This window comes from Lacerta agilis, chromosome 4 (assembly GCF_009819535.1).
Source record: "Lacerta agilis isolate rLacAgi1 chromosome 4, rLacAgi1.pri, whole genome shotgun sequence".
In the NCBI taxonomy this organism is placed as follows: domain Eukaryota; kingdom Metazoa; phylum Chordata; class Lepidosauria; order Squamata; family Lacertidae; genus Lacerta; species Lacerta agilis.
This window is the reverse complement of record NC_046315.1, coordinates 75,780,352-75,844,015: the sequence shown is the minus strand read 5'-3', so window position 1 is coordinate 75,844,015 and position 63,664 is coordinate 75,780,352. Positions and strand designations below refer to the sequence as shown.

Below are 63,664 nucleotides of genomic sequence, written 5' to 3'. Positions count from 1 at the left end.
CACCACTGGCATCCTTCCTATAGAAATGTGAGTGGAAGTGCTCAATACACTCCTTTCTTCTGTACAGTAGTTTGCTTTGTTTTACAAAAGGCACATGTAATTATAGCTTACAAATTAAAACTGATACTGCCTTTGCATTTGTTCTAGCTTGTGTACATACAGAAGAGGCTTGTAGAATAAGTTGTTCTTCCAGTAAGGATTTTAGACAGTGGCCTCATTCATGCATAATACAAACCAAATTATGGTTTAGTGTGAACAAGCAAGTTTGTTGGTATACAGTGAGAAAATCATTTGCCACTTTGTTCCTCCCATATAATTTGGAGCAGAGTCATGACTTGGCTTTATGTTTCAGTTGAACCCGGTCAACTGTTGCTTCGTTTCAAGCAAACCATGACCAAGGTTTGTTATTGGCTTACTGCTAGGGGTTTGTTTATAGGCCAAACCACTATCCCAGGTTGGGATATAATGCTAAGCCAAACCATGGCTTACCCCCAGTAGCATGACAGCAGCAGGAACAAAGTGGCTGTGTTTTTCTCACCATGTACCAGCATGCCTGCTTATTCATTCTAACCCATAATTTGGCTTAGCACTACATGCTAACAAATGAGGCCAGTATCAATGGCATGTTTGTAAGCAGTTTGACTTCATAACTTTTGTCAGACTCCTATCAGAGGCGGAGCTAGCTGCTCTGACACCCAGAGCAGTGCACATGCTGTGCACCCTGGGGTGGGGCGAGCTGCCCACGGGGCGTCTCACGTCACCTGCAGCAAGCGGCCCACAGGGCGACGCCCATAGCGAGCGTCCCAGGGGGCGCCACCCACGGCAATGTCAACCCCCCAGGGATGACACCCAGGGTGGGTTGCACACACCCCGCACCCCCTTCTTCTGTCAGTGACTCCTATCACTGACTTTTGGGAAGAATATAATAAAAAAAAGTTCACCAACACAAAAGTTTTTCATATTCCTATTTATATGTACCCTATGCATTGCTTGGATTTATACAGTCTATCAAGAAGTTAAAGCTGCAGTTGCTGAAGAGGTTACTCAGAAGTTTCAGATATTAATTCAAGTGGATATGCAAGCTGCAAAGAATTTGCAAATGGCCTCTTGTTATGCTTCTGCCAAAGAGTACCGGTAAGTTGTGAAGAGAAAGTGTTAGCTTAAATACACATTCTCCTTAGCAAAACATCTAAAATGGCACAGTAAGAGGCCTTGCACAACTACTCCTGTGGTTTATGGAACCTCACATGGTAACATCCAAAGCTGCTTTCATAAACAGTACTGTTCATATTCCATGCTTTAAAAACTGCTTCTAATTCCCTTAGATCAGTATTTAAAATTAACAGTTCCAAAGTATCTGAAAATCTGAGAAACATGCTTTAGCATTTGCTTGGCAGCATTTTGACTTTTATATTCATTTCAGCAGCATCAGAGGTCCAGCCCCAATATCCTTATTGTTGAGAGAAAGTGCTAATACCACAGATCTCTTATTCATGTTTCGCTAGAACTGTTGACTTTGGAACAGTTGCCATTAGGAACTTCCCCTCAAATATTATTCTTAGTTTTTTTTTTTACAGCATTTTTTTTCAAGTTTCAAGCTATAAAGTTTTGTTGGTGCTTTTCTACAACACATTTATTCCCTGTTCAAAAGAGGGAACTGTTAAGTAACTTTCTTGCCAAGGAAGACATAAGAAAGCTTCCAAGACATTTTGTAACAGGCTCCAGCAAGCACAATCCATGTGCTCTTAGATTTCCATGTGTTATCCATTGTACTTGATGTGCATAAGCCTGCATACATGACAACATTTCACATTCAGTAACGGCAACACATGTGGAATGGTCATATCAAACCCATAATTAACCTCATATACACACTTAAGACAACAGGCACTGCTTCCACTGGTGTACCACTAAGCATGCAACCCTGTGCTGCTCCTGATCTCTGGATCACACAGCAAGTGTGTTTCAGAGTGTAGGGGAATCTATTTAATGAGAACACTATATGAGAATTTTTTTGTTATAGTGCTATGAATGTCTCCTGCTCATACCTTCTGAATAAAACATGTCTTTCATTATTAATGGTTAAATGCACTAGCACTTTTCTTCAAGATAAACCCAAATGACATGTTCAGAGGTCATACAAGTGGAAGGCAGCTCACACAACCAGTCTCTTTCCTCCTTCAGTACCTGAAAAACTGCTCCAGAGGGTTGGAGGGTCTTAAACACTGTGGAAAGTATACTACTGGGCTAGAGTAAGAGGGAGTAATAATCTGAAATCAGATGGAAGTCAAGATTCTTTTGGGAGGAAGAGGGATTGCTGGGGCTGCAGAGGGGAAGGAAGAGAAATATGGGTTGCAGGACCTGTCTTCTGTACAGGCAACCATTGTGTGCACTTAGGAGCTAACATGCAATATTGCTTCTTAAAGATTCTGTAGTAAATCTGCAGCAGTCTCCCATTGACAAGAATGAAACAAGCCCTTTCTAGAGCTGACAGAGGAAAAGTCTCACTGAGCACACACCAGCATGGCTCTCGGTCTCTTTACTTTGCAGCTGATCATTTAACAAATTAAATTATATTCAATTGCACCTCAGATAGCTACTTGTCTCACAACAAAATCAAGTTACCTTCAGGTACTGTTAGCACTTCCAATTTACTCAACAGGTGAAGTACTGTATGTTTAAAACTCAAAAGTATAAAAATAAAAAGGTGCACCTTTAGGTATAATCACTTTCCTTCTACATGAATGGCCACCAACTTTAGTGCTTCTCAGTCACAAACTCAGCCTGTACTGTAGTTGTCATGCAATGTTTTTAGAACACATACTCTTACCTATGCATTCTTAAACACTTGTCCCTTGGCATTAGGGCTAAACTATATGTTATTAGGAAGGCACCGCAGCATTTCCAATGCTGTGTTTCCCTTGCCCCTTATGCATTGTAACACTCCCACTCCCTTCTATCTGGACTCAGAAATTGTTTCTGGCCAGGAGAAATCTTGTAACATTGAGGTTTTCAAGGAAGAATTGTTAGCCATGGGAAAAGCTTAACTACACTCCTGTTCACTTAGCTTCTATGAATGCCACCCACACTTGCATTCTCTTCACTCTGTATAACACCAATAAATGACCCTACAGTAGCTAAGTATCTCAAGTTAGACCCTTACAAATATAGTTCTCATTATGGAATGAACTTGTGTGTAATACCACTTCAGCAAAAGCTTGTGTAAATAATAATCTTCCATAGTAATTTTTAAAAATGAAATCCTTCCATAGAGAAAACAAGATGTCAGAGGAAAAGTTAAAGCTTTGCCTTCTTCACATGGTAGTTTTCCATGTGCAGAGATTTTGCTTGTAGGCGAGCAAGCCCTCATCACATGCAACCCTTAAAGGTTCATCCCACCTCAGTAAGAAAACCCTCCAGAAATAGCAGCTCCAGGGACTGTAACCAGACATAACATTAAATCCAGTAAAAATATTGAAAACTCAAATGTTAAAGCAAAATAGTGTTTCCGTTAGTTTGGTGAGTTATTAGAATGCCAACAACCACAGTACTAGCTACTGTCTGTTTTCCCCCTCAAGTCCTACTCTGTATTTATCCTACTTAGCCCAGTGCCTGCCTAGCAATTAAAGGCATTGTCCCAGGTAGATTTATCCTCAAAAAACTCCATCCCGGCAAAGGAATTAGACCCAGCCACCCACACACCCTGCCCCATTCAGGTGCAAGAAATAACACTCCTTGTTCTACCCGAACACATTGGACTTAGGTCTGAGCTTGAAAGAGGCTTTCAGGGACCTTTCTTCTTGACCTTCCTCCTCTGCATCCCCGCGGAAAGAAGGAGTGGTGTGGATGATCTGGGTCCGGAAGCGGATTTTGTTGAGCCGGGGTTTTATCCTCCCGCTGCCCGAGGTTTTCCTGCTCAGTTCTTTGCCCTTGCCGGGCGCTCCAGCCCCGTCTCCCGTCTCCCCATCGTCCCCGTGGTGGGGCAGGAGGTGGTGGGAGAGCTTATAGGAGATGAGGTTGGCCGGCAGCACCTTGGAGAGCCTCCAGCGCCCGCTGCCGTTGGTCGCCCCGCCGTCGGCCTCGTCCTGCAAGGCCCCCACCAGGCTGCGCACCTCGTCGGCGGTGCTGCGGCTCAGGTAGTGCGCGGCCTTGCGCCCGCTGTAGTCGCGCACGTCCACGTCGGCGTCGTAGGCGCCCACCAGCAGCTTGACCACCTCCAGGTGCCCGTGCATGGCGGCCAGGTGCAGCGCCGTGTAGCCTCCGCTGGTGCGCGCGTTCACGTCCACGGGCAGCCGGTGCCTCTGCGCGAAGTTCACCAGCAGCGCCAGCAGCTCGTGGCGGCCGTGCTTGGCGGCCCAGTGCACGCACGTGAAGCCCGTGATGAAGTCCCGCTTGCACAGCAGCGACGGCTCGCAGCTCAGCAGGCCCTCCAGGCTCTCCCAGCGGCCGTCCGAAGCGCAAAGCATCCACGCGTGCTCCAGGGGGTCCAGGGCCACCGAGCCGCCCGAGCTGCTGCTGCCGCCTTCGTCCTCCGCAGAAGACGACGCCAGCGAGGCGCTGTCCGAGTCCCCCCCGCCGGCGGAGCGGCTCCCGCGAGGGGCGAGCACACCTCCGCGCTTCAGCTGAGGGGAGCTGCCCAGCATCCGCTCGCGGAAGTTCTTGCGCGCGCAACGCGGGGTGGTGGCGGGGGCCGCCGCGGGGGCGACCCCTGAGGCGGCGGTGGCGGCGGCGGAGTCGTCCTCAGGCGGGTTCTCGCCGCTGCCCGGCTCTGGCTCCCCGTGCTGAGAGCGGCTGTCCTCCTGCTCCTCTCTCCCCTCCCGGCCTCCTCCTCCTCCTCCAGGGGTCGCCTGAGGCACCTCAGCCGCATCGGGCTCCTCAAGCTGCCGGAGTCCGCTTTCCTCCACAGAGACAGGGAGGCTCCTTTTCACCGCCGCCGCCGCCACCTCCTCTTCCTTTTGGGGCTCCCCAGCTTCTCGCCGGGCAGCTTCGCCATCTCCGCCAGGCTCAGGGGGCAGCCGAGGACCCCCGGTTTCCTCAGCCGGCTCGGCGGCCACGACGGCAACGGCGACCCGGTACTTCTTCCTCAGCTGCACGTACTTGGCCCCGGAGCCGGGCTCTTGCCTCACGGTAGCCACGGCGTTGACCATCTCCTTGAAGCGCTCCCTGGCGCGCGAGCGGCGCTGCTGGTCCGGGGAGTTGAGGTAGCCTCGGAAGTGGTCCAACAGGTCGGCGTTGCGAGCCCGACCTCCCCGCTCCGATAGGAACTGAAGCACCGCGTCCTGGCTCGGCTCCGCGGCTGCCATCGGAGCGCGGAGGGACGCAACTGTTGCCGCCGCCGCCGCGTAGCGAAATGAAGAAGGCTCAGAGCGCGGTCGCCTCCTCCCTCCTCGCGCTGCCCCATGGCATCGTCGCTAACATTTCCCTCAGGGCTCCTGAGGCGGCATCGCCAGGCTCAAATCACGGCGCCGACGTCCACGACGTCGTTATCGTCGTCGTCCTCGCCGCTCCCTGGCATTATACCCCTTCGAGGCGCTCGCCGCCTCCCTCACGTGACGCCAGCCTGAGGGGGAGGGAGGGCGGCGCCTACCGGCACAGTTTAAATTCGGAGAAGGAGGAGGAGGAGTCCGAGCAAGCGGCGCTGCCCTCTTGAGGGCGGGGCTGTTACTGTAAGTTAATGAATCTCGGCTCGCGAAAGCTTCTGGCTCCGCCCCCTATTTCTGAGCAAGAGGGGCGGGAGAAAGAGAGCGTCCGCCCGCGCGCGCAGGCGGGGCACGCCCCGTCCTGGTGCCGCGCCCAGCCCTTTTTTAATCTCTCCCGTTGACAGCAGACTCATCGCTCCTCCTCCGCCCTCTCCCGACTTGCTATTGGTGGGCTTTTCAGCATCTCCTCTCGTCGCGGGACGTGATTGGCGGAGCGTTCTCCCCTCCCCTCCGCTCTCGAGGCGGCTCCTTACCGCCGGCTGCATTCCAGCTGTTGGAATTGGGAGTTGCAGCTCCTGCGTTCCCTCCTCCTTCTCTCTCTCTCTCTCTCTCTGGCGCGCGGTGACCCCTCCCCTCATGCCATGGCTTCCTCCGACCTGGCCCGGCAGATGGTAAGAGCTGCTTTTACTTAGCGCGAGATGGGTGGGTGGGTGGCAAGGATGCACACCACCAATGGCGCTTCTGGGACTTGGACCCCATGCATGCTTCGTCGTTGGGTGGAACTGTGGTGAGAGAAGAGGGGGCTTGGGGTGGGGTTTTTTTTGGGTGGGGGGTGGGGGGAGCAGAAAAAAGTCCAATTCCGGACGGATTTTTGGCGCGACTCAATCCGTTGCTTTCAGTTGGATAGCTCTGCATGTACGGTTCTTCGTGCAAGCTGCTATCGAACTTCTCCCGTCGCCTGCCTTCTTTGTGGTGGGATTCTGCAGGCTCCCTTCCTCCTTTTCCCCCCTGTCACAGAACACCCCCCCCCTCACCGCCGATCCCTTCCATTATGGTTGTACTCCGTTCCTCGTGCTTGCCAGTAAAAGGCATAAGGTTTCGGGCCACCCCCACCCCAACTACCATGCAAAGGACAACTGGCTTCTTCACTTAGAATCGAAAGCCCCTTACCGTCTCCCAGTGACCTCATGAAAACGAAAATAGAATAACGTCATAGCGAACTGTCCACAAGCAGGCTGAGCCTATGCATTTTTACTGAGAGGCCCTACCCGCTTCCATAGACCTTGTAGGCAAGTCAGTGAGTGTTGAATTGCATTAAGGTGTAGTCATATAATGGTGCAAGGTAGTTATAATAATTTTTATCTTTGCTTATTATTATAAATTGTGCCATTTTTTGCTTTCCCAAGCAAGTTTCTCCGAAACGAGTTCTGTGGTACATTAAAGACTACCAGATTTGTTGTGGCATCAGCTTTCCTGGACTAAAGCTGAGCTTGCTCCATCACATGCAAGTTCTTGTTGCACTTTAGTTTCCATGAAATACCTTAGCACAAGGGTGGGGAATCTCTCTGGCCCTGTGTCTAAGCCCTTCTATCTGCCTTTGGGACATTCCCGAGCCACCCCTCCCTCCCAGCCCATATTGCTCACTGGCTCTGCATTACATCCTTCTTGGCTGTTTTCTTTTTCTTGACAGGAACATCTGCTTAATTCTGATAATACCTTTTGCTTAGGTGAACGACAGGGGTGTGTGTGTGTGTGTGTGTGTGTCAAAAGCAGCCTGCTGTACAAGCTTAAAATTTGCATTTCCTGCTCTGCCCACTTTTGTTTCTGGCCCTGCCTATCACTGACAGTGTGGCCCCCAGAAAGATGCCCAGAAGGGAATGCAGCTCTTTATCTGAGAAAGGCTCTCCACCCCTGGCCTGAGCACTTTCCCTGTACTGTACTGTTTTCACAAATATGCACTTCTCATTCATTCATGAAATCCTCTGGTTATAACTTCTGCCAGTTGCTCCCTGCGAGATTGCCCGAGCTCTCCTTTTCTATTACTTCTTGCCTGGAGAGTTTATTAGGGCAAATTCATCCAAACTGCTGTATTGGATGTCGTTTAGGAGAACCCTAACTTCCATGTCAACTTAATTGGTAGCAAGATTCATTGAACATAGTGAAGTTTACTTTGAGTAAAGTTTGGAGCTGAAAACTACAGGAAGGAACATGTGAGGAACGGAATGACTGGGGGTATCAGGAGGCCTGATAACCTGCAACTCAGAGGGTCAGTGTGGGAGCATCAGCTCACCATGATATCCAGGCAACACCAGAGTACCTGTCAACAAAAAGGACTGAAGTGTCCGCTTATTTTATAAGAATGAATATGGCGTTGTGAAAGTATGATACAGTAAGCCAGCAATTTATGCCGGGGCTACGTTCCAGGTATTGCACCTAAAGTAAAAATCACATATAGTCAGAACACATTGAGTTCAATGGCAGGTGGGATTGCACATTACAATTTTTAGTTAGTGGGTAGTCCTAAAAATATCTGCGTTAATCAAATACAGTATAGGAATGATGCTTGGAAGGATTTATGTGTATTGAAGTCATACCATAGGCAGTGGTAATCACACTGTTTCTTTTACCTGACTTGTTTCAAAGTTGTTTAGATGATCACCATTCTCAGTCATGGACTTTGTCTGATTTGGCAGTATTCTGCATGTAATTATTCATTTGAATACCCGTTAGCACACAGCAAATTAATGCAGTGCAAAGTAAGGAACATGTCAGCACTGCATTATGCTTAGGTCAGTATGCTTAAGGCTTCAGCTCTGACACGCTTTAGTTCCATTGAACTGAGAATAACAATAAATTGTTTGTTATGAAGTACTATTATACATAAAGCAAAGTGAAGTGTTAAATCTGCTTCCAGCATAACTGAGTATCCAGTGGGATTGTGCCCCAGTTTCAAGCGTGTAATATAACAAAATATTTTGTGTGTGAAAAATTCTATGAAAATCCATTTTGAAGACATGGGTGCTGTCCCAATTGGACACTGTTCTGGTGTGAGAAACCAAGATGGTATAATTTAGTCCATTATGAGAGGACACAAACAAAGAAGGCATTTTTATATCTGGAGTCCTGGCAGCATTTAGAATACATATATTGAGTTCATCTTTGACTCAGATCCAGCTCGATGCAATTATACTGGCCCTGTGTAGCCACTCCGCCCCTGAGATGACTAACTGGTGCCAATTTGAAAAGGACAGCGTGGAGTAACAAAGCAGTGTCAGAACTGCTTATCGTTCTCCAAGTCTAGACTCAAATTCTTCCTTAGAAATGTAGTTGTAAGTAGTTTTTTGTTATGTCAACAAGTTTCTGTTTGTGTATCGGGGTAGGCACACCAGTGTGAATCCACTTTTCACCCATTAGAAGAAGTAGATGATCGTAATAAAGACCATTCATTCACAATAATAATTCTTTGTCTTTGTTGTGCAGGACAAATTATTGCTAGTTTTTTGTTTACCTTCTGCAATTGCTTATGCTAGATGCCATGTGCTCTGTAAATACAATAACTTTATTTCCTTTCATAATACCAAAATTATAATATTTATTTGCTGCCTGGCTATTTAGATGCTGCTAAAGTATTTGGTAATTTTATTACTGGGTATCTCTAGCAGACACTGAGTCACTTAGTTTCCTGATTAAAACTTGCAACTGCAAGTATCCTCTTTGGCACAAGTTCAGGAACACCGGGAAATAAACCACTTGGTACTTTTGATATGAGTGTTTCAGCATTGTTGTGAAGTGAAGAATACTTGCATCAAGACATTTGGCTGTGTAATGACATCCTGTTGTTTAAATATGCATTTCCTTCTGTTCCATGCTCACTCCTGTCAAAGTTAGTTCTGCAGAAGTTTGTTTTTTAACTGTTATTTTTTAGACTTGGTGTGAGTAGCAGGGGTGGGGGGTGTTTGCTTTTAGTGTATTAGCATTGTTTAGCATGCCCTAATGTCTAGAAATCAGGTTTGGCTGTATTATGAAATAGACTCCGGAGAGCAAGGTGGGTTTGCTGACATAGTTCCTCCTTGATGGTTGGCTAGGCAGGCAACCTTGCTGCCTTTTGGTTTTCTAATACATGGGGGGAGGGGGGACCCAGTCACTCTGCATACAAGAAATGACCTGTAGGTTGGAATCCTAGGAGTGAACTGCATTGTGCTGGCAATCCTATACACACCGTTAAAGAGCAAGCACCATTGATCACAATGGTGTTCTGTCCAGACACATATAGGATAGCACTGCGACTGTAGTGGGACACACCTCTGTATAAACATATATAGGGCTCCACTGTTACAGAAGGATCTTTGAAAAGAAGGGAAATACTTAGTTCTAGAGGTTTTCAAGTACCAGAAGATTTAGGTGAAAGAGCATGTAGTGTATCATGTAATGCTGTAATGGTCTCTTGCTTCATATAAAAATTTAGCTTATTTTATTTGAACCTTGGTCTTTGGCTTTTCAGATATTATCAGTGGTGCTAATTCCAGAATGAAGTTGGTGTCATATTACAAAGATGTTCTGAGCAATATGTTAGTAGTTTTCTGTTGCTGCTATTATTGCGTCGGTTCTGCGAATTTAGAAAGATAAGCCTGTCGGGTTGAAAACTGGATATTCTGTAGAAACGACAATACAATTTGACTTCCTGTGCAATTGGAAAGCTGCATCTTCAGTTCTGTCTTGGCTCTTGCCTCCTTCATGCTGGAAACCTCCAAAATAATTATGAGTGCAATTATAGGCAGGTCTACTTGTAAGTGTCTTCCCAAATGTTCTGTGGGGCAGACTCCCATATACTGCTATTATTATTTTTCTGATGAGAACATGACATAGTGGGCCTTCAACGTGGCTGGAATGCAAACTTATAAACTATGGTTAGCTATGGTTGGTTTGGAACATGCTATTTTCAAATGGGAGATGGCAAAAACCATCTTAAAAGAGATACTCTTGCTTATTTCTCACTCACACATAGGAGTGTGGCTTCTAAGATGATGTCTACTACAATGTGTGAGCATCATCTGAAAACAAAAAATTCAGAAATAATTGTTTTTACGCATATGTACATTTAGTCAGTCAATCAAGCAAATCAAACTTTACTTTCATCAAACTTGTTTTCCTTACCTCATTGTTTTAATTTGACATATTCTCTTTAATTTCTTTTTTTTAAAAAATACGTTTGTCTTATTCCTCCCCCAGCGCTATCAATCTGATATTGGAATGAGAGCACCCTCTAATCAACCAGTAAATAATCAAGATGCAAGGAGGGTGAGTAAAGAATTAAACGGTTCTATGGGGCTTTTAGTTTACATTACCATTTTAGAACAAAAAGAACAAACAGTCTTCTGGAACTTTAAAGGCTTATGCATTTATTATGGCATGAGATAATAAATGTGATTATCTTTTAGTGATTAAAACTTGCAGCATAATAAATGTGTGAGTCTTTAAGGTGCCATAAGACTCCATTGGGTTTATTGCACCATAGCTAATGTGACTATCTCTCTGTAAATTGTTACCATTATAGATAACATGATGAATGTATTTAAGGCTTGTTAATATCAGAAGGAATGATAGAAGCCTGCTAAGGTATGCTCTGTGTGAATTATAGTGGTTCTGTGCAGCAAAGTAGAGATTTGAACAAAAATGCCCATAATTGAAGTCATCTTAAGATATAATTTAGTTTTGATGATAGAATTTTGACTAGATTGTGCAGCCAGAAGAACCAATACAGTATTGGGTTGTATCTAATTGTGGCTTTTGACTTGTAGTATTACGTAACAATTGTATTTGAAACACATTAATGAACAGCTGGAGGCACATTTAAGAGTACGTGTCTGTGAACTGACGAGAGTGTCTTCACTTTCCACAAAAAAATTAACTTAGATAAGGTTCCACGAAGTAGTCTGCTAACAGATAAACTAGCCTCCCACTAAAAAGAAAGGAAAACAGTGGGCCTCTGTTGCAACACAGGAAAACCTAACACACACATCCTTGTGTTAGATAGGAATTTTCCTAGTACTTCAGTAAAGGTTTTACTGATGAATCTGATATATTTTGTTGCTGTCCACTCCAATTTGGCTATGTTATAATAAGTTTTTTTTTTTACTTACCATAGTTTAATGTGAATATTTCACTCAGCCCCCAGTGAATGCAGGACAAACAAACTAGGAATTCTTTGCTTCATGTCATGTCTGAGCCAGATATAGTGGCTTGTTGCTCCCTGGAAAGCTACAGTTGCTAGGCAGTCTTAAGCCATGGTTTGTTGGCTTGCTAATCATGGTTTATTAGGGATTCCCAGTTCAGACATACAGTAATAGGAAGCCTTCCTGGGTTGTTTATGCAGCTTGTGCCATAGACGAATCAAGCAGGAAGAAGCAGGCAGTAGCCCACGATTATTCATAGCCAAGTAAGATTGTCTGCCATGAACACAATCTTAACAGTTGAGTCCATAAGTGACAGTGGAGGCCAATTCTGGATCCACACGTCCTTTCACAGTGGGGACATAGGTTTCCAGGCAGGAGTTGATCACGGTGAGGGTTTGCCAAATGTGCCTTCCTCTTAGCACATTTCTCTCTTTTGTTCTGAGTTTCAGTGTCTTCAGAGTCCATGGCACCTTTGGTAAAGGCTGTTCTCCAACTGGAGCACTTGCACACCAGTGTTTCCCAGTTGTTGGTGTTTATACTACGTTTTTTTTAGATCTGCACACCACAAGCTTATTTTTATGAGTGAAAGTGGCTCTTTATCATGGTTTTAAACATCACTTGGGAAAGTACGCACAGTAGTGTGTGATATGCAGTATATTTTTCTGTATTGGATATGTACACTGATCAAAATGGTATAGATCTTATTTCAACTTACCCAGTGCTGTACTAGCAGGAGTCTAAAAATTGAGCCAGCTGTAGTAACCACTCCTTTCTGGCAGCCACTTGCGCCCTGGCTCCCAGCACAAAGATCACCACTCTTTAGTTTGGCACATGTTGCAAAGAACTTGGAGGGGGAGGGATTTTTGACAGTGCCAGATGTGGAAGGGGGACAACAGGCCGCTTTTCTGTCCTCTGCATGTATAGAGGCTTAAGGAAAGGGAAGGGGGTTAGCATCTTGTTTGCACGAGATGTTGGGAAGGCAGCTCACTAGGATTTTGGAAGTCAAACGGGCTTCTGGAATGGATTCCATTTGACTTCTAAGGTACGTCTGTATTTTTTCTTAAAAAACAATGTTCGGAGTGGCACAAAGTTTTTTTTTAAAAAAATGGGTATTGACTCCTGTGCCCTTCTTTTAGGTTTTCCTCTTCCTTGCAGCTAGATCAGAGATGGTGAACCTCAGGCCCTTCAGCCCTCCCTGTCTGGCCCTTGAAACTCTCACAAAGCCACATCTCCCACCAACCTTGCTTCCCTCTCTCCTTGATTGTCTTTGCCTGATTGGGGTGTGTCTTTCATATATGGTAACTGTCTTGGAGAAGGAACTGCAATGGTTAGACCTTTGTAATGTGTGAGCTGAAAAAGCTCTATTACTGATATTGGTTAAAACTAGAGAAACAACTTTTAAGCTCTTTCATAGATGGTTCCTGACACCACAGAGTTGCAGTAAAATCAGCCCCACTACTCTGTTGAAGGGAATGTGGCCAGATTGGACCCTTCTACCACATTTGGTGATTATGTGAAGCTATAAACATCTTTCAGGAGATTAGCACAGTGACTCAACAGTCAGCCCTTTGTGCCCCACATTTAGCTCTGATTGGAAGAATGGAGACTTGCTACATAAAGAGCTTATGACATCTTTATTGGTGGCAGTGAGGCAACTAGTTGCATGCAAATGGAAGAGCTTGCACAATTTATCAATAGACTGTTGGCAACAACAAATTTGGCCCACTGCTCCAAGGGAAAAACTTACCAAACAAGTACAGGCTTTAAATGGACAACAAAAAGACAATGATTTTTAGTGAGACTTGGTATGCATTTATTGGTTATGTTCTTGGCTAACAATTGCATTTTTTAATTCAAGAGCTTGGGGTGGGTCAGGCAGGTTATTTTTGTATATTTAATGATGGTTATTTATTCATTTGTATATTTTTTAATTAAAAAGCTTGGCAAAGAATCACTGGTAGTTATAATAACATTGCAATCTTTTATCCTGATTCACTGTACTTTTTTTCTACAGCAGGGTTGCCGACCCTTATCCTTGTCTGGTCATGTTGGTTTCGATAGTTTGCCAGATCAGTTGGTTAATAAATCTACCCATCAGGGGTTCTGCTTCAACATTCTCTGTATTGGTAAGTAAAATAGCTATCAACAATATGAATGATTTCATTTTGAATCTCATTCTCACAGAAAATCTGAAGCTGTGAGAAGGGACTAAGTTGTTACCATTTTCCATTGACTATTGCATGCAGGATAGTTATATTATGTAATTGGGCTTAATTATGCTATTTGTATTATGATCCTTAACTGTGTTTTCAAAATTCATGTTTTCACAAAACTGTTGGTTATCTTTTAACAGGTTACTACTCAATTATTGTTAGCAGTAATGTCACACTGATTCACATGTGCTTTACAGACCTATTTAAAAGATGCAGTATGCATATTCTTGTATTTAGCAATCTACTTGAAAGTTGTTATTATTATTATTATTATTAAAGATTTTTATTGGTTTTCAAAAATACCAATGTAAACATTTACAGAACAATATTTCCCCATAAGTCCATGTTCATGGTCAATGGGTGCCAGTCACCAGGTGTTCATTGGAATATTTTATAATATTTCAACAACATCGTCCATATCGGATGCATTGTTCAAGGCACATACCCCCTAAGTAATTTTCTCAGATAAAGTAGTTGTCCATACGTTCTGTTTCCATTTGAGATGTGCAGGTGATCAAGTCCTTTCCAATTCTTTGCTACAAGTAATCGTGTTGCCACCAGAAGAAAAGTAGCAAGTTCCTTGTATAGTAAATTAAGCTGAATATCTTTGAAAATTGTTAATAAACCTAGGCTCGGATTACATTGTATGTTCTGATTTGTGATTTTGCTTCTTTCTGTAAATGCTCTTTCCCAGAATGGTTGCACTCTATACTTGAAAATGGAAATATTGCTCCATCCCCATCCCCCGCCTCAAAAGACGATTCAGCTTCTGGTGAAATTCTTGTCTCTGATCTGAAGCAGTCTACTACTGTGTGGTGCTCTCCAGATACTTTGGATTGCATTTCCAATCAGCCCCAACAATGATTAAAGCAGGCATAGGCAAACTCAGCACTCCAGATGTTTTGGGACTGTAACTCCCATCATCTCCAGCTAACAGGACCAGTGGTCAGGGATGATGGGAGTTGTAGTCCCAAAACATCTGGAGGGCTGAGTTTGCCTATGCCTGGATTAGAGATTATGGGAATTGTAGTGCTCAACGTTTGAATGGCCCCATGTTGGCTACCCCAGTTAGCATGTGCTGCTAGCACTTGGCCCAGTTAAGAGTGTGGCAACACATTTATATCTTGTTGTCAAGCTTCTAGTACCAGTTCAGATAAACAGATGAAGTTTTGAATTGAGGCTGAAGATTGGGCTAGAGTATTGCTCCAAGCCCTAAAGGTTTGCAGGGCGGGGGAACATGTTGGAGGAAATATTCTGAAAAACAGCCTTGCCAACACTGTGGCATGAGTACTATGACTTGGCCACAGACTAATGTTAATCCAAGCCTCATCCCACCCCCAAATTTTCCGGGAACAAGAAATAGCCAACAGCCTTGTATTCTCACGATAGTCTCTTTTGAAAGATTATAAGGTGTAGAGAGAACAAAAAAGGCTATAGGCTGAGTTGAGTTACTGAGTAGGAGTTTTGTTCTCAGAGAAGCTACCAACCTGTCATAAACCACTGTGGTATGAATGTTGTTCCCATAGAGTGAAAAAACATTGAGGATGAAGCGGGACATACAAATATGGATGAGAGGGAGCAGAGGGTATAATACTGTGTGTGCCTTTATGGGAAATGACAAAGTGATCAGATACAGCTACAAAGAAATGCAGAAAGATTGTGTTTTCTCTGAATAAACCCTGCATTAAACTAGAACAAATAACTTTTTTCATTCCCCCCCCCCATATGAGAAACTTCTTTATGTTGCAGTGAAATTTCTCTAGTTTGTTTCATATAAGTACATGTTTACCTGTCTTCAATTTTAGGTGAGACAGGAATTGGGAAATCAACTTTGACTGATAGTTTGTTTAATACCAGTTTTGATGACCGTGTGTCAACACACTTTCAGCCAAATGTAAGACTTAAAGCTGAGACATACGAACTCCAAGAAAGCAATGTTCGACTGAAGCTGACCATTGTCAATACCGTTGGATTTGGTGACCAGATAAACAAGGAAGATAGGTTAGTATCTGCTCACATAAATAATGTCCTCTTAATTTGCCCTCTGACATGTCAACTTGGCTCTGACAAGTGGGTGTTAATGATAGTATTTCTGATGCAATTCTATTTTATTTTTTGACATCGTGTACCCATTTCTCCTTTGCTAGAAATCTCTGGGAAGCTTGCAAAACAAATGTTAAACAGCAATACATCGAACATAATATTTAGAGAAATTGCCCGTTTATACAGGATAATCTGGGAAACATTTATTTTAAATCACAAAATAAAGCCTACTATCATTTTACCGACAAATTATTTTAGAAAAACACTCTAATCCTAGAGGCAATGGTCAGGATCCAAACGCCTACTGTATGCTTGCCCAAAGGCTTGTTTGTGACCGTTGTAATGTCTAATTTCCCCCCCCCCACTGGGCAGCTGAAAGCAGTCTGCCATCTGTCATGCAGGAACAGCCGTTAAAAACAAACGAAGTCCCTTTTGGCTAGATGAACAGCTCTTTGGACTTTGGCCATTTTCTTAGGATTAATTAAAACGATCCGGTGATTTTATTTATTTAATTTTAATTTTGCCTGTTGTACTATGTTATGTTTATTTTTTTAATTGTATTTTTGTTATGTTAAGCTTTATTTGCACATCTGTACAGCACCCTGTAATCTTCTTTTGATGAAGGGGCATGAATAAATATTTTGAATAAAAAACGTAATAAAAGCTAGTTCCTGGGATGTATGGAACTAAAATACTGGACAAATTTAATAAATACATACATGAATAAATAGAAAATCCACCACGGAACAGTTGTGGCCAAGGCCATGCATTTAATTTGTGCAGGATTCTCAACCATTCCTAAATCTGCTCACCATAGCAAGGTGCACTTGCCCTTCTGGTGAGTGTGACAAGCCACCCCCACCGCCCTAAGCTGCAGGGTGGTCCCATCCATGTGGCAGACTGAGGTGCTGCTTCAGATGGCAGAATCCAAGGGGCATCTGCCGCCAAAGCGAGGAGAAGCAGCCGCGGTGGTTTCCAGCGGGATCTCATGGGATTCCTGTGAAATTGCATGGTGGCCCTTGGAAATCTCACCAGAGCTTGGAAGCTGCAGTTGCGCAACCCCAATATGTGAGGCTTCGGCAGGGGCAATGTGTGCAGGGTGGCACCTTCCCGTTTCGTCTCGGTCACCACAATGTGAAAGGCCACCCCTTGTCAAATTTGTGTGCTCCTGTCTCTTTCCAGCTCCCATTTAACCCATTCTCAGCCCCAACTGGTGCTGACCAGCTTCCCTCACCTCCTGGCATTTTTCAACGCTAAGCATCGGTTGCGTGTGAACAAGCACTGGGCTCTTCCAAAGCATCCCCACCCCTTCCAGCCAGAGCTGATTGCGACAGGGTTATGTGCTGTATGATCAGCAGCAGTAGGAGCTTTGCCTAATGCTCAGAGACTGAAGAGGGAAGAGGTAGAAGCAGGAGCTTGTTTCTCACTGTAAGTGGCAAGAAGGGGAGAAGTGGCTGTAATAGCAGTCTGGGAGCTGGGGTGATGGATGAGGGATGATGGCGAGGAAGCAGCAGCGGAGTCCTTGACACAGCTCTAAGTTCAGGAAGAATGTGGGGGGTCATTTATGTGGTGCTGCGCTTCAAAGGTGCTTTCTGAAATGCTGCACTGCATGGAGATCCCGTGTCCTCTTCTGCTTCCTCTTCCTCCTCCCAGCATCTGCCAGTGCTAGGCAGCGATGAGTACATGAGCAGCTCGTGCTGCCCACCACACAACATGGGATGACCACTGACTTTGAACTTGGGAGGAAAGCACCTCTCAGGCTCGGTGCTATGTGATGTCAGCGCAACACCCAGTCCTTCTGAGACAGCGTTATGGCAACACCTGAACCAGGATAGTCTGCCAAGCCTAGCCAAAATGCGTGGATTTCTGTGGCCGTGCCCTTGTTATTTTTTATTTATGATAAGATGCCCTCATGATTAGAATATTATTACTCTGAGCAACCAATATAGAGAAGAACTGACTAAAAGTGTGGCTGAGTTAATGCCACTGCTGTTTTATTATGCCTTTGACAGCTTGTGCATAGCAGGGGCCAACAACTTTTTGGGGTGCATGGGCCCATTTGCAAATTGAGAAACTGTTGTGGGCACCACAAACACCACAACCAAGTACATATCACAACCTATTCTACTGGTGACAGTAGAATGCTCTTTCAAGCCTAATTTTAGCTGTTGTGGGATAGGGGACCCTGAGGGCCCCAGTGAAGTCTTCTGTGGGCAAATGGGCACATGGGCTCATGTATTAGAGTGAAACTTTATCTCTCTCTTCTAATATTATATTTCCCCTCTTCTTTCCAGCTACCAGCCAATAGTGGATTACATAGATGCACAGTTTGAGTCTTACCTCCAGGAAGAGCTGAAAATTAAACGCTCCTTATATAATTACCATGACACTCGCATCCACGTGTGCCTCTACTTTATTTCACCCACAGGGCATTCCCTCAAAAGTCTTGATTTATTAACCATGAAAAATCTTGATAGCAAGGTAAGATGTTAAAGCCAGCTTTAGGGGGGGAAAATAGCAATAATCTTTCTTGCAGCTGAACTCTTAGAGTATTCACAGGGGGCTTTTAAAAAATATAGCTGCATTATGAAAATACATTTAACATGCCATTTTAACTGCAATCCAGTCTTTTCTTATATTGTTGTCAAAGACGAATAAAGGTTTCAATAAAAATAAGCATTGCTTAAGTGAAATTGAGTAAGCCTTTCCCCTGTCCAAAGTTTACTTAAATATTGTTCGTCATGTTCAGTTTTTAAAAGCCTTTTACTTTGAAGAAAATTCAGGATAAAGTTATTTTTGCCTTTGAACAAGCAAAGGGATTATAGAGCTTCGTAACAGAGTTGTAGAGAGGCAACAATGCCTGAGGTGAAATCGGTGACTAGATGCGATGAAATATCTATGCACTCTTACCTCTCCCTGACTAGAAACCTGGTTTTGGTCACCTGTTTGGTGATTTCATGCTCTAGGCCTATTCTTGGGGAAGTGACAGAAATATAGGGGAACTTTTTTTTAGTAGGGAAAGGTCTACTAACCTACCTATAGGGACAAAACAGTCAAAAGACAGCAACTACAAGGTATGGTTAAGAAAGGCTAGCTTAAGGAGAAGTATGTACAGTAAGCCCATAACTTACGTGCAATTAACTTGTGCTCATTTAGCATTACGCGCTTGGCAAAATGTTTTAAAAAATCAAAATGGGAGCGAACTTTGGCAATCCCACCCGCTATTGCACCCAATGTGTTTTGACTAGATGATTTTGGCCTTAGACATGATCCCCGGAATTTAACCCTTGTCTAAGTTGCGGGCTTACTATACATTGCTTTGAACTTACTTTATATTAATTTAGCACATCAGGAAATGTGGGCTTTTTACATCCTTGTTATTACTGCTTCTTAAAAATCTATGACTATAGCTCATATTGATATTTCAGTATAGACCCTGACATGTATATACCCGGTAGTCTGAAAAATGCATCTAAGAATCTGCCAGATGAGAATACAGTTTATATATATATATATATATATATATATATATATATATATATATATATATATATATATGACAGACGATAGAAACTGCTTCTAAAAGTGCTAATATACTGATCGCGGCTCCTCTAAAAATGTTGTGGAGATAAATTGTACTGAAAAACAAAGGCAGCATTTCAAGATACTTGTCCTGCTCTTTTTATAGCTTCTTGCAATTGCACTTCATAATCAGTAAGACAGCGAGGAATGTAGGAAATAAACTGTAGCAGCTGGTACCAGCAAGCTAGTTAGTTGCGACCAATTGCATGTTTATTTTCTGGTTATTAGAAATCCCAACTCTAGATTTAATTTTATCTCATTTTAGGAGTCACATGTTAAAAAGAAAACAGGAACAGTAGACTTTGCCTAAACAGTTGCTGGGTTTTGTTGTTTGTTTGTTTGCCAAAGCAGTTGCTGGGTTTTGTGTGTGGAAACGTGATCTCTAAAATCAAATGAAATTAAAACAGATTTATCAGGCAATTGGAATTCATATCAACTCTCCAGGATGGATGTTTAAACAATTTTTCACAGTTATCATTTCAGATAAAAGAATAGTTTGTGTATAGTTAAGGTCTGTGCATATCATCTTAATGAAAGGTGAACAAAATGTTTAGGTGGCTCAGTTCTATAGAGCGCATGACCTGCTGACTTGCTGCATTTTCCAATGAAGCCCTATTATGGGTCAAAACATCTAGATTTTTATGATCCACGTCCTTGGTTATGGCTGTCAACCCAAGCCGCATGTGTGTATGGAACTGTCACTGCCAGCGATGGCAGATGGAGCTGTGTAAGCACGTAGCGTGTTTTTTTTACACCATTGCCAACAGTGAGTCAGTTCTGCTCCTGCATATGTGCAGCTGGGGTTTGTAGCTCTTTATTTACAGAGAAGTTCATGACATTGTTGAACTGTAGCTAATTCAAACTAGACTATTTCAGATTTTAGATTTATGTTGATATGGGCTAGGTAAACATTTTGACTTCTGAGGGTGAGGCTTTACATTAACCCATTTGGGATTTAGTTCAGCAGCCTTTCCTCTGCCATTTCGTTGCGCAAGATGTTAAATAAAATAACAGCCTTTCATACTTTTTTTTTTTGGAGATGCAAGTACAATTAACTAAAAGAAGTACTCCTCAGAGGGAGTGTAAAATTAATTTAAAATCCAAGAACATGTTTAAATAATTAAATCACAGGTTCAGCCAGTTCTATTTAAAGCAATGACCTTTCTAAAACGGCAATGTATCATCATGAATTGTGGAACTCAAGGTAGGTAAATGCCTCAAAGAGGAATGCTTTATCATTAGCCTAAATTGTCAGGAGAATGCCCATTGGTAGCAACCAGAGGAATTGTAGGAGTGGTCTTACTTGAACAAGGAACTGGAGAGGGACACAAACAAAGTGGTTTTCAATCTGACTCTGTCCCCTTCACTAGACCATAACTCTACCCAGGTCCCACAATTTTGCCCAACCATTTTGCTCATTTTCTTAACTCTTCCACTTATATTTCTCAATGAGAGTAGCTGGAGAGGGTTTAATCGAGGCTTCACCAGTGACTCATCTAATTAGCTAGGAAGTCAGGTTTTTTTTTAAAAAAAGTGTGAAAGACGTAGATCAGATTTCTTTTTTAGCTTGTAGCTGAGTCAGAGGAAAACATCTAGAAATGTGGAGCAAGCACAAAAGAAACATTATACAAGCAGCAATATAAATAGTCATTCCTATAACACTAACCGGATGGCAGGCAGGCAGGAAAGCTAGGATTCGTCTTATATCAAGCATTTGAAATTGGTTATGATTGCCAGCATTTATTTAGAAGCTCAAGATAATTTTGACTTGTAAATCAGGAGGCAAAAGAGCAAACACTTCCAGAGATAAGGAATTTATTTAAAAGTTGCAGAGCATTTTACTGGAGTGCAAATTGCTAGCAAAGGACCCTTTGTGAAGATCATTACTGTTTTGTTAGGTAGTTCATTAAACATAAAGCATAATATAACTAAGACCTCGCCTTTCCCTCTGAAAAGTAAACAGATTCCTTAGTAAAAAAAAAAAAGTTTTAAAAAATTACTGAATTGCTGTCATTTTTTTATGTTCATCCTTTTGGATAGCTCATTATTAACAGGTAAAGTTTTAGTCTAATTTCTGGTAAAATGGGTATAATTTTTAATGTCTTCTTTAACAATGCTGAATGTATGGTTTTAGTTAATGTGGATCAAGGTCCAAATGACACTTCAGATAAATGAAAACTATAAGTTCTTTGCTTGAGCTTTCTCTGAAGCAGCTTGTAGTATTGAAGAGGCTACTTGGTTGAGTCAGTAACCGAGTATCTTCTTGTAAGAGCCTATTCAGTGATTATGATAATTTGTGTCTAAGAAATTACATTCAGGAATTTGACAAGAACGTATATCACAACCACATACTTCTTTCTTCTTTAAATAGGTGAACATTATTCCACTTATAGCCAAAGCAGATACAATCTCTAAATCTGAACTGCAGAAATTTAAGATCAAAATCATGAGTGAGCTGGTCAGTAATGGAGTCCAGATATACCAGTTTCCAACAGATGATGAGAGCATTGCCAAAATTAATGCCAGCATGAATGTAAGTACTTCACTGACCCCACAACAACATATTCAAACAAATCAGTACTGACAATTGTTTGCCATTATAGCTATAGTGGATACATCTCACTCAGACAAGGGATAGTGATAAAAAATGGACCCTGAGGAAAATTCTTTTGAGTGGGACATGGCACTATATTGGTTGCAAAGACTGACATCTTGAAACTAGGGCAGGAATGTTAAAAACAAACAAACCCTATTTCCCCCCCAATGGTATTTAACTGCTGCTTAAATTCTGAACTATTTCTGTATTTCACAGAGACACTTCCATGTTCTTAAACGGTGCAGTTATCTTTCATGTAATTAGGGTATATGTTATTGTTTATATTGTACTTTTTAATATATCTATTGAGCTGATAGCAATGCACCTTTATTTACTCTGTTTCACAGGGACATCTGCCATTTGCCGTAGTGGGGAGTACAGAAGAAGTCAAAATTGGAAACAAAATAGTAAAAGCTCGCCAGTATCCTTGGGGCATAGTGCAAGGTACTGAAATAGGAAGTACTTGCGCAAGTACTGTTTTGGAAACATTGCATAGTAAATGCGAAAGGTATGCAAGGTAATATCTTATTTTGTTTCATTAGTGGAAAATGAGAACCATTGTGATTTTGTGAAACTTCGGGAGATGCTGATTTGTACAAATATGGAAGACTTGAGAGAGCAGACTCACATGCGCCACTATGAACTGTACCGGCGGTGCAAATTGGAAGAGATGGGCTTCCGAGACACCGATCAAGAAAACAAACCTGTCAGGTAAGTGAGTGAGCCTTCCTGGTGTTTTCAACAATTAAAACATTTATTTACCCTCCTCTCTTATATGGCCCCTTACTTGTAGCAGCAGGATGGGGAAACATAGCATTCGAAAAATATTGCAAAAAAACCTAAATAAATCTCTTACTCTTTTGCTTAAAGCACTTAGCTAGTCATCATTCTGAGTGCTGTTGGGGCTGTCCCTAGTTCAGTGGTGATTAGGCAGTATGAAATATACCGTGGTGGCAGCAAGAGTTGCATTAGTGTTAAAATTGGAAAGCAAATCAGCAGGGGATATCTGGCTGTCAGGTGCAGCAGTGGATTATAGCCCAAGGAACTCTGTTGCTGTGCTGAATGGTGCCCTGTTCAGATTATGACAGTCATCTGTGATATACCTCTGGATCAGGAGTGCAGCACTGATGCTGGAGGTTGTATCAGAGAGTACATGGTTGTCTTCCATGGTCCTGCAGCAATATTGGCGCTACTGCTTCTGAACTGAGCACGATGCTGACAGAAGTGGAAATGGTGCTTTTTTTAGTTGAGAGTGGCTTGAGGAATGGCGAGTCCTTGCATTATCCTCTACTGAAGTGGGCCAAGGTAGCCTAATTGTATTCTCAGGAAGGAAGGCAAACCTAAGACATTTTCTAATTTCTTTCAGAATTCCTTTTTGCCAGTGCCAGTTCTTCCTTCATGTGCACTATCTTCTTTTCCTTTCCTTTTGTCTTTCCGACTAATGTAAGTAAAAACTTTCTCTATAAACTTTCTTCTTTGTGTTTCATTCCTACTGTCCTTCCTCTCCTGTTACTAACACCTAAACACCTAAAGTTGTGCTGTTGATGCCTGCGCAGAGAAAGTTTAAGCAATAACTGAGTGGATTGGAATTCACTGGCACCAAAAGTGGAATCTGCACACACATACACAAAAATGTGCTGAAATGCTTAAAAAAAAAAAGGTTATGAAAAATACACTGAATTTGCCATAGCTCACCATCATCATCTAGTGTCACATTTGTATATTGCACTTTACAACACACTTAAAACGTTTTATTTGCAGCTGTGTAGCTGAGTCCTTGATATTTACTCTGCAGGTACTGACTGGGTTTCTGTGATAAGCCAAGATAGGCCCTTTCCATATGTTATTGCACTGACAGGAAATGCCAATTGATGTTGTGCAATTCAGTGAGGCGCAAAAAGTCTTTTGGCAAGTTTGCATCAGCTTATCTATTTAAGGATCAGACTATGGCAGGATTGCCAAGACTCAGACCATTGCTGACAATATGGTATTCCATACTTCTCTTCAGACATAATCTCTAGGGAGGGAGGGATCCCAAGTTCCTGGGCAATTTGTACAGTCTTCAGCAATTCTTAAGAGTTTGAATTCAGGGTGGCCATGCTGAACTAGTCAGGGTGTAAAGCAGGAATGTGGAACCTGTGGCCCAACAGATGTTTAGCTGCACTATACTACCAGCAGCGCTGACCATTGGCCATGTTGGCTGGGCTTATGGGAGTTAGGTCTAACATCATCTGGAGGGCTAAGGTCCCTTGCTCCTGGTGAAAACAAAAACCAGTGGCATCTCAATAACAGGGTTCCTCTTTTAATTTTATACAAAATTCTATATTCAAATGCACCTTTGCTCCTTAATAGATGCCAGGAGTGGGATATTTGGAAGACCTCTGGCTGTTTTCATTGTATTTATTAGGGTGATATTGGAATCTGCTTTCAGCCGTAAGATCAGCAAGTTTTATTCTTTGCCTGATTCAGAGTAGTCTCTTTTACTGGAAAGTGACTTTGTAGCGAGAACAGCTGGGACAATATCAAGCTTTGGTTGTGCAAGGAAGGAAGGACACTTCCAGCATTCTAAGAGGAAGTTAAAAGAGAGAGAGAGAGAGAGAGAGAGAGAGAGAGAGAGAGAGAAGAGATTCCAGACCTGGCATATTAAGAAGAGAAGAATTGGAAAGCCAGGCAAACAATGAGAAAATGACATTCTGTGTGTATTCTATATTCACCATTAGGCTGACTTTGTTTTTGAAAAACCATTCAGAGGCTCAGTGCCCTTGTGAACTTACTACTTAGCACTTCTATCCTAACTAATTTTTCCCAGAATTAAGTTCCCTTTCTATCAGTCAGGCTTACCTCCGAGTTTACGGTCAAGGCTTAAGAATGAAATCCCACAGCCACTCAAGGAGGGGGCTTTGCCCACTTCTCCACGATTCATTTATTGTCTTGCATTCTATTCATAATATTGCTGCATGTCGCATCCTGATACATTTTTAGAGCTGACGTGCACTTTGGCCACAATAAAAAACCGTGGTGAGGCACCAGACTTCAGACATTTTCCCCACTGCTCACAGCGCGTTGTAGGCAATGTCCCACATTCTTTTGCCTCAAAATAAGGGCTGAAGGATGGCACAAATGGAGACATTGGGTGAACCTCTGAACTGCAGGCCCCCTGAATTTCTCAACACCTGCCCTACAACATTGATACTGCCCAGTTTGACTGTTATATTGTATTTATTCTTTATGTCGGTTGGCTCAACCCTTTATAGTAGTTTGACACATAGACATGGGGTTAATGTCTCAGACCAATTTTCCCCAAAACAATTTATGTTGTTATTTAATAATTTAGTAAGGCAAGAAGTTAAATAGTTTTTGAGAAAACTATTTATTGCGGGGTGCGTGTGTTAGAGTTTAAAAATAACATAAACAGAGATGAACACATCCAGCTAAGCCAATCTATTCTGGACTGCAATAGTTATCCATTTGCATCCCTCACTTTAGCTTCTGGGACCTTTTCCTGTTTTCGCTCCTTTCCACTCTTGTAACACTTTTGCAGTGTTCAAGTTTTTTCAGTGTTTCAGTCCCTTTCTCCGTTGCAGCTCTTTAAATCCACCTCTTCTAGTTTCTGATTCCACAGCCTGCTGAATAGCTACCCTGTCTTCTTGCTTGACTTATCTACAATATTTTCACGCCCCTACCAATCTTTTAGCTAGTTGGGAGAGGAGTGTTTGGCTGCAATCCAAACCCTGGCTGGGGAGTGACACAACTTAATAGAGCAGTGGGGTCACCTCTGCATTTGCAGCTCTGCTGATCACACTGATTGGAGGAGAAGGTGGGAGGCAGGCAAACTGCTCACCCAGCCTATGGAGACTTGCAGGACTAGGCAGACTGACACATCTGCAACAACTCCCACAACCTGGCTTAGTGGTCAGGTTCTTAGGATGAGCTGCTTAATAGGGCTGCTTAATCCTCATAAGCAAAACTTCCCTGTAAACTTTTGACCCTCCTGTGCCCAAGAGCCTTTAAAGCAAAAAAGGAACAATTTAAGAACTGAAATGTTCTTCCTAATGACTGAAATGTTCTTCCTTCACACATCACAATAAGAGAAAAATTCCGTAAAACCTTGACATAAATAAGCATTTATTTATGCAAAAATAAAGCATCTCTGGAAATGGAATCAATTTGCATAATTTTGCATGGATTATAGCATTAGGATTTCCTTGATGTGAGCAGCTATGTATTTATTTCCAGCTATTGGAAGGCTAGTTGGTGACACCTGTCCACAACCTGTCTACTTTGTAGAATCATTTGTTTGCTTTTACCATTCATCTTTTTAAAATTTTATTTTAATTGTTAGGTCATGTGGGCCTTTTAGCCCCTTATGCACTTGAGTTTGTATGGTGAAAGTTATAAAATGGTAACTTCTTTTAAACAGTGAGATTGAATCTAACTACTGTAAGAACAGAGGATATTAGCTGAAATCGGAAAATCTTTTCTCAATCCCTACAACCTATGCTTTTAAGTCTGTGCACATTATATTTATGGTAATGTGAGTGTCTGTTCTGTTCATTTTGCACACGGCACTCTGACCTTGCATAGTTCCTGAAATGCAGGTCATTGTCACAAGGGAGCATTACCTTGCTACAACTGTTACGGGTCAGAGAACATCTCAAATGAAGCTTTTCAAAGGCTCTGGAATCTTTTTGTTGAAACCAAATGTGAAGTGCTGTTTACCACCCTTGTTTCAACCTGAATAACCTGTGCTGCCTTTTCCTCTAATTGAGCTCAGAACTGCAACGTTGCTTGGTGAAGAACTGGTCTGTATTCTTGCTATTAAGATTAAGATCAAATTAACTAATGACTTTGCATATGTTATTTGAAATGATTACAGTATAGTAAAGAGATAAATGAAAAAATATGCATAAAATTGTTGGACTACAGTAAAAATTACATGCTGTTGCCTTTTACAAGTGACAAAGACTGCTTACATTTAATGATCCTCAGTCTACAGGAGACTTACGAAGCCAAGCGCCATGAATTCCTTGGTGAATTACAGCAGAAAGAAGAGGAGATGAGGCAGATGTTTGTGCAGAGGGTCAAGGAGAAAGAAGCACTGCTGAAGGAAGCTGAGCGAGAAGTAAGAGTATCTGCCTACTGTTCTGAATTTGATCTGGTTGCAGTTGTAGTGTGAACAGATTAAATACTGTGTTTAAGAAAGAAACAGAATAGATTGGCTAGGTTACAGCAAAATAATGCACTAAAGAGAATCGCATGCACGAGCTGGAACTTTGTTTGCTGTTTCCACTGAACTATGGTTTGTCTCTTTGGCAGCAAAAAAAGAACAGCTTTGGCTGTATGTGCTCTGTCCCATTTATGTAAGGGCCTTCTCTGGATCGTGATCATGGCTGGAACTAGATCAGGACCAGTTTTGGACTTGGAACAAAATATTGTGCTGTGCGTGTGTTTGTGAGCACATGATGCCTCCACCCTCCTTCTTTCCCAAAGCCTCACCTTGGGTCACAGAGTTCTTCCTCCTCTTCCTTGTGCATGCAGTGGGAGCCAATTGGGAACTTCAGCAAAAGGTTTCTTGGAAGAGTTATGCACTTTTGCCCCTGTAGAGGCAGAATTGGGAACCGGCTGGAGAAAATGAGGGTCTGTGGTTAGGTTCTGAGCTCTGACTGAGGCTTGGTTGACTCCCCGCCCCGCCCCCCAAAAAAGTTTCTTTTGTTTACAAATATGATAACTTTTATGTACATATAGATAAAGTCCTCTGATTATGCAGAAATCGCTAGCATTTCCGTGGATGGTCCTGTTTTGCTTCCTAGCTGATTGGAATAGGAGAAGCCAGTAATCTAAGTGTTCGTGTATATCTAAGATAGCAACTCCCTGTTGACTTTAAAGAGGGTTCAACGATACAGTATAAGCCAGCAATTTATAATTGTTCAGTGGCCTCAAAAGTTGACTTTAACAGGATTAAGAGGAGTCAGTCCCTTCAAGCTGGGAATACACTGTTGACCCAAAGCCATAGTTTCTCCAAGTACTATATGCATATTGAAAGATAGGACTGATCGAGGTAGAAATCTAGGGTTGCCATACATCCGTAATTTCCCAGACATAGCCAGGAAGCAGTGTCCGGGTGGAAATCACTGAAATGTTTGGGAAAATCTGGACGTATGGCAACCCATGTCTAAAGTTTAGATATTGGCAAATTTTCTTAAAATACAGTGGAACCTTGGGTTACGTTACCCTTGGGTAACATAAACTTCGGGTTCGAAAGTGGGAAACCCAGAAGTGTTTCGCCGCATGTGCAGAAGCGGTCTCTCCAGTTGCAAAAACTTTAGGATGTGGCTGGACCTCCAGAACGGATCCCGTTTGCAACCGGAGGTACCACTGTAGCTCATACCTTTTTTTTTTTTTTTTTTTTTTGAGATTTTGACCTGTTCTCCATTTACCAAGAAAAGGAAAGCCGAGTGTGGAATAATCCTAAAGACTGGTTCTCCCTTTTGAAAAGTTTACGTAATGTACTCTTTTCCACATTTGTCCTTAAGAAGTATTTAAATCTAAGGCATTGATCTTGTAAAAGGCTCTAGGTTGCATTCCTAACCCTACTCACCTTGGAGTAAGCCCTACCAAATTCAGAAAGGGTTAGTATTCTACTGTAAGTGCAGGTGTGCATAATGTCAATAAAATAGGGACACGAAACTCAAAAATCTGACTCTTAGGAAATAAGTCTCTGTATTCTGTTGTGTGATTACTGAGGATGGTATGCTAAGTGCCACCTTGTGGCAGAAATGACATTTTTTTGCTCTACATCAGCTACAAGTGAAGTTTGAACATTTAAAACGGCTTCATCAAGAAGAGAGGATGAAAGTGGAGGAGAAAAGAAAGCTCCTGGAAGATGAAATGAGTGCATTCAGTAAAAGAAAAGCTGCTTCAGACATACTCCAAGGGAGGGCCCTGCCCCCCACACCCACGGTTGGTTTAAAAAAAGACAAGGATCGGAAAAAGTAAGTAATCAGTTCCAGAGGATCTTAGGATTTAGGGCAAACTGTCCAATTCAGATGAATATTTTAAGTAGTATAAATTATTTAGCCATGAATTATGAAAAATAAGTAAATTTTGTTGCAAGTTGTTTGAGGTTTTCTTATTGATATCATCAGGTACTTTTATGAAAACTCTTCTTTTTATGTGTCCCCCCCCCCTCACCAAAGGGAACAAGATTTTCGGCTTGAACTGCTGTGTTTTGATATCGGAGATCAGGAAGTTGTGAATATACAGGAAGCGAGAGAGAGAGAAAGAAATTAGAAAGGGAAAGAACACCGTGACTAGAGCTTGGAAGTAGTTTGCAAATGTTGTATGGTTAGGGTATGTTAGTTTTGCAAGTCATTGAAAACAGATTCGTATGTTTACAATGTGCTTAATACTTGAATTTTTCATTCCAGAGAATGCTATTGAAATTCCCAACAGCTTTTGTAGTTTGGTGGTCATGACAGAAGCTGTTATGGAACAGTAAAAAATCTAAATCTGTATTGTGTATTGGCAGCTGTTGCACTCACTGGGTGGTATCCAACATGCTCTGAGTAGACTCATTGAAGTCAACAGGCAACTTATTTTTAGCCCAGTGATTTCTGTGGGTCTGCTCTGAGCATTCCTAATGTTGGATATTAGCCACTGTTCTGCCCAAAATCTCAACTGCTGCAAGGAATCACTGCATGTAAAACAATTTTTTATTAATGGTTTTCACAATAGAAATGTGCACTTTTCAATTATGAAATCGTCCAATGAGAACATTTCCATTCTTTTCAGTAGTGAAAGTAGGGAGCCATCCAATGATGTCTGCCCACTTTTGCAATGGAAATCAGCTTGTGCATTGGGACTTCCCTTCTCTCTGCCGTCCACCACTGCACTAGCGCACCCCCCAAATCTGCTCTGGAGGTCTCTCTACTTTCTGGGGAAGATTTAGGGGTGTGAGGGGGGCTGCTAGGGAGAGGAAGATTTGCTTAAAATGGCTTTTGTTCTCCATTCTGCTGGCAGAAGAGTACTGTCAGCTGAGTAACATAGTTTTGATACTAACATAGCAAGTATGTTTCAAGAATGTCAGATTAAAGACTTATTTTACATCAGGCATAGGCAAACTCGGCCCTCCAGATGTTTTGGGACTACAACTCCTATCATCCCTAGCTAACAGGACCAGTGGTCAGGGATGATGGGAATTGTAGTCCCAAAACATCAGGAGGGCCTAGTTTGCCTATGCCTGTTTTACATGATTTATATTTCACGCTTTCAACACAACAGCTAACAGAGTTTTAGAAAACAAAAGGAAAATTGAAGGCTATACCATGTGATATTTCTCTACATTTAAGTCGGATCAAGTTTTGTCTAGTTGGGACTTAGCAAAGTAAATATGAACGCATTGAAGATGGAAGCTTTAATACTATAAATAGTCTTTGCTCTCTGCGTATAAAGGCACACCTGATACATCTCTTTCTGTTTCAGCTCTGGCTTTATGTGAAACTGAAGATACAAGAAGAAATTCTTCACAGTTCTCTGTGATGAAACGTTGATCCCCCCTCCCCCTTTTTTAATGAAAGCGAACTTGAAAACTGATCACTGCTTAATCAATGAAAAAGTATATTAAAATGTATAATCAGTTTTGCATAATGTACTGTAGGGTTGCTGTTGCATTAATATATTTAAAAGGATGTTTCTTTTAAGCTGCCATTGATATGCACTTAAAGTATATAAACATGGCCAAGTTGCACACACCAAAGATTACTGTGCCATAAAACAGTTTTCATTTGAGTTATGAGCACTGTAGTACAGAAGTGAATATATATTGCATATGTTTTAAAGAACTGGTGCCTTTTATCCTGTTTTAGCTATACACAATTGAATGCATTTATTCAGCTGAATAAAATATGTAAACCTGTTTAAATAACCACTTCCTTTCCTCAAAACGGACTTACAAATGTCCTTTCTAGGTCTGTGATAATGATAAGCTTTTGAATTATTCATGAAGTAGTCGTGCAAGCATTAAGCTTCATTTCCAAATATATTTTGAGAACCAGCTTGGTTTTTAAACATACCTTCCACCTGAACAGGCTTTGCTGTTCTTCAGCTTAACATTACATGCCACCAATTGTGTGGAAACTAGAAATTTACCAAAACAAATAAAACCAGGTTTGGTTAATGACAACCCTGACAAATTAAGTTTGTAAGATGATAGATCATGTGCCTTGAAGAGAGGTCTTCCTTCAGTTTAGCACTTCGCTAACTAAATTTGCACAGCTGGCTACAAAAATCCTTCTTTGAACTCTGCATGATCAACCAGAAGCAGGTTCTCTTGTGTTCAGCATGGGCAACGGGACGGCTGACTCCGAGTAAGTGCATAGAGGAGGGATGGGGGACCTGAGACCTCCAGGTATTGTTGGACTCCACCTCCTCTCACCCTCAGATAGCATGGCCAAGTGGTCAGGGATGATTGACATTGTAGTCCAGCAACATCTGGAGGGCCACAGGTTCCCCATCGTTTGTGTTTACAATTGCAGCCTAACTCGAGGCTAAGGAAGTTCTGAGTAACCATGTAGAATATTGTACTCTAAATGTAATCTTAACTTAATTTTAAAGTTATTGTACAACTTATGGCAGCCGATAGTTGTTAACCTTTGTATGGTTCCTTTTTACTAATAAGCAAAAGCAGCTGTATCCGCAGTCCTCGTAGATTTCTGCAGGACTTAAAAAACATGTATATATAAATTCGTAACTTGGAAAATAAACACACAATGTTATCCATAATCCACATGAACCCCTTATTTTCTTGACAAATACTGCTGTATGGTCCTCAAGCCAGCTTCCGTCTGATTTGAAAACTTAAGCTGCGGTTAAGCAGAGGTGTTTGAGACAGCCATTGCACACATGCAGATGACAGCTCATTGTATAGGAAGTTGGTTGGGAAAAACAAAATAAGGTAATGTGCATTGAATAGATACATACCTGCTCCCTCTCTGATGTGCAGGGTAATGTTAAAAGCGACTTCAGGCATGTGGTGGTGGTGGGGCTACCTCATGTTTGAAGGTGCTAGTGTGCACATAGCCTAGATTTCAAACCTCATGTTGTTGAACTGTTGTATCAGTCAACAGAAATGCAATTTCTAGGAAGAAGACATGAAGGCAACAGAACCAAGGAGGGGAGGGATGAAAGAAACTGGCTGTTGTGGGCGGGGAGTTGAATGTGAAAGAATGGGAGAAGTTATTATAGGAGATGGATAAAAATATTCTGTTATTCTGAATCTGAGTTACTCTGAATCTGTCACAACGAAGTAATGGAGGATCCTTTCTTCTCCAATTTGCAATAGATAGTGGGTTGCTAGGCAACATTTTCCATGTACCTTGCTCCTGAGCTAAAATAATGATAAAAAAATACCTTCACCTGGGTCGTGTTATTCTGGTGATGTGATAAGAAATGAAGCTAGAGAAATCATTCTCAAAGCAACACTGTCTCTATTTTAATCCGTCCTGCTGGGTCTCTTCTGATCTATTTATAGATCATAATTATTTTTTTTACTGCCTAATAATCTGGCTAAAACTTTGAGCGAATGTGAAAATCACATTTTCAAGAGAGCAAGTAGGTGCTAATAGCAGTGGCAAGAGAATAACATGAAACTCAGTGCCATTTCATCTAACCTTTGATTTGTTGCAAGTGATAATCCAACCACACCGTTCTTGTTGGATATTACTTTTTATTATCAATATTATTTCTTTATACCCCACCTTTATTCCAGTGTAAGGCCAAGGCAGCTCACAACATGAATTATAAAGAGAAACGGCTTAAAAACACACCAATCCATTATAAGTATTAAGAAACATACAAGTTACCATATTAGAAACAGCACTGAAGCAAGTGGTCTGGGGTCACAGGTTGAAGACTTGTTACTATTTTTGCAGAAGGGTCCCTGACCCCAGTGTCCTAGAGTCACCCACATGAAGACAGAGCTTTATTTATAATACTGTTTTTATTAGGAATAACATGAAACAATACAAACAACAAATAATGAGTATTGGTCACCAGATACAAAGCAAAAAATAGTCATGATGCGTCAGAAAGTAATAGCATTATGTTAAGTTAAATAAAGAAGCTAAAAAGAAGCGAGTTACAAGAAATAAACATAAACCAATCAGAATCAAAAGTATCATTTTTTGTTTCTTCACAAATCACTCTACAGCATTGCATAAGTTTTATCTGTCAAAGCCCAGAACCATATCCTGTCATATCACTTGTGGACAGTACATCTGTCTGCATCTTTCCAATGTAACTGCAGCTTCATGCATGCTAGCACAAGGAGGTGGTATACCATATTCCTACAAGGAAAAAAGCAGAGACATTACCTTGTTGACAAAGATCCATATAGTTAAAACTATGGTTTTCCCAGTAGTGATGTATGGAAGTGAGAGCTGGACCACAAAGAAGGCTGATTGCCGGAGAATTAATGCTTTTGAATTGTGCTGCTGGAGGAGACTCTTGAGAGTCCCATGGACTGCAGGAAGATCAAACCTACCGGTATCCATTCTTAAGGAAATCAGGCCTGAGTGCTCACTGGAAGGACAGATCCTGAAGCTGAGGTTCAAATACTTCGGCCACCTCATGAGAAGAGAAGACTCTGGGGAAAAAATGATGTTGGGTAGGGGCAGAGCAAGGGGGTGGGGGGCAGTCCGCCCCAGGTACCGCCCTGGGGAGGTGACACTCTGGGGGCAGGCCCCGCCCCTGCGATTGGCGCGAGCGGCACGGAAACTTTTAAAAGGCTGCAACGCGCAAACAGCAGCACAGCAGCCTTAAAACTTGGCGCAGCACGGCGCCGGTCAGAAGGGGTGCCGGCTGCTCGCACCCGCCATCTTGGGTGGACTGCGCATATCCACCCAAGATGGCAGGTGCAAGCAGCCGGCACCCCTTCTGACCGGCGCCGCGCCGCGCCAAGTTTTAAGGCTGCAGCGGGCAAAAAACTTTCTGCCAAATTTTCTGTGCTTTTGAAAAGGGAGCTTTTTTAGTCACAGAGAAGCATTCTCAACCTTTCTGCTGATTACAGCCAATCAGAATAAAAGGAGGTGTCAGCGGCTGGAGATATGCACCATTTGAAACTTCTTATCCCCAACCTTTGGGAATGTAACGAATAAGTAATGAATATCTTCCATGCAGCTGAACAGGGATGGCTCCCACCTCTCCACCCAGCCTGTAATATGCCCCTCTCACCCCTGCATATCATTTAGGCTTGAAAAGAACCTTCTGTTGAAATCCTTCTATTAAAATCCCAGTTCCAGTGTGGCAGAGCATTATGTTAATGGGGTCTGCTGTTCCAGCCAGCTACATGGAAACAGCCCCCTGTTGCAAAGGAAATGTGGTGCATTTGAGAGCCATCTCCTTTTTCTGGGAGCCTGCAGTTCAAAAACAGCCTCCAGCAACTAACTTAACTGTCCACAAGTGACTTCTTGCCCAGCCCTTTGGCAGAACCGATGTCTATAATAGTGCAGTTAGTTCTCTCTCTTTCCTTGGTCAATTGCAGCCACCTCTCCTTCCAGCAATTTCTGCAGGCAAAAAATTCCTTCTGCAATCCAGGGGCAGATTTAGGGGAGGGTTCAGCCACACTGGGCGCGAAGCCTTGGGGGTGCTGTAGCTATTATTTTGAATGCAGCGAGTGAGGTGGTGGGGAGCCCCAAATTTTGACGTTGCACAGGGCACCGCTGAAACCCGAAAGTCTGCCCCTGCTGCAAATCTTTTGGTTTTAAGAGCAGGCCTCTGTTGTCTTGTACTCCAGTTCCCAGGATTCTTGCAGCCTTGCCAGTGTTAGTTCTCCTAGCCTGGTGATTAAAATACAACAACTTGAAGGAAACTCCTATCACATGACTAGACTTCTGGAAGGTTCACTTCAAAGCAGCCACTTTAGGAGGCGACATCTCAGAGCCCAGGGCTGAGACAAGGCCTTGATTGAGGAGCTAGGCCTAAGCAAGCTGAACAAAGGTAGGCCGAGAAGCCTGAGGCCTTGCGACAAGCAGCAGGCCTGTCGGAAACAGTGACGGCGTTAAGCCTATAACCGATGGCCGTGGTACAGATAGCGCTGTAATTAATCCACCAGCCCCTTACCACAGGCAGCAATTTTGCAGGTTTGGAGCAGCCATCCCCCAAGCAGCCTTCATGAATCGTTATTTGTGCTGTCACAGTAAACAGAAGCCAGATCTTTAGCAGGGACGCTCACTGCATTGCCAGAGGGCAAATTCCAGTCGTCACATAACCATGATTTTTTCAGGGGGGAGCCCCTGTTACACTTTTTGTGGAGAGAGAGAGAATGGGGAGACACAATTTACAGTTGGGGAAAGGGAACTAACTTAACTGTTGGCGGGGAGGGACATCTCCCCCCCCCATTTTTTTTCAAGGCCAAAGAATCATCATGGCTGTGCAAATTTTTGTGGGCTTCCCAAGGTGAAGCTTTGAAATGAATCATATACAGAGGTAATGAGATGGAGAGCATGTTCACAGGCTTGTTACTGTTGTGGGCTTTTTTTTTTAAGTTGGGAGTAGGTGAACACTTCGATTTCATGTTGTATTTAGTTGCAAAGAGGTGGGTTCTGGCTGAAGAGGAAAAGCCAGCTTACTTGTGTTTGGATGCCACACTAATAAAAACAAAAAACCACAGTTTTGTCTGATGAGAACAAGAGACGGCGGGCCTCGAGTTTGTGAACTTTCCCTCCCTTCTTGGATGCAGCTGCGAGGAGGAATTTGTAAACACCCGCTTTTCCTAAGCCAGATGATGTTGTATCATAGGGACCAACAAATGGGATAAGTGTGGTTTGTTTGAAAAATGACAACTGCACATGGCAAGTGTCATTTTCTCCTCACTTAACAGCTCCTTATTGCATGCATGCATGCTCCCCAACCACAGTGATTCTTCCAAGATAACATGCTGCATCTGTATCATCTGAAAACAGCATATGGGCAGCGCTGGATTTACGTATAAGCTAAACAAGCTATAGTTTAGGGCTCCAGTCTCTTGGGCCCCCCCCCCAAAAAAAAAATTAAAGGAAAAAAACAACAACTGGATGTACATTTCCAAAATTTAAGATAAGTTCAACAATTACTTTGATAAAATACGTATTCTGTTATGTGCAAATGGCTTTAGATACCTATTAGGTCCATAAATTACCATATAGCATATATTCAACACAAAAAAACAGCGACAATTTGTTGTTGACAAAGGACAGCTGGACTTATAAAGGGCCCCATTACCTTCAGTAGCTTAGAGCAGCCTTTCTCAGCCTTGGGTCCCCAGATGTTTTTGGCCACTGGTCCTCCTACCTAGGGATGATGGGAGTTGTAGGCCAAAAACATCTGGGGACCCAAGGTTGAGAAAGGCTGGCTTAGAGCCTCATCAAACCTAAATCCGGTCCTGCATATGGCTAGCACCCAACAAATGCACCCAAGCATTTTCGCTTCCACAATGAACTTTCTTTCCTCTTTTCTCCCTGTGCTTGCCCCTCATCTGCTCCAAAGGGTTGGGGGAACTATTAGAATACATTTAGCGGATGCATGGAAGATTTCTGCAGAAGCAGAAATCTTAGTGTTGATGGGACATGTTTGTTGGATACCACATGCTTCAATGTGTTTGTTTTTAACTCATATACAAAATAGGTCCGATTAATCAAATAAATAAATTTCATATTATTCAATTATGATTTTATTTAATCTAGTTTTAGTCCTACCACTTTTTACTTACCCAGTTGTTTTAATTAATTTTTTAAATAAAAATATTTAGTCAAATTTTAGTCCTACCTTTCCCCCCTTTCCCCATTTGTTCTTTATTTTAGAAAATCATTTGGTCTATTCTCTCCCCCCCCCCCAGAAGTATAAGTTTGAGACGAGAATGAGAGCATCCTATCCACCAGTCAATAAAGAAGAAACAAGGAGTGTGAGTAAAGTAATCGATGAGTATTCTCTTTATATTGCTATAGCACTACAGAAATAACAAAGATTCTTGTGGGAATTCTGAAGACTTATAAATTCATTAAGGCATGAGCTTTCAGAGACTACAGTCCACAGTGGCTTATGCCATAGTAAATTTGTAAGGTGCGACAAGATGCTTCCCGCCCCGCTGCAACTGTCCAACAATGGTTAAAAGTTGTTACCTTTTTAGATAATGTATAATAAATGTTTTTAAACCTTCTCGATATAAAAAGGAATGATAGAACATAATTTGGCATGCACTGTTTGAATTACAATTATGGCCAGCAAAGTAGAAATTCAAATAAAATGTGAATTCACCCAAAATAAAATTGCAGTTTGGTTTTGTTTGTAGAATTCTAACTATACTGTGTAACCCCCCCCCCCCAATCTATCAAAGGCTTTTTTCTTGCAGTGCTTTTTAGCAGTTGTACAATTTGTTGAGCAGAACAAAGTTTAAAAATTGCCATCGATTACTGTACCCTTCTTCTAGATCAGGGTTTCACAAACTTGAGTCTCCAGCTGTTTTTGGTCTACAACTCCCATCATCCTTATCTAGCAGGACCAGTGGTCAGGGATGATGGGTATTAACTTATTTAGTCTTTGCAACAACTTGCTGCCAACATAGTAGTAATAGTGTTGCAGCCTTGTATTCCAATTTATATTATTCTTTCCACAGCAGAGTTCCCGACCCTTATCCTTGTCTGGTCATGTTGGCTTTGATAGTTTACCAGATCAGTTGGTTAATAAATATATCCAACAGGGGTTCTGCTTCAACATTCTCTGCATTGGTAAGTAAAATAGCTGTTAGTAGTGAGTTATTTTATTTTAAAACTCATTACTATTGAAAAATCTGAAGGAGAGAAAAGTGACGAACGTGTTGCCCTTTTCCATTGGTATTGTACTAGTTCAGATAAACAGAATTCCTTAAGTAGGATTAAGTTTTCCCTAAGCCCCAAAAAGTTTGCAGCAAAAATAGCATTAGAATAAATATATAATAATAATAATAATAATAATAATAATAATAATAATAATAATAATAATAATAATAATTGTACCCCTCCCATCTGGCCGGGTCCCCCCAGCCACTCTGGGCGGCTTCCAACAAATATTAAAATATTTGCATCCTTTGAGGAAATTCCATGGCATAATGATCAGATATTGCTATCAAGGAATAAAAAAGTGACAATGGCCTCTCTGAACTAAATCCTTAGTTACAGCAAATGCCATTTTGCACCCCACTCCTCACCCCCTGGGGAATGTGAAGAAATTAAATTACCCTCATTGTGTTATGGTGAAATTTGTGTGACATGTATGTACATTTTTTTATCTGTCTTTAATTGTAGGGGAGACTGGAATTGGGAAATCAACTTTGATTCATAGTTTGTTTAATAACAGTTTTGATTACCGTGTGTCAACACACTTTCAGCCAAATGTACGACTTAAAGCTGAGACATATGAGCTCCGGGAAAGCAATGTTCGATTGAAATTGACCATAATAGAGACAGTTGGATTTGGTGATCAGATAAACAAAGAAGATAGGTTAGTATCTCCTCACTTGAATAATGTCATATTAATTCGCCAAGTGACATGCCATCTAGGATCTGACATTTGTGTCATGTAGTGGTATTGATAGGCTTATTGAATTCATTTTATTTAAATTTTTCTTTTCTGCATTAGGAACTTTATAATAAATTATCCCTTATAAACCATTTCTAGTGTTTTCTGATAAATTGTCCAACTAACTGACAAAAACCTAACAAAACTAGAATCTGCTTGATAGTTGAAAGATCTGCTATCAGATATCCCGATTTAATTAATCTCATATCTCCAAAGAGGTGACCCTAAATTAAAATCCTTCAAGACTCCCTGTCTGAAACTTGGGAGAGCCACTGCTAGCCAGTGCAGGCAGTATTGAGCTAGATGGACCCATGAGTTTTACTCAGTATGTAAGACAACCTCCTATGCTCCAGGTCAGGGTAAAGCTTGAAGCCTAACACTGAGAAACTGGAGAAAGAGGAGGTGGAAGCAACTGCTTGTTTCTCACTTTAAGCAATGAGAAGAGAAGAATGGGCTGTTACAGCAATCACAGAGCTGGGAGGACAAGAAGACGTTAGGGGGTCATTTATGTGATGCTGTGTTTCAAAGGTGCTCTGCAAAACACTGAACTGTATGGAAGATCACTTGCCTTTTGAGCTTCTTCCTCTTCTTCACACCTGTCAGTGCTAGGCAGTGCTCAGTGCATGAGGTGCTAGTGCTGCCCACCACACAACATATCCCACTCATCCAGTTAGTATGGGCTGGAAAGGACAGGGATGCATTGGTGAGTGAGCACTGCTTAGTGCGGAGAGGTACTAAGAAGGTGGCGTTGGTAGTTTAGATTAGGGGTCAGCAATGTGCAGCCCATGGGCCGGATGCGGCCGACAAAGACCGTTATACCATCCCACGAGCCGCCCCCAAACCGAGCTGCCCGCTCAGTGAGTTCCCCACGCACGGCACTAAACCAGTGCAACGCGGGAACTTGCTGAGTGGCGCCGGAAATCACATCTGCACATGTGCAGATACCGGAAATTGCTTCTGCATATGCCCAGACACCGAAAATCGCTTCTGTGCAGGCACGATTTTGGGTGTCTGGGCATACGCAGAAGTGATTTCTGGCGTCGTGCTGCGCTTGTCCGTCCCACAGACGATCTCTGCGGGAGTGATCCGGCCCATGGCCGGTAAGCCTTGCTGACCCCTGGTTTAGATTAACAAGCATCTTGGAGAGGAGCTTGGAAGAGCTGTGCAACATCGCCCTTCTCAGCTTGGAGCTTGGCAGGGAGATAATGGGATAATTGCTGATGGCACTGAGCTTCAGAGGTGCTTGCCTCCGAAGTTTTGTGTGAGGTCAGTAAAACACCCAGCTATTCTTCGGCAGGGTTGAGGCAACTCCTGATTTGGTTACCAAGGCCAGCCAAAATGCATGGACTTCTGTGGATGTGCCCTTGTTTTGGTTTATGATGATAATATTCAGGTCAAGAGGCTTTGTCTTTTTCTGAGCATATACTTTAGAGAATAATTTCCTAAAATTTCCTAAGAATTTCCCTGAATTTATGCTAATGTCACTGCTGTTTTACTGTCCTTTGGCAATTTGTGTGCATCAGTGTATTATAGTTAAACTCAACCTTTGTCCTCTTATATCAAATATTTCCCCCCTTCTCTGCAGCTATCAGCCAATAGTGGATTATGTAGATGCACAGTTTGAAGCCTACCTCCAGGAAGAGCTGAAAATTAATCGTTCCTTGTATAATTACCGTGATACTCGTATCCATGTGTGCCTGTACTTTATTTCACCCACAGGGCATTCCCTTAAAACTCTTGATTTAGTAACCATGAAAAATCTTTCTAGGAAGGTAAGATATTAAAACCAGAATTCACTTTAAAAAATGTTTTGTTGATTTTGACAAGTAAACAAATAAACAACAAAATTCAAATCAATTTGAATTTGGAAACACACAGAAAAAACAAAGTGGGCACAGGTCAAAGGCAGGATAAAGGGGAATCCAGACAGTCAAGTGTAATTTATTGAAGTGTCAAAATAACCAGGGTTCAGATGCCTTCTGAACCTGTGGACCAAGTGTGTCAGCTTCTCCAAGACAGCTAGGGATCAGATGTGATTGTAGCAGATGTCCAGTGCAACGTCCAAATACGTTTTCCAGCTGCTAGCAATTGTTGACCGTGCCACCAAATTTAGCAAGTCTTTGTGTAAGAATTTTGGTTCCAGCTGTAAAGACTCAAGAGTTAAGGATGGAGACTTGGGAACTGTTTGTAATTTTAGAAAGGTCACAAGATCCCACCACTTGTGAAAGAAGGTGCCCTGTGCTGAACAACCCATAAAGCGATCAGGCAATAATTCATTCATGTAGCTAAGTTAAATAAATAACAAGTTGTCCTGGCGTCAGGGCTCATCTTCTGTGCTGCTTTCCATGCTGCTGCAGATATGGTCTCAAAGGGGTGTCACTGCCAGATCATTTCCCAAGCAGAATCAGGTATAATGATTCCCAGGTCTCTTTCTCAAGCCAGTTTTAAGTCATTCATATTTCCATAAATGAAAAAAGCACATCATGTATCACAGAGATTGTTTCCTTTCTATGATCAGATCACTGAATGCATTCAGTTTCCAAGTGTGCCGAAGGGTCACACAGTCTATCCTGCCCCCCAACCTTTTCCACAAAAGTATACAGTTGGGCTGCTTTAAGACAGTTTAAGCATTGGGAAAGGCGGCAAGCAATCTCTTGGGCTAGAGGTATACCCACTGCGAATAAATCCCTCAACAACTTTGTTTCTATACTTTCTCACTCCCTAAATTGTGCACACCTTTCCAGGCTAGGGAAATCAGGGTGGTCGAAGATAAAGAAGGGATAGAAGTGGTGCCAACGCCTTCTGTCAACACCTCCATATCCTGAGGGCAAGGAAAGGGTTACCTATTGAGTCTAACTTTGTTGTCAATACGGTGATGAAGGGTAATGCCTGGCGGGTATTCTGTTGTAACCCCATGCACTGATTTAGTGTTGTTCATCAACAGTAGTAATCGTTGTAGATGACACACTTTGGTATTAGGAATGTCCAATCCCTTTGTCCAATCCCTTTTTGACAAGCCCTCTTCCCCCTATTGCAAAAGCCTATTACATAGTTTTGCCATTGCTTCAGTGAAAAGGGAGGGATATCAGTAGGAAGGGTTGGGAATAGGCTGAAGAGTTGGACCCCCAGTGGAGAGCAAGATGATCCTGCATGCCACCAGTTTCCTTGGATGAACAGAGGTATAGAAAATTAATTAATTAACAACAACGTTATGATGTCATCACCCCCAAGGTAAATGGCTTGTTGAAAGAGAAAAGTCTTCAGTCAGCACCAAAGCAAAGAGGGGTGGCACCTGTCCAGTATTCAAGGGAAGAATTTCTCTCCTGATAAGTTCATATCTGCAAGAGGCCCTCTTCTGCAGAGCACAGTGATCTAGGTCTACCAGGATACCTGGTTTTTTAGGTATCCTGGTCCCATACTGTATAGGGCCTTATATACTAAAACTAGCAGCTTAGACATAGTGTGATAGCTAATTGGCAGCCTGTGCCAATAATTACATACATTTATATCTTTGATTTTCAAAGGTTGTACTGCTGAACTGTGGCTATTTTCAACTTCAGTATTTTAAATCTGTAGTGGTTTGATAAGGCTCTAACTTGTGCAAAATATCCCATGCTAATTAAAATAAATGCTCACCATGCTTTTAAGATCTTACAACATTAAGTAAAACAAGTGCTATTCAGAAGGTGAGAAAAATCATTTTAAATTTCAGTACAGAGTCTTTTGCACATACTTAAATAATAAGTCACAGTGGTTCAGCCGACTCTTTTTAAATTTTTGTCTTTTATAAAGCTGTAATGTCAGTAAGTAAGTTAAAACTCTAGTACAGTAATATAGGCAGAATTACCTTCTTATTCATTTGCCAGTCATCACTTTAGTCTTGTCTGGTACCTATCTTCCAGCCTAGTTCTAGCTGATGATGTAAACCAGAGGTGGGGCCCTCCAGCCAGAGGGCCACATTCCCTTGTCAGTAGTTTTCCAGGAGCCACACGACAAGAGTAAAGGATGTGACTTTTAGAAGGCTGTTTTCCAACCACATAAATTAAAGGTCTCTACATAACTCTCTATCCAGGCAAGCAAGAGGCATAACCAGTCTCCAGATACAACTTCCGTAAAGGGTGTGACGCCGGAAGGGGCTGGGGCTATGAACCTATGCCTAAGCTGTACCTCTCTTTGAAGTGTACCTCAAATTATTTTCAGGATTTTAAGGCATCCTGGGTTTAAATGGAGTTTAAAGCAGTAGCTCATTTTATAAACGTGATTTGACAATGTCGGCCATGAACTAGGTCGCTTTCAGTCTTATCCTTTTCCCTCCACCACACAATCACTTCTACCCCATAATTCCACCCAACTCTTCCACTTGCATTTCCATTCGACTATAGGTGGATAAACTTTAATGCACAGGTGCAGGTCTTTTTTCAGCTGAGGGCCGTGTTCCCTTCTAGGCAGCTTTCTGAGGGCCACTTAGCAATGGTGGATGGGGCCAGAGGCAAAAGGGGATAGAGGAGCAACAGATTTTATCTTTGTAAAGTAGGTTAGTTTCCGCACACACTTGCACACCCCTCTGTCTTCCATCCAGACAAGAAAGAAGCATTATTGAAAGAGGTTCCCCAACCTTACTTTAAGGGCAGAAGATTGGTTGCCTTAAAAATCCTAATCAGGTATTTTTAATGTATGAAAGACTTAAATCTGACTTCTTTTTTTTAAGCTTGTAGCTGAGTCAAGGGAAGATGTATAGAAATGTGTATAGAGTACAAAAACCTTATACGCCAAGCAGCAATATAAACAGTCTTTCCTATGCCTTTAGCTGAATGGCAGGCAGACAGGAAAGCTAGTTCTCTGCATGATTTATACCATATCAAGGGTCTTCACTTGCTTGCATTTGCCAATAGTTCTTCAGAAGCTCTAAAATGTTGTCAGCTCACAAGGGATATGTTTGGTTTGTTAACGAGGAAGGCAAAAGAAAAGGCACATCCAGAAAAAAAGAAACGCATTTCACAGTAGCTAGCAGTATGTTTTGTTGAAGTACAAAAAGCCTACAATTGCTAGCAAGGGAATCATTGTGGAAATCGTTGCCTTTTTGCTAGGTGATTCATTATACATAAAACATTATACAAAAAGCAATACATTGATGCCCTAGTAAAACAAAAACAAAAAACCTTTGTGATGATAACTGTTTTTGATGATGATGTTTTATTCTGGTAAAGGTTTCACAGTATTTCTGGTAAATTGGAAAACTGATAATTTTTGAAAGCCTTTAACAAAGCTGAATGTTTCGTTTTAGTTAATACAGATCAAAGTCCAAATGAGCTCTACGGATAAGTAGAAACTGCAAGTTGTTTATTATTATTATTATTATTATTATTATTATTATTATTATTATTATTATTTAGCAAGCTCATGGTACTGAAGAGCTGTTTTGCTACTCTGTTTAAAAAGCACCTTGATATGGTAATTTGTGTTTTAAAAGTTCAGATTACTTGCAGATTTGACTTGTATGAATACAATACTCCTTATTTCTTTAATAGGTGAACATTATTCCCCTTATAGCCAAAGCTGATACAATTTCTAAAACTGAACTACAGCAATTTAAGGTCAACATCATGAGTGAACTGGTCAGTAGTAGACTCCAGATATATCAATTTCCAACAGATGATGAGAGCATTGCTAACATTAATGCTAACATGAATGTAAGTACTTCACTACAAGTATTAGAATGCAAATATTTTAATGGGATTTCACCTTCTTTTTGACAGGTCCGATGGTCTTTCATGTAATTAGGCTATATGTTGTTGTATATATTGTATTTTTCATTTATTTATTCTTAGTGTTGACAGCAATACAAATTTATTTACTCTCTGTTTTGCAGGCACACTTGCCATTTGCAGTAGTGGGGAGTTTGGAAGAGGTAAAAGTTGGAGACAAAACAGTAAAAGCTCGCCAGTATCCTTGGGGTGTAGTGGAAGGTAAAGAAGAGTTTGAATTCTCACTTTTCCCAGAATTAGTTTCCTAAGATAGTCAGCAGTGAAAGTAACTCTGCGTGGTTAATTTTCTGCTTCTCAACTGATAAACTTTACATTTTGCAGTATCTTTATAGAACGGCTTTCTCACCCCCCCTTTTTTTTGAAGCCTCCAGAATGAGCACAACATCTTTTTGTAAAATTTGTGAGCCAGGCAATATTCTATGGCCTAGGCTTTGTGATTTAAACTGGTGATCTGTATCAGTACCATCAGTCTACTTTCCCAGGACCCTTCCAGACTGTTGCTTTTTCACAGGCGTATTCTGCAACACGTCATCAAGGAATTTTTTTATTTTGTTTTGACTATGGCAGACCAACACGGCTACCTACCTGTAACAATAATATTGCATTAGTGATGGATTTAGACAGGACACGACAGTCCATGTATCAACCACTCTGCTTTAATAGTTGCACTGTGATACTTCCCCAATATTATTGTATTGTTGCCATCTGGAGGGGCACTCTTGCACTGTACAGCAACAAAAGTGAAACAGTACACAGAACATCCGTGATCTAAAAAGGCACAAGATTTCAGCAGGAAATTATGGGGCACATGCTTACCAGCCACAAAGCAAAAAGGCAGCTTGTCAGCAGTCTGGATTGCCCACAGCAGCCGGAGCTTGCTAGGATTAGTTTAAGGAGAGCTGTTGCCTGAGAATTATGCTGAAGCCTTTTGAGTTGTTATAAAGGCTAGCCTGTATTAGCCCTACCCATCCTTCTTTTAAAGGACCATTCTGCAAATAATGGCTTTTATGGTGTGGAAGTGGTGAGGGATGAATTGGAACGGTGTTGTCTGAGCTGGAGGAGTCTAGTGAGGGCATATAATCTGGCCTGGATGGTGAGGAATTGGGGAGGGGGTGATACCTCTTCTGCCTTCCTATACCTCCCATCTGCTTCTGAGCTGGCAGATGCATTTGGAAGGGGAATTTCCTGATCCCATCTTTGCAACTGCTACCTACCAGAAAGCCTCTCCTTGTGGTTCAGGGGACCCTTGCAAAATGTATGAGATGGATGGGAAAGACTGCCTCTGCTCAATAACCCCCCCTGCAACCCCAGCGTGAAAGGGCTTTTGGGGGGTGTTTCCTGCATCCCATGGTAAATCCCAATAGGATAGAGGTGATATCTTATTTCATTTCATTAGTGGAGAATGAGAACCATTGTGATTTTGTGAAGCTTCGGGAAATGATGATTTGTACAAATATGGAAGACTTGATAGAACAGACTTGTTCTGTTCATTATGAACTGTACCGGCAGTATAAACTGGAAGAGATGGGCTTCCGAGACAGTGATCAAATCAAGTAAGAGAGCGATCCTTTCCTATGTTTTTAATAGTTAAACCAATTCCCAACATGGCTTTTGTAATTACGTCTCTAAAGTTATCTTGAATCTTGAGTGTGTAGTTAAAACTGTTTGCACACCCCCTAGCCAATTTGCATGGGGGGAGGAGGGGAAGGGAAATGTGTTATTGCACAGACCTCTGCTAGTGGGGGCCCTTTGCTGAATCTCACCCCATAGCTTAGCTCCAAGTAGCATGGCAGCAGCAGGATTGGGGGAGGAGCGAAGTGGCTGCAATTTCCCTTTTGGGTCCCCACGTGCTTGTTCTTTCTGACTTAAGTCTAAGCCATGTTTCGGTTTTGTGTTATATGAGTACAAGGCTTCTGAAAGTTTTATAAGTGTACTCTACATGTATTTAGCTGTTCGTAAGTGCTAAATACAAATCTTAGGTGGTATTCAATTAAGACTTACTCAGAATAAGACCCATTAAAATTAATGAACAGGACTAACGATTGAAATCTACCCTGAGTAAGTCTCAGTTAAATACCACCCATCATTTTAAAAATTAAGTGCATAATTCTTTCAGTGTTATATTTCCATAAGAGAAAAAGCAAATTCCTTTAACTTTTAGAAACTTGGAATGGTATCAATTTCTTTCTGTGAGCCAGGATAACATAAAATTAGGTTACTTAGAACTGCGGAAGCACACTACAACTTGATAAATCTGTATCTTTGTTTTGTTTTTAGGATTCCAGATTCCAAAAAGACAGCTCATAGAGAAAGGTATGTAGCCTTATAGCGTAGAATGATGGAATTAAAGTCTTTCAATCCTGTCTCTCTGTGTGTGGGTTTTAGAAAGATATAGCTTGGTCTTACAGGAACCAATAGTGACATGATCCCGGTACTGATTTGGAACTATTATTGAATTACCTCAAGTACAACTCAGAATGTCTCCAGCTGTGTACTAATTCTTCATCTTACAAATATGGGTAGGGGACCATAGCTTTGTGGTATAACAGATGTGTTGCATGTAGAAGGTCCCTCTGCTTGAGACCCTGGAGAGAGGCACTTCCTGTCGGATTAGACAATACCTAGATCAGGTGGACAAATAGCCTACCTGTAATTGGTATAAGGACTTACCTATGTTCTTAAATACCAATTAAATTGGTTCCTTCCTTCCTTCCTTCCTTCCTTCCTTCCTTTCTTTCTTCTCGTTGATGTTCTAAACAGATATGCAAGATGCGTACTGGCCTCAAAACATACTTTATTTACAGTAGTCGCTGCAGTACTAACATTTAACTTCTGCAACAGAACATGATCTGTGACTAGAATAAATAATAGTTCTGTAAAAACAGGGAAGTTGACAATTAACTTGCCTTAACAGTGTTGGTAAGATCAGAATAAAAAAAGGGATACAATCACACCTTTGACATAACCTTTCTGAAAAGATGCTGCTGTTCTTCTCCCTGTCGAACAGTAAGGAGTTGAAGACTTACCTTCCTTTGTGAGCTGGTAAGTTGTTTTCTTCCCCCACTGGGGGATGAACTCACATTTGGCTCTACCTCCACTCATCTAATGCATATCTACGCAGCTCTGAATCCAGCACTGGCTTTTTGGCCCCCCCCCCACTAGTCCAATACTTCTTGCAGCCTGCCTTTACACATGCCAGAAGCATGACATTAATCTGGATGGATTCATTGGTGGTTTGGGGTGTAGCCTCATAATTGCCAGAGCAGCCAACCAATAAACATCTTGCATCTAGTTGTTGCTAGAAACGGGATGAGCCAGCTGTTCCTCCCAAACTTGCTTCTCTAGGAAAAGTTATATGCCTGACTAAAAAGGAATGGGTACAGATTTGCAAAGGGCTAGCTTCATCTGTTTACATCCAAGTAGATACTGAACTTGAAGAAGCTGTAATTGGTTTTGTTATCCCAGTTTAAAATCAGGGAAGAAACATGCCAGTGCACATGCAGCAGTTAGACTTGGTGCAATAAGATGATACCACCTAATGCTGAACCTAGTTAGGGTGGAAAACGGGGTGGAAAATCTGTGGTCCTCCAGATGTTGCTTGGAGCTGGGGCTGATGGGAGCTGGACACCCAACAACATCTGGAGGGTGGCAGGTCTCCTGCCCTTGGTGTAAAAAGCAACAACAATCACATCTTAACACCTGGGTTCCTTTAAAAATAATTAGAATGCTTTCTAAGCGAAAGGCACCTTTACTCCTTAACAGATACCAAGAGTGAGATATTTGGAAGACCTCTGGCTGTTGACATTGTATGTATTACAGTGAGATTGGAATCAGCTTTCAACTGTAAGATCAGCAAGTTTTACTCTTTGTCTGGTTCAGAGTAGTCTCTTTACTGGAAAGTGACTTTGTAGAGAGAATATCCAGTTGTCAGTGTGCCAAAAAGCAAGGACACATCCAGCATTCTGAGAGGAAGCTTAAAAAACTGATATAAGAGATTCTAGACTGGCATGTAAAGAGGAGAAGAATGGCAAAGCCAGGCAAACAATGAGAAAATGACATCTTCTTTTACCGTCAGACCACAGAGCCTAGGGCTTGCTGATCAGAAGGTCGGCGGTTCGAATCCCCGCAACGGGGTGAGCTCCCGTTGCTCAGTCCCAGCTCCTGCCAACCTAGCATTTCGAAAGCACGTCAAAGTGCAAGTAGATAAATAGGTACCACTCCGGCGGGAAGGTAAACGGCGTTTCCGTGCGCTGCTCTGGTTCGCCAAAAGCGGCTTAGTCATGCTGGCCACATGACCCAGAAGCTGTACGCCGCCTCCCTCGGTCAATAAAGCGAGATGAGCGTCGCAACCCCAGAGTCGGACACGACTCAACCTAATGGTCAGGGTTCCCTTTACCTTTACCTATAATCACTACAGATTTTGAAATGTTGCAATAATTCCAGTGGGTACATTAGTTGATGTAGATAGAACTATTTGGTGGTCTGCAAATGCACAGTGATAAAAGAACTGAATTTTCTCTGCTGAACAGGAAAGTGTGGAATAACACTTGCTTCACTTAATGTTGTCTAATCTCACAAAGAAATCAGAATAAATGCACATTAAATACCCTATGACTATGTTGCCTAATGTCTTCTTAAGCAAATCAGGCTGAATGCTCATTAAACAAGTCATCTGGAAGTGACCGAATTTTTCTCAAATTAAGTTCTATTTCAATTGATTAGGTATACTCCCAAGTTAGATGCATTTAGGATCAAAAATAAAAGCCCAGGGCCACCTATGTAGTGTGCTTTGTCCACTTCACCATGATTAATTTGTTGCCCTGCATTCTATTCATAGCATCACTGCTTGTCCTAAGAGCTTTTAGAACCAGTTTATTAACAAAAGGAAGCACTGTAAGTGTGGTGAGACAGCAGACTGCACCTGTTCTCACCCACCCCCCTTAATTGCAAGGTTTGTAAGATGAACCAGGTGTAACTCTCCAGTGCACACCTTCTTGAGCAAAACATCTCCTTGTACTTTCAATCTCCCTGTGAACTTTGACAGTCTCTCGTGCACAGGAAAGCTGGTCAAATGTGGTTGGGTTTTGTAAATAAAATGGGTGAATGTGGCCAGCTCTGAATGAAGGCTATTTTACATTTTATGGTCCTCAGTGTGCAGGAGACTTACGAAGCTAAGCGGCTTGAATTCCTTAATGGATTACGGCAAAAAGAAGAAGAGATGAGGCAAAGGTTTGTTCGGAGGGTCAAAGAGAAAGAAGTACAGTTGAAAGAAGCTGAGCGAGAAGTAAGCCCATCTCTCTTATAGTTCTTGATCTGGTTGTAGTGGTAGCTTGAAGGCATTATGTGGAGCAGCAGAATAAGATGGCTAGAGTCTAGCAAAGAATGCACTGGAGACAATGATGTGAATTGTACAGCCCTTCTTTGGATCCTGATCATGGCTGGAATTCCATCACGAGTCAGGACCCAGAGAGACTTGCAACAAAATATTCAGCTGTGTCCCAAATAAGTCTCCTCCCCTGGTTTGTTTGTGTGTGTCCACATGCGCATGGTACCTCCCTCTTCTTCCCTTCCCAGTGTCTCACAATTAGTGGCAGAGCCCTTCCTCCTCTTCCTTGTTCTCACAGCTAGAGCTGATTGGCTAGGCACGTTCAGCATTAGGGAGAAGTTTATCAAATTCTGATTTGGTTGTTGATGTGATTTATTGTGGTTAGGATGGTCTCTAATGCAGTGTTGCTGTGCTGGGTCCATCCATTTCTTTTTCTGCTCCCATTTGCTACGGTTGAGAACTGGAATGCCACACGTTGCATAATACAAATGAGATAACTGCCATACTTAGAAAGATGATTGCTAGAGCTGAGCGTTGAGATGTGTGTGAAGTGGAAGCCAGAGCAGACGGAAGCTAGGGAGATAGAGCCATGCCTGATTGCTGGAATCTAAGGCTGTGGCTATGGAAGCAGCAAGACCCTTTTGGGGTGATAATGCTGTGAGCCCCTCAGGTTATATTTATGTGTAAATAAACCATATATCATAAATACACCACAGTCTTGGCTGTTCCTCATTCCGAGGAAACAGAGCCTTGGAACGCCTAGAACGTCACACTGACAGGGGTGGTGACTTACCCCTACATTGAGGGGGCTCGGTGCCACGTGACCCGTCCTGCCTCTGCCCGTCCTGCCAGCGCTCGCCTGTTGGCGGTGGCGAGCGAGGAGGGTGAAAATCACCCTCCGCGCCTCCCGCCACCCTGGCGGGCCAGCGCTTGCCCAATGGCAGCAGGGAACGCAGAGAGTGAAAATCACCCTCTGTGCCTTCTACCCCCACCCAGTAGGCCAATGCTTGCCTGCCTGCATGGAGAATGCTCAGGGTGAAAATCATTCTCTCTACGCTGGCCTGGCTGGGTACAAAAATCATTGTGCAGTGCTGCTCAGCTGAGAAGAGAAGCAGCAATGCTGCTGCGACCCTTCTGCTTCTCTCCGCTTCCCAGGTCAGACCTGACCCAGGAGCGGAGTTGTGGCTTGGTAGCTCCCTCACATGCACAGCCCTGTACAGGAGAGGGTGGCAGCAGCAGGGGATGTTGCCCCTCTTAGTATGGGGGGGGGGGCTCAGCCCCCTGCCCAAAAATATTGAGCGAGCTGAATCTCCTTCCGCCCCTATAGTTGGCGACCCTGCACACTGCTCAGACATTGGCGTGGTGTGCAGCGATATTAGATGGTGAAATAGGCATCTTATCTGCGGGTGACTCCATTTTCCTGTCCAGCTGTTCAGCACACAAGAATCATCAAGTTCATGTGGCAACTTGCTGTTGACTTAGATCAGAGTTCCAGGAAACAATAGAAACAGCCTTTCATAATTGCATAATCATAGGGGTACCAACTTGAATAAAATATTGGGATGTCCCAGGTAAGCCCTGCCCTGCATAACTGATCCCAACACACACACACTATTTGAATGGCAATGCCAATCACCTGTGTGTGTGTGTGTGTGTGTGTGTGTGTGTCAGCTCCCTCAAATATTTTATGGTGGTGTGGGGGGGGGGGGTCGAAGGGACTTTGGCCCCTAGGAGTTGTCTCCTATGCTTAATGACATCACAAGTTAATCTAACATAATTTACTGAAATCAATCTCCTTTGATTTAAAAGTAATTTGTTGACCAAAAGCTTACAGTATAACTCATAGCATATTGAAAGATGGGCTGATCATGTTGTTCAACTGGGAGATTTTTGATCTGTTCTTCATTTAGCAAGAAATGGGAAGTTAAGTATGGGATGCTCTGAAAGAATGATAACCCCCCCTGAAAAGTTTTTCTAAATAAAACTGTTGCCCACATTTGTCATTAAAAAGAAATCAATAGTGTGCTTGTGTCAGTAAGTGAACCAAGAAAATAGTAAGTGAAAACTCTGACACTTGTTAAGGAAATCAGTCTCTGTATTTGACCTTGTGATTACTGAGGATGGTATGTTAAGTGCTAGGCTACCACCTTGTGGCAGAGTTGATATTTTTGTGCTTGACTTTAGCTACAGCTGGAGTTCGAACATTTAAAACGGATTGATCAAGAAGAGAGAATGAAATTGGAGGAGAAAAGAAGACTCCTGGAAGAAGAAATTATTGCATTCAATGACAGAAAAGCTGCAGCAGAAATAATCCAAGGGAGGCCACTGCCACCTACGCCCACTGTTGGTTATAAAAAAGATAAGGATCGGAAAAAGTAAGTAATCAATTCCATTAAATTTTAGGATTTGGATTTTAGGACTGGGTACACTTTCCGGTTCAGATAAATATTTTAAGCAGTATAAATTAATCAGGTACCAAATATGGAAATAAAAAACCATTTTGTATTAACTTGTTCAAAACTGTCTTATTGATACCATCAGACACTTTTACGAGAACTCTTCTTTTTAATATTTGTCCCTAAGGGATCAAGGTTTTCGGCTTGAGCTTCTGTGCTTTGATGTCAGAGATCAGGAATTTGTGAATATACAGGAGGAGAGAGAGAAAGAGAGATTAGAAAGGGAACGAGCCCACAGGGAGCACCATGAATAGAGTTTGGAAGCAGTTTGAAAACGTTACATGGTTAAGGTATGTTACTTTTAAAAAGAAAGTCTGTACCATGGTGATAGTTCTCTACCTTTGAGTCAGTTCAAGTTCTCTCCATTTGGTATTCATCAAAATAAATATAAATACATGGAAGACAAAAGCTTTAATACTTTATGAATAGTCTTTGCTTTCTGTGGAGAAAAGGTATACCTAATATAACTCCTTCTGTTTCAGCTTTGGCTTTATGTGAAAGAAGAATAAATACAAGAATAAATTCTTCACAGTTCTCTATGAAGAAACTTGGATCACCTTCCCCCTTTTTAATGCAAGCTAACTTGAAAACTGACTACTGTTTAACAAAGGGGAAAGTATGTTAAGATATATAATTAGTATCACATAATGTACTGTAGGTAGTTGTATTAATGTATATAAAATGACAGTTCTTTTAAGCTATTGATGTGCATTTGAACTATTACCTGTGGCCAAGCTGTACTCACTTTAAGTGCTGTACCTAAGATCACTGTGCCACAAAAGAATTTTTTATTTGTGTTATGAATACTCTTAGCATAGAAATGATTATATATTGCAACTGTTTTAAAGAACTGGTGCTTCTTGAATGTGTTAACTGCATATCAATGAATATCCCCATTTGAAACATTTATTGAACTGAATAAAATATGTAAACCTGTTTCAGAAAACATTTTCTTTTCTGATTTTTTTTTTAAATAAATGCACATTCTAGCTCTCTGATAAGCTTTAAATTAAAATGGACCATGGTTGCCTTGCCTTTGCAATGCCAGTATTCATGCAAACACATGCTTTACTTGAAAATAGATATTGAGAAGTATTGAGAAGGGAATCTGGTGTTGCAAGAAAAGTGAAAGCCCCAGTGGACCCTTGTATGAGGTTAGGCCCAAGAGTTCTGTGCAACAAACAGATCTCTGCAGTCAATCCATAAATCTGCAGAGTGACATTCTAAATATGAATGTGCCCTTTAAAAAGTGCCTCGAGAAAGTTCAAATGGTGAGTGGTACATATCTTCCTTGCTAAACTGCTGAAATCTGCACTGCAACTGGGAGTAGCACAAATTGTTTTGTCAAAGCAGGTTTTTGATACGGGATGACTGGTTATAGATGAGGAAGAGTGTGATAACTTAAGGCAGACAGACTTATCATTCAGACTTACATTTCAGAAAAACATTTTTATGTCCTGCACCATGTCACTGAGACTATGGTTAGTAAAATAATCCCATCCATTAGACTTCACAGTAAAGGGAGACCTGAACTTACAAATACATATGGAACAAAATGAACAAAAGTGTTTGGTTGAGGGTAATACGCACCTATGATGTGCTTACTTTTCTTTCTGCTGTGTGGCGCTTAAGGAATCCAGGAAAAATAATAATTGAAAAGTGGGCAGTATTTTCAGTTCAGCTGTTTTTAGATGAAAGAAAATTCCCTGGTTAGGCCTACGCTTCCCAAATGCAGAAATATTTGAAGAAGAAAAAAAAGAGAGCGCAGAGCTGTCAGTTTCAAGTAAACTGCCTTTTCAAGGTTATACTTTTAAGATGCTTTTACTGATTTTTTTTAAAAAAGAGATCACAATATTTGTAGATGAAAGTCCAGCAATAGGCTGGCAGGAAGGGAGGGAGCTGGCCTACAAGCTTTGTTACATAAAAAGCAAAGGCATTTTTAAAAAAAATCAAAATTCTTATCAGGGCAATACTCTTGGTAGGACAACCAAAATATCACAAAATAGTGTGCAAGTCTCCTTTTTTGTATATATCCATTGTTTTCTTAATATATATATATATAAGTGTAAACCAAATATAACTGTAATTTGTAAGTGGAAAAAGGGTACCTTATTAATGGTTGAGAACAGAATCCCCATCCGAAACCTGCCTAACCAGCAATACGTAAGACAAGCGAAGTCAACGTGATGAATTAGACACCATACCAAGCCCAAGCAAGATAAAATCTAAAGGGGGGGGGGAGAGAGAGATGGGAGGCTAGGTAAAGAAAGAATACTGCAAGCAACCAAATTTATGAAAGTACAAGGAGGAGGATACTGTAAAGGGAAAGTAAAAGATAACATTGACAGAATTAAGCATTCCAAATATTCTCGTAGTGTTAAGGTAGATCCTATTATTTTCACTGTTAACAATATAGGAATACCATGTTGAAATAAATATCTGTTTTTGAAATGGCAAGGAAAACTTTCAGTTTCTGAGTCAGTTTCTCCATGGATGCTATATACCACACACCTTGTGATACCAATAAACACAAATCTTCCCAGTGTTTGACCATAGTCAGCCCGGCTGCCATCAATTAAGTGGTTAATTAGGTCCTGATCTTTGAGGTCTGCACCTGTGTTAAGTGTGAGCTTTTGAGTTCTCCAGGGCTCTACATCTGGGTAAATGGTGAAGAGAGCAACCAAGTGAGGGAGGAGAGGAAGAAAGCTTGCCGAGTTGAAGCCACAGAATCTTCATCATTTAGGAGACCTAAGATGGAAACAGCAAGAAGGTAAGAGACATTCAAATAACAATGTTAGGTGGTAGGCAGGTTGCACCCAAGCAAGGAAGAATGGTTCCAATACAATGGTTGATGCCCCATATTTTAAAATTAAAAATTCAGCTAACTAGATCCACCTCCACCTTTAGGCAAAACTCACAAGTTCCTCAGTACAGTAGTGGAAAATAGGGATAAAGAGAAGCTAGGCAGCTTGTATATTAACAAAGGTGGAGTTAACTATATTTCCTTGCCAGTTGTTTTTTGTTAGTGGTCACTCCCAACTGCATTGTTTCTGGGCACATCCTGTTTGTTCTGCAACATTTCATTGCTTTGCCCTGCAAGCATTAGCGAGACACATTAATGCCTTCAGTACACCAATCTCAGTTAATCTAGCATCACCATGTTACATATCTGGTAATGCAAAAATTCAAAGTGGATAGGGGATTTGGTATAATTTCTTTTGGTAGGCTTCTGGTGTCAAAACTCACATTGTTAAACTAACTATGCATAGCATTCACCAGCAGATGCTGCTCAACAGCCACTGTTTGATTGCTTCCTATTGCACAACCATTGCAAACTAGCAATGAAATGCCCTAGATATTTTTCTTCTTTTTAATTAACAGTTTTATGTAATCTACATCCTAACCCTTTGTGTATTATTCATACATTTAAATGCTAAAATCAGTAGCATCCTCTAGGCTTCGAGATACATTTATGGATTGATTCAGTGCTTAAATCCAAAACACCTATGAATAAAAGATTGTTCTCTCGTCTCATGATATGGATGATCAATCATGCTGGCAGGGCAAAAGCGTGCTGGATCCAGATGATTTTGGCCATTCAGCAGGAGGTCACTTGTAAAGAGCCTTCATGGGCCTGCCTGAGAAGGCAGTTGCAGAGCTTACCGGTAGATGTGGCAATTCAGAAGGTCATATTGCATATTCACACTAAACACACTAGTATGAGGGAATTGTGGAACAATTAGCATCATATAAACAACATGCTTAAGTCTCCGTAATGCATGAATAGGTTAATACCATAGAGTAAGCTGTTCGGCCAGGCTCAGCCTATGTCACTTCCCCTCACTTTGGAAGGAAATGAGCAACCAAGCCTTTGGTTGCACTCAGTCTACATGTGAAGTCAGTGTGTGAGGAAGCCTGAGCTGGTTGTTCAGCCACATGACATTAGCCAGCTTATTTTTCAGACAAGAAAGGAGTCTGAAACTAGGGTTTTACCATTTTGTAACCAAGCAACGTTTAATTGCCTGTGTATTGTTTCGGACTGCTGTATGGAAAAACACATGAAACTGACCTTTAACGAGGTTTGTAAGTAACCCATTTTACATATAACTTACCAAACGTATCATCTACCTGTGTGCTAGGGAAGTGGGATACTTCGGAGTTCAGTGGAAAGGCCACATTTTAAAAGGTTTGCAGTCTTCATTTCCACGCTTTTATTTGCTCCGTCTTTTGCTGTGGTTGTTTCACCAGAGAATACTTGCCTCATACTTGGGTCTTGGCTTCCAGGGTTTCCAACAATAAGCACCCTTACACTCCCCCCCCCCCCAACAAAAAGGGACTGTGGCGTCGTCCTTCTTTGGTAAATGCAGCCTCTTCCCAAGCTGATGCCAGGTGGGCCCCTCAGGAAGATCTCAGCTTCTGGTAGGTTCCTATGGGATAAGTATCCCTTGCGATATGCTGGTCCTAAGCCATGAAGAGCATTAAAAGCCAAAACCAAAATGTTGAACTGTGCTCAGGAGGTGGACCTAAAGTCAGTGCCGTGCTATTAAAAGGTAGCTTCACTGACTGTAACCTAAAATAACGGTGTTTAGCTGCTCAGAACACTAAATCCGTTGCTAAAACCGCTAGCCCTTATTACTTGCTGACCTCTGCTGTTGGGCAGGTCTGCCCAATCACTGGACAGAATGAGACAAATTCCTTTGTAGGTATGTGAATAGATGCTAGGAGACAGGATACATTTATAGCTATTATCCTTCCTTACATTTGTGAGTTCAGCAGAGTGCATCCCTTTGCAGCTTAAAAGGCTAGTTTTTTTAGCCTTTTTGGTTTAAGTCATCCAGGATGCTTTAAGGCAGACTGGATTCTCCCAGTATTTCCCTCTTTTCCTCCCCCTTAAAACAATAACCACACACACAGTCTTGTAAAAAGTAGCAATAACGAGTTTCTGTTGCAGAATAACAGATACAGCAGCTTTGTTCAGGCAGGCTTAAAATGGCAGTTCAGTTACAAGGGCGTACTTTAGTCTAGCTTAAGATGGGGTCTGAGCCATAGGTCAGATTTAGCAGTGGTTCTCACCTTTTTTGCTTGATGATGAAGTTGGAAGAGAAAGAGGAGAGGATGTGTCCTGGTAGGAAAGGACAATATATGTCGCTACACCCTCCCCTTGACAGGGAACAGTGGGAGAATCTTTCACAGGGTTCTCTCTAGCAAACATACAGGAAAACTCTGTGAGCTTCAGCTCCTATCCTGTGCCTGTCTAACACTGTTGGTTTGACTGCATTGTAAATATCCCACATCCTTAAGTGCCAGGTTCCAGGGGGGAAGAGAAAGGCAGTAGAAGAGATGGTTGAAGGCAGCGTTGGGGGACAGAGCTGTGCCCTCAGGTGTGGCGGAAGGTGCTGTCCCGTTGCCAGTTCTGAATTTTGCACGTAGAATGGGAGGAGGGCATCAGCCGGTGATTTGCCTCAGGTAGCAAATTGTTTTGAACTGGCCCTGCTGTTGAGGGCCTGCTGTGATGAAAAGTGACGCAAATGAAAGCAAGGAAGATCAGCTCAAATCAGCCATCCGATTCTCGCATCTGACAGTATAAAGTGGAAGCTCCAAATCTCAGACATTTAAGTCGGGAGCTATTCTGTATCCCTCATGATGAGGTAATGGAGGGTCCCAGTAAGCAATTTCTTTTCTGCTCCATTTTGGAATAGATACTGGGTTGCTAGGCAACATTTTCCATGTAGCTTGCTCCTCATCAAGCGAACTAGATAAAAATCAAAACAATTTTTTTAACCTTCTCCTGGGTCAAGTTATTTTGGCAACGTGACAAGATAAATTAAGTTAGGGAAATTGTCCTCCAAGGGAGACTGCCTCTATTTTAACCTGCCTAGGTCTCATCCAATTTATTTATAATCTGTCAATAAAATTCTTACTGCCTGATAATCTGTCGAAAGAAATGTTCAACAAAGGGGGAAAAACTTGAGACTAAGAGTGTAGAAAGGAAGATTGCTTGTTCTGTTATATTCAAATAGATTATTGAATATTACTTCATTTCATATAAGCCATTCTATTTTAAAGTTATGTTTTATTAGGACTTTCTGTATTGGATCAGATTATTATAAGGTGTGTGTTGTTTGTTGTATATTTTGTTGCCGTAAACTGCTTTGTGTATAGTAATATAGAAAGGTCACTTTACAAATTGAAATGAAATGAAGATTGGCAATTAAATTTATAAGAAAGCAAGCCCTGCCTCCCTTAAAGGGGTCAATAACGTTTTAACAGAAGGAGAATCTGTGCTGGCAAAAAAATCTCCCTCTGTACAAATACTTACTGTGTAGGATCCCTGTATTGAAGTGGAGAGGCGCGTGAGTCTGGAAACTTAATAATAATAATAATAATAATAATAATAATAATAATAATAATAATAATTTTATTATTTGTACCCTGCCCATCTGACTGGATTGTCCCAGCCACTCTGGGTGACTTCGAACACATATAAAAACATAATAAAACCTTAAGCATATAACAATGCATATAGAATGTATCTATCTGAAGGAATATGCTGTATAAATGCTTCTGGATTTTCATGAGGATATTTTTCTTACTTGCAAAATTTGTAGAAGTGAATTTGAGATTTGAAGAATTAGAAATGGAGAGAACCAAAATGGACGGAACCTATATAATTTATGCCCATTAGATCTGGTCTTTGCCCTCCGCTTTGCAACATCCCTTCAGGTGTTTTAAGAGTCTTAATATGGCCCACCTTCCTGTTCTCCTGATTATACAAACCCAGTTCCTTCAGAGTCTTAATATGCCCACCTTCCTTTTTTTCCTCAGGACTCCTTTTCCATTCTCCTGACCATTTTTGCCATTCAGGTTTTTATTTTCTCCCAGCGTCATATTTCCCCGCTCCTAACCCCTCTGAAATGATGAATGGGTGCTAATAGATGGGCCACAGGCCAGCTGAAGTGGCAAGCTGTGCTGTTTTGTGAGCATCTCGGCTGCGCATGCTGCCGATGCAGGCCATTACTCACACAGTATGTCCCAGTTCAATGGCTGATCTAATTGACTTTTTTTGTTTCACCTCCCAACTGAGCAAGGCAGTAATAAAACAACTCTGAAAGATGGATGCTGTATCCAGCGATGCAAAGGAAGGATGGATTCAGAATGCCAAGTGGTGGAGGAAGTTAAGGTTCTGGCGCCTTGAACCATTCTGACGTTGCTCCTGCCTTTCCTTTCATATCAGTTCCAGGTTGTCTCCTTGAAAAAGGAACAAGTTGTTTTAAGACAGCTTTTGCCGACCCTGCTGCCCTCCAGATGCGTTGGGCCGCATCAGCCCCATGCTAGCACTGTTGTGCTGACTAGGACAGATGGGAGTTGTAGTCCAAAATATCTAACATCCACCAAGTGAGCAAAGGCTGCTCCAAGGCATTGAATCATCCCAGGCTCTTTGTCATTTTGGAAGAAATAATCTGCAGCTTTTGGAGACTTATTTTCTCCAAACGGACTACTTGTTTCCTCCCTGCCCACCAAGCTAGAGTATATTCTGCTTGGTACATGGTCTGCTGTGCTTTTTTTTTTTTTTTTTTAAAGAAAACACCATGAAATCTCTATTTGGGAAGGGCTGATGGACATGTTCAGTCCCCCCCCCCCTGGGGTAAATCTATATGTTTATTTATAGCCAGCAACCTTTTACTTCCCAAGTGTGTGTAGCCAATATTCATAGCTACCTCCAACCCACTGGGCATTCCTCAACTTGTTGACTCCCTCTGTGTAGGTCAGAAATAGCAATAGTTCTTCCAGTTTCCAGGCGTCTGACTGAGCACATATTTTGGATGCCACAGACTATTGCCTTAAGCGTACACTTCCACACTCTGTGTTTTAAAAGGGACTCGGTGCTCCCATGCCCAGTGAAAAGGGAGCAGAAATTGATATGACGGAAGAAAGGGCAACGGGCCGGCTGAAATGTGGAGAGTTGTAGAGGCTTACAGAGCGAACACAATAAGTAGGCAGTGCTAAGGACCTTCCATCTAGGTCAGCATGCAGCTCATGGCATAGAGCCATGGCTTATTTGAAGTGAATATTCAAGCAGTTTGGTTGTCGCCTGTGGGAAAATTGCATGTTTTTACCGCTAAAATTTAGAATATAGAAAGCCTACTCCTATACCTCAGTGATTATTCTCAGTTGCAGGGATATAGTCAAATAAGCAATCTCGCCCTGTGATTCAGGTTCTCCTTGATCATAGAACACAGAAAATAGGAAGTGGCTGTAAACTCAGGGCCGGCCTGCCCATGAGGCAAGGTGAGGTGACTGCCTCGGGTGGCAGGATCCACAGGGGCGGCACATCCAACGTCCAAGGAGCATTTTGCTTGCCACCATGCCATTGCCACAGTGGCTGTGGTGTGCTCCTTGGAGACTGGATTTGCAGCTGCCTCGGCATCCACCATGCTGCCTCCACAGCGACCTCTTGGTGAACAGAAGGCTCTGCTGGTCTCCTCGTACGCTTAGGGAGGAAGTGACAGGAGTTGCCCTCTGGGCTCTTCTGGGCCTCTACCCGGTGTGATTTATGTCGGAATGTTTAGGGAGGCAGGAGAGGATATATTGTTTAATATTGTGCTAGCAAGTTCTATAACTTAGCAGTTTTACATTCCTCTTTTAAACGCACAGCGGGTAGCTGGTTGCAGGTTTGTTTAAGCCTCTCAATAATGTTCCTGGTAAGTTCCCCTTTAATCCCTCTAAAAAGAATGAACACGCCACAATCTTATTTAAGATATATAAAAGTCGTTTACTCACATGTGAGTCGTTTACTCACAGATGGATCCCTGAAGGCAGACTTAGTTACAGATATATACATGTGAGTCTATCCCATATGGAGATAGTCCTCTTTGTCCTGAAAGCCAACAGAGCATCTCTGGCTAAAAAGCTGCTGGTCCAACAACAAGGTCCAAAAAGAGAGAGAGATGGCTGCATGCCTTGTCCTTTTGTGTTACCTGGACAGGTAAGGTCACGCCCACCTCTAGTTACATGCAAAAAGAAAATGCTCCAGCCCAGGAGGAAACAGGAAGTTTTCGACTGGCTGGAACAAACATCCCCTTTGCATGTCCACTCTAGGCAAACAAGGAATGTTGTACTTGACTGCTACTTAAGTTTCACACACCACAATTTATAACAGGCCCCTTCCTCCCTGCGAAGGCCTTTGCTTACTAGTTCAACCAATGGGTAGGGTTGATTTGATTCCCTCCGTTCTCAATGTTGATCTTATCCCCCCCTCCCCCCTGATGTAGAGATCTTGATTCCTCCCCTTCTTCCCTGGGGGGGGCACCATTTTTGTGGCTTGCCTTGGGTGCCAAAATGCTTACACTGAATCAGACTGTTGGCCCATTGAGCTCAGTATTGTCTACACTGATTGGTAGCAGCTCTCCCGGGCTTTTGACTGAGATCTTTCCCAACCCTACCTGCAGATGCTGGGGATTGAAAATGGGACATTCGGTTTATAAAGCAGATGTTCCGCCACTGAGCTAAGGCGCTTCCATTGGGGCTAAATATTTTTAAAATCAAATTGTGAGTATATGCCTTTGGAGGGCTAGGAACTCGCCCATATTTCCCTTGCTGCAAGAAAAGCACAAGGAAGCAAGAGACTGTCATGAACAACAGCCTCCTTGTAATAATAATATCAAGATAGATTTCCTAGAGTACATTTGAAAAATAAATGGGAAAATTGAATTATGTTTATTAGGCTATGATGAATGTTTAAGTAGGGCATTAAAGGGAGCGAGAGAGAGAGAATGTTCAGGGTAACACATTGCATTTGCCATAATTTTATTAAGTGAAAGGTAGCACTGGCAGGATGCCCTCCTTCTCTTTGCAAAATGCACCGTGTGCAGCTGCTTGACACGCAGGAAGGAAGGAAAACACAGGAATGGTTGTGTTTAACAAGGCTGGTAACGGGTGTGGAGAATGTTCCTACGTGGGAAAAGCTATCTGTCTACACACCATACAATGGGGGAGTGGAAGAGCAGCACCAAGGAGCTTTCTCCAGAGGAGGAGTGATGGCATTATCGAGACTGCTGGGGTAATTGATGGGGCCTCCTTGTTCTTTCTGGCAAGTAAATGAGGTGATAATGAGGACTTCAAGTCTGTTCTGAGGCAGATTAGGATAGAAGCAGCCAGAGAAGGATGAAAATAATCATGCAGGGTTTCATTGTCTTTGATGGAGTTCCTGCTCCATCAAATCCTAGAATTGTAGAGTTGGAAGGGACTGCAAGGGGCATCTATTCCCACTGCAACTCAGGAATATTTTGCCCCATGTGGGGCTCGAACCCATGATCCTGAAATTAAGAGTCTCATGCTCTACCAGCTGAGCTATCTTGCCAGCTGTTTAAAAATGATAGCACTTCTTTGCAAGATGGTTTGCACTTCTAATTAAAAGCTAAATTTGCATTTAAACTGGCTGAGGCTCTTTTCTTCAGACTCAATGTGTTTTACTATATGGGTCTTTGAGTGGTATTTACCTAAAGCCATCTATATCTTCCTAAAAACAAAAAAACAAAAAATATAGATGCATCAAATTGTGCTTCTATAGTTTTACCTAAAGAGCCCAATTTTATTTTAATTCACAGAAAGAGACTGAGCATTGATACCATTCCAAGTTTCTAAGAGTTAAAGGAATTTGGGTCCTCCCCCTTTCTTACAGAAACATAACACTGTCAGAATTCTGAACTTAATTTTTTTAAAAAATTATGCATAGCATTCAGCTAAGACGTACTCAAAGTGGACCCACTGCAATTCATGAACATAAGTTAGATCCATTTATTTCAACAAGTCTACTCTGAGTAAAAACTCGGTTGAATACCACCCTGTGCGATCCAAAAGTTTGTTTGTGTCTTATTTGGATCATCACAGATCCCTGCACTTTTGGACTCCTTTTGGACCACGTCTTCTGTCAGGATGACCTGCACACTGGCCACAACACTACAACAGTGTAATATAGACAGATAGTTTTTCTGCCCATGCTGCATATTTCAAACTAATCCCGAACACCCTCCCCCTTTTTTTGGTGCTAACATTACAGAACACTATGAAAAACAGAAATGAGGTTCCCTGCTCTGTTGAGGGAGAGGTGGATTTGAAGCACAACACATAAAGCTTGATCTTTTTACGATGACAAGAAGTTCTCTTGATGTGAAAATGGAAAGGAAAGGCTCATCTGGACAGGACCATAATGACACTAAACTGAGTTTTGGTTCCCTTCAGTGTATGCCACAGTCTGTATTCTTAATTGAAACCGATGGCTCCCTGGGTAGCTGGGAGCCGCATGGCAGCTTTTTATTACACCCTCTATTATCTTTGCTGTTACCTTGGAAAATGTAGTGTGCCTTTTATTGATACGGGAACAAACGTTGCATTATTCCTCCCTTTCCCACAAAGCACTTCTGGGGAGTCTAGGAAGAGAGTAGCATCTTGGATCTTGACTTAAGTTTTCAAGAAAAGGGTGGGGGGGATACTAACGGTGGAT

The 63,664-nt window shown here is 42.0% G+C and overlaps 3 protein-coding genes across 13 annotated transcripts; 2 read left to right on the top strand and 1 right to left on the bottom strand.

Annotated features, from left to right (window-relative positions):
• Nucleotides 1–2,654: 2,654 nt before the first annotated feature.
• Nucleotides 2,655–5,624, bottom strand: SOWAHC (sosondowah ankyrin repeat domain family member C). The gene has a single exon (XM_033147697.1). The coding sequence runs from the start codon at nucleotides 5,301–5,303 to the stop codon at nucleotides 3,741–3,743; it is 1,563 nt and encodes a 520-aa protein (XP_033003588.1). The 5' UTR covers nucleotides 5,304–5,624; the 3' UTR covers nucleotides 2,655–3,740.
• A 363-nt stretch (nucleotides 5,625–5,987) lies between these two features.
• On the top strand, nucleotides 5,988–31,020 carry SEPTIN10 (septin 10). 3 transcript variants are annotated; one of them, XR_004426498.1, is made up of 12 exons: nucleotides 5,988–6,091; nucleotides 10,650–10,718; nucleotides 13,611–13,719; nucleotides 15,612–15,807; nucleotides 18,144–18,330; nucleotides 21,803–21,964; nucleotides 22,375–22,471; nucleotides 22,570–22,738; nucleotides 27,017–27,149; nucleotides 28,829–29,019; nucleotides 29,224–29,377; nucleotides 30,509–31,020. XR_004426498.1 is itself a non-coding variant. In XM_033147696.1 (11 exons), exons 1-11 carry the CDS (start codon nucleotides 6,062–6,064, stop codon nucleotides 30,522–30,524), a joined length of 1,362 nt encoding a protein of 453 aa, XP_033003587.1. In that variant the 3' UTR covers nucleotides 30,525–31,020. The 3 variants fall into 3 exon arrangements, 1 of the variants encoding a protein (XP_033003587.1); XR_004426497.1 differs by having other exon boundaries at nucleotides 13,608–13,719; XM_033147696.1 differs by lacking the exon at nucleotides 29,224–29,377 and having other exon boundaries at nucleotides 6,062–6,091; nucleotides 13,608–13,719.
• A 3,169-nt stretch (nucleotides 31,021–34,189) lies between these two features.
• LOC117046014 (septin-8-A-like) lies at nucleotides 34,190–53,097 on the top strand. 9 transcript variants are annotated; one of them, XM_033147687.1, is made up of 13 exons: nucleotides 34,190–34,237; nucleotides 36,897–36,962; nucleotides 37,677–37,785; nucleotides 38,341–38,536; nucleotides 40,200–40,386; nucleotides 44,143–44,304; nucleotides 44,484–44,580; nucleotides 45,776–45,932; nucleotides 46,657–46,692; nucleotides 49,531–49,663; nucleotides 51,890–52,080; nucleotides 52,289–52,451; nucleotides 52,644–53,097. In XM_033147687.1, exons 1-12 carry the CDS (start codon nucleotides 34,196–34,198, stop codon nucleotides 52,413–52,415), a joined length of 1,503 nt encoding a protein of 500 aa, XP_033003578.1. In that variant the 5' UTR covers nucleotides 34,190–34,195; the 3' UTR covers nucleotides 52,416–52,451; nucleotides 52,644–53,097. The 9 variants fall into 9 exon arrangements, with proteins under 9 accessions (XP_033003578.1, XP_033003577.1, XP_033003581.1 ...); XM_033147686.1 differs by having other exon boundaries at nucleotides 37,674–37,785; XM_033147690.1 differs by lacking the exon at nucleotides 34,190–34,237 and adding an exon at nucleotides 34,944–35,020 and having other exon boundaries at nucleotides 36,862–36,962.
• The last annotated feature ends 10,567 nt before the right edge of the window (nucleotides 53,098–63,664 follow it).

Excerpts from the sequence above, each read along its gene's own strand:
- SOWAHC (XM_033147697.1), bottom strand. The coding sequence starts at position 5,303 with ATGGCAGCCGCGGAGCCGAGCCAGGACGCGGTGCTTCAGTTCCTATCG.
- SEPTIN10 (XM_033147696.1), top strand. The coding sequence starts at position 6,062 with ATGGCTTCCTCCGACCTGGCCCGGCAGATG. Across the intron at positions 13,720-15,611 it reads CTTCAACATTCTCTGTATTG|GTGAGACAGGAATTGGGAAA; the intron begins GTAAGTAAAATA and ends CTTCAATTTTAG. Across the intron at positions 27,150-28,828 it reads TGAAGGAAGCTGAGCGAGAA|CTACAAGTGAAGTTTGAACA; the intron begins GTAAGAGTATCT and ends GCTCTACATCAG.
- LOC117046014 (XM_033147686.1), top strand. The coding sequence starts at position 34,196 with ATGCAGCTGAACAGGGATGGCTCCCACCTCTCCACCCAGCCT. Across the intron at positions 34,238-36,896 it reads CCCACCTCTCCACCCAGCCT|AAGTATAAGTTTGAGACGAG; the intron begins GTAATATGCCCC and ends CCCCCCCCCCAG. Across the intron at positions 46,693-49,530 it reads AAGACAGCTCATAGAGAAAG|TGTGCAGGAGACTTACGAAG; the intron begins GTATGTAGCCTT and ends TATGGTCCTCAG.